This window comes from Coloeus monedula, assembly GCF_965178545.1.
Source record: "Coloeus monedula genome assembly, chromosome: 3".
Lineage (NCBI taxonomy): Eukaryota > Metazoa > Chordata > Aves > Passeriformes > Corvidae > Coloeus > Coloeus monedula.
Window position 1 is genome coordinate 91,093,888 of NC_138783.1, and position 63,808 is coordinate 91,157,695.

The window sequence follows — 63,808 nt, forward strand, 5'->3', positions numbered from 1 at the left end:
ATATTCTACTGACCTTGACTTCTGAAGATTTCTAAATTTTACATTTTTCTGGATACCATGTTCCTGACCAGTAACAGCACTGCCACTACTCAGTGATAGTGATAAGCTGTTGTATGAATTCTATCAGCTAAAACACACCATCATCTAAAATTAAACCTTAACTGAGAGATTAACTGAATATTGCATAGAAAGTTTGAGAATTTGTGAAAGTCTCCTAATATTTGAAAGAAGACTAATTCAGATATGTTGATTTATTTTGCTAGATTTGTTCTAATACTGGAATAAAGATGCAAAACATTTATCATCTAATTTCCAGCATGAACATGAGAAGATAAAAATTTGATTTTTCTCAAGAATTTCAAACTATTCAAATTTTGTACATCAAATATTTGCATTAATTTGAGAAAAAATATGAAGACCAGCACCTGTTTGCAAACATTCTCAAAATAATTCGAAGCCACTTAACAATCATATGCCCTTAGAGTGGAAAAACCTCTTTCAATAAACCTAAATATGAAATTTAAAGTAATAATTAAACTATGCATCATTTGTAGAAAATTTAAACCAGAAAAAGGCAAAGCAAATTTTGTTTCCCCAAGCCTGTTCCTCATTGCAACAGCAATTATTTGCAGGCTCCAATAAGGTGTTTAAAATGCGATCTGAGCACTATCCTGAATGTACTTAACCAAATAATTCCACATTTAATTTCATGCAACAAAAGAGTTACATGTAGTTGACTCATCTCCCCTTTTATTTTTAGTGTTTGAAACTGTATTTTTTACTTTGAATAATATCACGTTTTCCCTGACAACTTCACTCTGAAATAGACTTTTTTCTGAAGGCTTCTTGCATTTAAAAAACTATATTTGCTCAGAACCTCTATATTCCAACAGAAACTCTTACTGAAATTCCAGTATGATTAACTTTTTTTAATGCATTCAGAAGAGTGGAAAACTAGCAGTCATATCCCAGGGGACAGGAAAGTCCTTTCCCAAGAGATATTTAACAAGCTTATTCATTTTGCTGTGCTTTTAAAAATTTGTTTTTTAAGTAAACAGAAATAATGTCATCTGATTAAATCATATTGTATCTATAAGTACAGATTGACCTTTCCAGGTAACTTTATAAATGACTGAGAAGGCTTGGCCAAAGAGACAAAATGTCTGGCATCTTTAAAATATGCTGGAGCCTACCTACCTCTGCAAGGTTCAGGATAATTTGCTGCCAGCCAACCATGTCCGGCTGGATTGTGGCAGCACATTATAAATGACAAATGACTTATGTCATCAATACGTAAATAAATCAGTCAGCTTGTGACACAGAAGTTGGAGCTTCCTTCTCTTTTCCTCCTCAAAATCTGCAAACTTTCTCTCCCCTGTTTCACCCCCCATTTAGAAACAGAGCTATCATAATATAAGAAATACAGTTGCTTGCTGCAGATGTTCAGATTTAGGCTGACATGCAGTATTAGATTCTCACATGTAAGGAGGTGATGATTCATACAGTTTCTACTGATACTTATAATAATCTCAATTATGTGTGCAACTTCATGAATGAGCTCCAGACTGTATCATTTACCCTCTTAAGTGCTTTCTTTGACGGTTGAAGATGGCAGAGCAAGAGTTGGAACTTGGCTCAAAGTGGTCAGTATCTGACAGGTTCTCCAGGCAAGCATAAAACACCTGTAAGTAAAACTACTTTCCAGGTGACAGATTAGTTCTCCAAGAGCAGAGCACTATTTCTGCATTTAGTTACCTCTTGCACTGATGTGTGAATGCTAAAGAAGCTTTCCATCCTTACTTCCCTCTCCAGCCATACCCACACAAGATTATTGTGGATTAAGATCTTGTGCAGCAGAACAACTTCCAGGTGTCATGTTGACTGGGTTTTCAGTACTGGTACCCACAGAGTAGACTGTAGGTAGTGCCTTGTTGCTGCAGTAAGAAAGAAGCCAAAAATGATCAGTTCTTTACTCAGAACATCTGGGTAAGACATCTGCAATATGTTAGATAGGTGGTTTTGCTGGACACTTTATGGCCTTGACATGGATTCAATACAGGTGCATGATTTGCTTGTTTCTGTACAGTTTTACAGCAGACAACTGCTGTAAAAAAAAAAAAAAAATTGTTTTCTCTGTTATTTGCATATAATGGTCAGAAAGTAAGAGCAGTGACAGATGCTTTTTTTTTTTTCCTAAATCCAGATTCAATTTGTCATTCTCTTTCCTTGTTATTTCTGGTAAAGATGCATTGTATGTATTTCTTTAGAGTTTTCTGTGGAAGCCCTGATGACTCAGAAGCTTCTGCTGCTACAGCTGTTTTAAAACCTAAATAATTTCAGTCATAATTTCTTGTACTTCATTATTTCAGAGACCGGTTCAAAGCCTATTAAAGTAAAGTTAAAGCTTCCTTTTCAGCTCTGAATTGGATGGTAGTTTGGTCATTAGTTTCATTTTGAGGGGAGAAGAAATTTAGTTTTGAATAACCACTTGGTCCTCTTTAGAACATCTCCAAGAAGCATGGGGAAGTGCAAGGTGCTGGATCTGCCATTTCCTGAACTCCAGAGACACTGAGAGGACCACTTCTATTCTCTTAACTTTTCAGCTCCCACCCAGTTCTCAGAAGGTGAATGCAATCTTCTGTTAGACTAGCGTGTGGCTAAGGTGACCACATCTTCCACAACCTGGTCTGCTCAGCAGGATTAATTTAGCATCTGGAACCACTGCACTCTATGAAACAGTGCTTGGTCATTGACCATCACGCACCTGCACGAATTTTAATCCAGCAGGAAAGACTTGAGGCCACAGGAAGACACATGCCAGCCTTCAAAACAAAAGAGAGCCTGCAGTGGGACAAAGATACAGATGGAGTTCATAACCTCCAGCAGCATCCATAAACTGTAGAATGGCCAATCCCTCAGGTTGTCCCAGGGGGGCATGCTCTGAGATGTATTTTCTGGTTATCTGGTGAGGCAGACAGGACTTACAGTGGCTTCCCCCTGCCTACAAATGAATCTTGGGAAGCATACACAATCTGAAAAACTACCGTTTTACTTATTTATTCTGAATATATGTTTGCATCCAGACCCTAAAAGAATCAATAATGAAAAGTTTATAAATCTGAACAGGTTCAGTAATGGAAATAGCAATATATTTCCTTCTGTGTGATGAAGGGATAAAACTACTACTGCTCTGTGTCTAGATGAGGGAGATTATTTGTATTTCTAGTTCTGTTTTGGGGTCTTCCAAGCAGCTGTGTTATACAGGGAAGGAGGCCCTAATCAATGCTGATGTGAATTGATTGAGGTCACTTTGTCTCGAGGTCAGTCCTTAAGCCTCTTTTATTTAGAAGCATAGGCACAGCTTCTGGATATAATGTCAGCCCTGACTCAAAGATGCTGCTAGGATCAGCAATGACATTAGTCTAACAGAGACAAAAAAGTCTGATGCAAACCCTAGTTTAAAGAACAGCTCCAAATGATTCTATTATTGAAATACTGAATCAGCAATAGCAACAGTGATAAACATATGGAGGCAAAGTTTATGGTAGACAAATGACAAAGACACATTACATAGTCTAAAAGCACTTGCCAACTAAAAATAGGCCTAGACACTGCATTTAGATCTCTTTGGGCTGACTCTGGCATTCGTGTGGGATAAAACTATCTTCAGATGCCTCCAAATTACATCCATATAAGTTCTCTTTCTTTCTGGGAACTGTTTGTAAATTCAGTGGGGTACTCAAGCACATAAATTATGGCAGAGCTGGAACATAATACTGCAGAAAAGAATGTTCCCCCAAATGCCTTGCAGTGCTCAATGATACCCATAAACTGTGGGGGAAAAAATAAAACCAACCAGCAACCCTTAGACTGTGAAGAAAAGATGAAACAGATGTGGGGCTGTGATCCAAAGTGCAGTGAAAATCTGGGTAACACCTCCTTTCATGGGGAAGGAAAGCTGTGGTAAGGAACAAAACAGGGGACACTGATTTACAAGTAGAGATCTCTAGCTACTTTTGATTTATCTTTACTAATTCTATGCTCAATCCAAATCACTTTCCCTATAAAATGAAATATGATGCCTCTGTATTTGGTGTTGTCATGTAAATTTTCTTTATTTTTGTATTTGATAGTGTTGGAATAAAGATTCTTGAAATCTCTCTCCCTACAGACTTGACTGACAGCCCCCTAAGTGCTCTGCCTTTTATAGCGTAACATAATTGACAACCCTCAGGTAGCTGGCATATGCAGTCTATGAAATGAAGTGTGTTCGTTCCACACTTGAAGAAAAGTAGGTGCAATGAAATAGTTGCTATTATTAGCCTTTTAAAATAGAATTTATGTGTTTGCACTAAAGAAAGCATGACTTCTGGATATATCAGCCGCAACCCTTTCAATAGTGATGAAGAAGATCAATGCAAAACAATTTCTGTGTCAAAAAGCACACACATGTCATAAAATATCTGGAAATTACTTAACTGGAACAGAGTTAAAATACTGCTGAATTGTCTGCATTTTTAACATGCATTTTGTTTTTTCAAACACATACTGATCAGCTTCTAAAACACAATGCTGTCTGTCAAGCCACTCTTCTCCAGTGCTCTCCCTAGCCAAAAACTCCAGTTTTTTGTTCAATGCTGGACCTGGGTGTTCCTAAACTTCCCTGGGTCTAAAGACAACCCAGAAAGGGCTCCTGGTTAGGCTCTGAAAAATGCTCTTGGCATGTGGATACTGTAACATCCTGAGATCCTGTCATGCAATCAGCCCCTGGATGAGCACTGTTGATTGCTGTCCCTTTTGGCACATGTGCCCCAGAACTTCAGCCAAAGTACTTACAGCTTAAGGAAAAAAGGCACAGGGGAAAGAGAACAGAAAAAGCTTCATAAAAAGAGTAACTTTAGTTCAGAATTCCAAAACAAATCTACTCTTTTATTTCTGTTTAGGGAAAATGCAAAAATTTAGGTGTATCTTCAGAAATGGACTTGGATTACAGCATCCTGCAAAGTTTGAACTCTCCTACAACTATTTCCTTTGTCTTCTGATAGATGGAGTTCCCCACCTCTGCTGCAGATTAGCTTCTTCTGTTGCAAAGCAGCAGATCCTGCTACATCCTTCATCAAGTTCTGACCTCTTCTCCTGCATGAGTTTTTCTCTCATATCTAAGCTTAAGATACAGTCTTCAGCTCATTACCGATGAGACTTTTTCTCTGTATATCTACCCTGTCTTTATAACTCATCACAGTCTACAACTTCCTTGTGAGGGGACAAGGAGGTGCAGGCACTGATCTCCTCTCTGTGGTGCCCAGTGACAAGCTGGGAGGGAACAGCCTCAAGTCGTGCCAGGGGAGGGTTAGGTTGGATATTAGGAAAAGGTTTTTGACACAGAGGGTGGTTGGGCACTGGGACAGGTTCCTCAGGGTAGTGGTCACAGCGCCAAGCCTGTCTAAGTTCAAGAAACATTTGGACAACGCTCTCAGGCACATGGTGTGACTCTTGGTGATGGTCCTGTAGAGGACCAGGAGTTGGACTTGATGATCCTTGTGGGTCCCTTCCAACTCCACTATTCTGTGATTCTGTAAGCATGTATCACTAGTAGAGTGAAGCCATCAGGCTCAATGGACCTTTGGGCTTTCCCAGATCCTTGCCAATTTTCAGACTGCATCTATGAGGCCGTGAGCTATAAATCTCCAGCACTGCCACCAGGATACCTGTTCCTAAAGCAACTGGTTTTCACACTACCCATACTAGTAACCTGAACTCATTCTATCTACAAACCCCATCTCTGATCACAAAAGAACACCCCAAATCTCACTTCAGGACTGTCTGCATGTAGGTTGATAACATAAGTAATCAGCAACTTTGGACCGAAGCTCAGCCTTAGGTTTGCGCTTAAGAATTTGCATATACTACAGATGTGCCCCTCAGGCTGTCCCCTGACCCACACATGTGACAGGCTCAGCCTGGTTTCCTTATTTTGCTTTCAGTGATTTATCACTTCAAAAACCTCAAGCCCCACACAGAAGCACCCTTTTCCTTATGTCAGGCCATCCTCAAAGACAGCACTCCAAAGCTTTGAATAGTCCCAAATTATATGCTTACCCCTCATTATCTAAGTCTGAAAACAAAAGCAGGTAATATGCTGCAGGCAACAGTCCCCAGTTTTGTGATTGCACAGAGCATGAATAGCAGGTTACATGAGGATATGGGTAATCAGGCTCACAATTGAAACAGGTCCCCAGAGCTGAACATTGCCCAGCTGGGCTCAAAAAGGACATCCCTGCTGCACAAGTGACTAAAGTTCCTCAGAGGGCTTAGCGAAGCATTGGGGTAGCTTGCATGGATTAGGTAAGCATCTACAGTCTGTCAACTAAACACAGAGACAGAAAGAGAAGCCCTTTAATCTTGGGATAAGTAGATTAAACATGGTTTTCTTGCATTTCCCTCCACCTCTATCTTAACAAATTTTGACAGAGGGACGGGGTGCAGGTGGTTGAGCATGTAAATAACCTCTGCTCACTTTTATCCTACCTTCATTTGTGCTAAAAACTGATTTTGAACTGGCAAACCCAGACTCCTGCCATTCAAGCAGAAGTGGCAATCTTTCCACTAAAAGGAATCTTTCTGGAACATGATAGCCGTGGCTACCACAGAAGTACACTTCCTTCAAAGCATCCCAAGTAATAACTACATGCACTTCTGATCAGTCTAGAAAATGATCACTCAGGGATCTCTGTACAAGTGTCTTCCAGGGGCAAGCATGCACAGGTAAACTCCTTGGCAGCAGCAAGATGGTTGGGAAATATACCTGAAATTTGCGCAAAAATCTTCCGCCTTGAAGGGGCAGCCATCAGTTTCTAATGGCTGACAGCTCTAGTGATCCAAGAGAAACACAACAGAGCCCTTCATTGCTGGACTCCACATACACCATGCTCTCTACTCAGCAATATGCAAGAACAATTCTGTAACCTCCAACTGAAACCATGGGCTGTATGAAGCCCGATGTCTTTGAAATCATACTCCAGATTGCAAATGCATTTAGGATTTTTTCACAGTGAGCACAGGAGCAGAAAAACGTAGGAAATCATGGCAGCTGTATTCACATCAACTAGTTCCCAAGGATAAGTGGGCAATATTTTATAGGTGGCCTGCTCCTCAAGCCTAATTGATGATTAATTATATGTGGGGAATAAAACCCGTTCACTCCAGCGGCGCTTTGTTTCTGTAGAGCTGACAGGGGTGAGAAGTAACAATTGCTCAGCACAGTGAGGACTGAAGAGCTCCTCTGCTACTGAACAAAGCCAAGCTGTGGGGCGACAGATGGCAGATGAGATTCACCATAGGCCGTGAAGAGGCCATACCCATCGCTGGCATTCTCCACCCCTTCAGCTCTGCTGGCTGCTCCAGAAGGTGGGTCAGTGGGACTGTGACCCTAAGCCAACCCCCTTTTTCTCATTTGGAGAAACAGCTAGTAACTAAATGCCATCCCAACATACCCTGTGTGTGCATGGATGCAGTTCCCAGTGCTTGGCCAGATGTGCACAGGAGAGACACTTCACTGCTCTCCTTCAGTGCAGTGATCATAGCAATCATTTGCACGTATCCATGTCAGTAAAACTGCTGATGTCTTCATTTTCACAGCTGGCAATTGCAAAAATAAATGCACCTTTCCAGGCAGCTTCTCCTTGACTTCTCCACATGGATGACTTCCTTTGCCCATGGCCAGTCTCCTTATAACCTCTTTTACAACCCGGAGAGGAAATCATACTTACACCTGCATGGCGGGGGGGGGGGGGGGGGGGGGGGGGGAAGCAAGGGTCACCCATGAAAAACTTAAGAAAAATAAACCTGGAAAAGCAGAGATTCATTTCCAGAATTTCCTCTCAAATAGTAACTCCTCTTAAAAAGAAGGTCCCAGTAAGTCTAAAGAAAAGCTTCTCAAAATTCAGTTTTTAATTAATTTCCACTTTTCCCAACGTAGAAAAAACAACTGACAAAATCTAATCACCTGTAAGGGTATATCCTATGTAACTCAGAGAAACTAGGAACACTCTCAAGCTCCCAAGGTTCAGCATCCAGACTAATATCACCTTGGGAGGTGCCAGGAATAACACCAGCCTCCCCTCAGAAAGAGACGACTCCTGTGTGTCTAAAGTATGTCATCCAGAGAAGGGCAATGAAGCTGGTGAAAGGTCTGGAGCACGAGTCCTGTGAGAAACAGCAAAGGGAGCTGGGGTTGTTTAGCCTGGAGAAAAGGAGGCTCGGGGGAAACCTTACCACTCTCTACAACCACCTGAAAGGAGCCTGCAGCCAGGTGGGGCTCGGCCTCTTCTCCCAGGGAACCAGCGAAAGGACAAGAGGAGATGAACTTAAACTGCACCAGGGGAGGTTTAGATTGGACATTAGGAAGAATTTCTTCACAGAAAGGGTGATTAGACATTGGAATGGGCTGTCCGCGGTGGTGTTGGAGGCACCGTGCCTAGGGGCGTTCAGGACCGGCTGGATGCGGCACTGAGCACCATGGTCTCGCTGACACGGTGACTGCCACAGGCTGGACCCGATCATCTCAGAGGTCTTTCCAATATAGTTGATTCTGCGATTCCTTTTTTTTTTTTTTCCATGGGAAAAAAACCCACAACCCAGTGCTAGGGTGAAACCTGTTTTTTGCTACAAATCTCCAGAGCAGTGCTGCTGCAGCAGACACGCTGCAAGTCCCAGCGCTGCGTACTCAAACAGGAGTCCTGCTTTCAGCGCGCTCCTTCGGAGGCAGGAGGCCAGCCCGGGGGTCTCCTGCTGACCTGGTGGCCACTGTGGCCGTAAGTCCAGGTATAACCCACCACCTTCCCGACGCGGCTGGATTTCAGGAACGCCGAGGCGCCGCTGAGCGCGAACCGGCACCGACCCCGGCCCGCGGCCACGGGCTGAGCCGGCGGAGCAGCGCGCAGGCGCTGCCCTGGCCCCGCCCCCCGCCCCGCCCGCCAATGGGAGGGCGGAGCGCCGCGGTCATGGCGGCGGCCGTGGGGCGCGTGGGGCGGCTGTGCCGCCGGTGGGGTGCGGGGCCGCGCGCGCAGGTGAGAGCCGGGCGGGCGGTGGCGGGGTCGGGGGTTCGCGTCCCGCCGGGAATGGCCCTGCCGGGAATGGCCCTGCCGGGTGTCCCCAAGGGGCGACATTGCCTGGGAGGCCCCGGTGTGGTGCTCACCCTGCTCCTGGGCCGGCGGGGCTGAGGCAGCCCTGCGTGGGGAGTGTCGGCGGCTGGAGTCGCGTTCAAGTCGCCTCTTTCGTGAGCTGCGTTTGTTTCCCTTGATGTGAAGCAGAAGAAGCCTGGTTAAGCCTAGAATTGACAGAGCGGTATATAGGGCAAAGCCCGCGCAAAATATGGCAGTTTTCAGGTTGATAATTCTGAATGACAAAACTCAAGAAGTTCCACCTCAACACGAGGAAGAACTTCTTTACGTTGCTGCTGGCAGGGACTGGAGTCTCCTTCCCTGGAGACCTTCCAAACCCAGCTGGACGCGTTCCTGTGCAACCTGCTCCAGGTGACAGTGCCTTGGCAGGGGGGTTGGACTGGATGATCTCCAGAGGTCTCTTCCAACCCTGACAATGCTGTGATTTTGTGAATAGTATTTGGTCAGCAGGTGAGTAGATCATGAATCATAGAATCACAGAAAGATTTGGGTTGGAAAGGACCTTAAAGATCATCTAGTTCCAACCCCCCTGCCATGGCCAGGAGCACATCCCACTAGACCAGGTTTCTCTGGGCAAGTCTCTGAATACCTACAGTGGAGAGAGAAATGTGCACCACAAGTAAGGTAACTTCTGATTAAACAGAATAATTTCATTTTGAGAGGTAGGGGTGTTCAGCTGATTGCCATTTAATTAAGGAGCTTAGCTGCTGTCAGTATTGTTTGTGCTGTGATATTTGATACACCTGTACAGATATTTAATCAGTGACCAGCAAGTGGATAAAAAGGCCTGCTGGTAACACTTTCAAGTTACAAAGTAATTTAGGATAATAAGGTTTGAAGAACTGTTGGTGACTGAACTAAACCAAACCATGGGGTAACAGAAGAAAGATGCAGTAAGGAAATGAAATGTAATACCGGAAGGAGCAATTTGAGCTATTTATATTGTTTACATCTAGATTATCTTTACCCATTAGGGATAAAGATCTGGTGCCCATGTGGGTAGCTCTTTATGCAGCAGTCAGGAATACATGGTCTTACGGTGCACAAGGAATGACAAAGAGAAAAAGGCTGAAAAGATTCTAATACTTGATTTTATTCTCAGTTGGAATAGTTTGTGTTACTTTGGCTATCTTGTGTCAAAGGTATGTTCATGAAAGTAACTTGGTTTTCCTGGCCAGGCACATCCTTGAGTTTTAGCTGAAAATGATTTGTATTGTAAATGATGGAATGTTCTCAAAGGAGGAGTCACAGAGGAAGGTAGGACTGGAAGGGGCCTTGAGGGATCATTTGTCTATTCCTCTCACCCCCAGAGATGGGATCAGTACCTAATCCTGTAGCTATATACAAATTGTCTAGCTGTCTGTGAACCAAAGGATATGAAGAGAACTAATGGGAGACAAGGCCCAGAAACCTTATAGACTCTTCTTTCCATTAGCTGTAGTTAACTTGTGCAACTGAGAATGAGGTGAGAATGTTCAGGATGGTAGGCATTTATGTGAATACAAAAAGCAAGTTCAGAAACTTGGAAGAAAATTCCCCTGAGGACCATTAAAAACAAGATATCAACATGTCTGAACTGCGGATAGCTGGAAACCGGGCAAGTGTCCTGGGAAAATTATCACTACCTGTTTGTCCTGTCCTTGTGCCTCTGATACAGGCTGTGTTTGAGAACAGGGTATAACTTGATGTATCCATGTTCTGACCTGCCATAACAATTTCTTACATCAAGCGCTTACTTGTCCTGACTGTTTGGAAATTATTTTATTATGCTTGTCCTAAAAACCCCTTGCAGTAGATTAGTTCATTACTTCTTGTCTGTCTTAGTGGAGGAAGAAGTTTAATTTCTTAACTTTAAAGTTTGTTGCACTGAGAGACAAAATGGGAACTTTGTAATTCAGTTCCCTTAGCAGTGACTGAGCAACAGGTCTAGTTTCCTGTTCTTCCAATAAGCAAATGGCAGAGATTTAGTGCTATTTATAAAGAAAAAAGGATTTATCTTAGGTACTATCCGTCATTCACTCTGATGTGATTGAATAGATGTTCTCAGCAGAAGAGTTCAGAGTTCCTATTTAATTTGATTGGGTTGAGTACTTTATCTAAATCACAGTGGTTGTTATATGTACCGATATCAGAAAGAGATGATGGTACTTTGGTGACAGTCTTTCAGAACTACATAGTTGAAATGTAAGAGAAGCCTTTTTTGCAGTTGTTAACTAAGCTGCAATTGAAAAGCCTGTTAGTACTTGAAAACTTGGGCCTAAAAACAACCAAATCTGAATTCTGTTCCCTGTTATACACATCTGACTTTTGCCATGTATTGATACATATAGAGCTATCTTTTACTTCCCCACTGTAAGCAAAACTTAATATGTAGGGTTGGTCAAACACGCACAGAAAGTAGGTTTTCTGAGCAGGTGAGATACAGTTCTATGGTTGCCTGCCAAGGGACTTAATTTTGGAAAAAAAATTTTCTTCTGATTAAATACGTCGTGAAGTCAGGTATAAAAAATAACATCAAATCACTTATGCATATTTGCTATCATCTTGTCATACTTTCTGATGTGTTTTGCAAAATGCTTCTGAGACATAAGTCTGATACTGGTTCACATAATTAGTCTGTAGGCCAAGTGAAATCTGAAATTATATCAGTGCTGTTTTAAGTAAATCCGTTAAAACACATTTTTGTGAAACCGCACGCTAGAAATCCAAAACTCACTTATTGAGCAAAAAGCAGTTCTTTAGAAACTGGGATGGCTGTGAGCATCTATATTCTGTATAATTGCTGTGTAAAAAATGTTTTGTCTTGTGCAACAAGTGAACAGAGGACTGTCTTGCATGTCTACTGGGTTCAGTAGCAGCAGCTGTGCCAGTAGCTGGAATACTGGACACTGGGCAGCTTTAGTCCTGCATTCTGATGTGGTTATACAGCCCCAGTTCCACATCTCTTAGTGAAGTCCTATCCCAGAAATAACTTCTTAGTTCAAATTTGTTTGCGCACTGCATGGTTTTTGAAAAGGAGGTGGTTGAAGTCTGCCAGATAAGAGCATGGAAGAATCATGAAAATGGTGCAACAGTGTGTGTGCTATGTCATTTGGGTGTTTTGTTGTAGAACGGACAACTTTTGGGCTTGAATTTAAATCTCCTGACTCCAATCCACCTTTCCTCCCATTCCAAAAGTATGGGAAACTTGACTTCTCTCTTAGTTGATTTGGTTTGTATCTATGTAACTCCAGTGAAGCAAAATGAACAGGATGAATAAACAGACAGTCCTAGTTACTTCTCTTCTTGAAAGAAAATAGGCCAGAGAAGTTGAAGTTGTCTGAAAATGCTAATTTTTTTTCTAAGGCAAATTTAACATAAGCTGATTTTCTGTAAGTTTATGGTCTCCCTGTAAAATCAGGATTTGCCAATTTTAATTCTAGGTTGCTCAGAAAGGAGTTGGGAAGGAAGGGTTAATCACAATGTGTTGTGTCCAGAAGTAAAGGCTTTCCCTTCTCCCAAGTTCTGGTGGAAGAGCATATTATTACATGAGCATTTTTAATAATGTTAATAAGCGTTACTATTATTAAAAAAATTGTGAGGCTGCTGTCTTCAGTAATGCTTTATGAAATATGTGAGAAGTGAATGCAAACCTCTGGTTCCCTCTACAAAGCAGAGGAGCATGCTTTCTTGTTTGACTGAAATGCCAGAAGCATTTAGCTGTGCTTTGCAGTTTCTGCCTGTGCCACCCATGAAATAGTGCACTTATCCCAGAAGAGGTACCCAATACAGTAGGTATTAATTTGCATAAGAGGCTGTTTTCTAATTATGAATAGTTTGTGTGTCCAGGGACTTTTGATTAGTGACGAATTGAAACTAGGGAAGAATATGAATAGCTTGAGGGAAGAAGGACAAAAATGAGAAAATTACAATAGAAATTGACAGGAATAAGATGAAAGGAATCTTTTTTAAAATATTCTTTTTAAAGCATACCAGAGAGAAAGCTATTTTGGGCCAAGTAATAAGGAGTCATATTTTCATTAACAGGAATTACAAATAATTAGTTACTATTAAGACAGGTTAGACAGAAGATGAATTGAATTCTGTCCTGAGGAGTGACTAGGAGAGAATGGGGAATATGTGGATATACCTTTGCTTACCTCACTGCTTTATAAGGAAATCACCAGTGCCTTGCCTGTGGAAAATGTGTGCATTTAAATTTTTGATTATTTTTCTTTTAATTCTGTGTATGTCAGTGTTTCCTCATGGGAAACATGAATATTAAAAAAGGAAGAGACAAACCAGGATTAGCACTGCATGCAATACATATAAGCTGTGGAGAAAACGAAGCAGCAACAGGCTCTTCAGCACCAAGTTCTACCTTTGACATGTTTTTAAATCTTCTAGCAGAGGTATATGTTACTTTCCTGAGGATCATACCCTGAGGGGCAAATCTTTGTCTGTCAGGTAAAAGCATAGAGGGTTAGTCCTTTCTGACTCATGTGATCTTATTCAGAGATTACTTTACCTTCTATAGCAAGCCTGATTGAATTCATAGGACCTATTTTGCAGCCCAGGCATGGGCTATACAGAGGTTTAATGCAGCATATTGTAGTCTTTATTTCAAGTTGAAATTTCAAGTGGAGTTGTTACATTTTGTATATTGAAGACTGACATAGGTATGGATGGGTAAATTGGTCATGAATAACTTTACATATGTGCAACAAATCTAATGAGTTGGATCAGTCCATCCTGGACGGCCAGATGTCCAAAATACCAGCTGGGCTGTATGAAAGTACAAGGAAAAGCTGTGTTTCATTTCCTGTTGAAGTAGGACTTTACCATGTAATGCAGGACACCAAAAGCTTCTTTTCACAGGAGAAGTTCTTGTAAGCTAACTGACGTTACTAACAGAAGGTACAAGTATGATCTGCTTTTGTGTTTGCCTTGTAAATACATTTATGTAATCTTGTTTTGATGAGTCGTGTTTATATTGTTGTAGTTATAACTGGGTTTTGAGATTAATGTTGTATTTGTGTAACTTACAGGAAGGTAGCAAGTGTTTTATTTTTTTTATATTAGCTGAACTCAGAAGGGTGAAATCTGTCAAAATGTTCACCATGTCTAAATTGTGCTTGGAAGAAGACAATTCTCATGACTTGGAGAATATTAAATAATTTCAAATACTACCTTTGTTCTGTTCCTTGTAATCAGGAGCAGAACTAGTTCACATTGCTGCATGTGTTTGTTTTTAATGTTTTGCTAAAGGTAGACTGAGGCTGCAGCTCCCAGAGCAGCAGGACAATTTAATAATTTGCTCAAGGAAATGAAGGTAAAGAAAGGACTCCCCCTCTACTTTATTCCTCCCATTTATGTGTTTCAGCCACCTTCTTGTTCCAGCTTTGGCAATTCTCAAAGTGATCTCTGAACTTCTCAGACATACCAGCTTGGCTGAGAATTGCCCACTTGTTGAGATGAAGCAGAAGTTAGTGTTCTGCCACATGTAGGGAGCTGAGTTGGCTTGCAGAGTTGTTCTGTGCCAGAGCTGGCATAGGGCGAGTAAAGGGAGTGGAGGAAAGAATGCTGGCAGGGGTGGACTATGAGATGGGCAGTGTCTGCCTTGTGAAGCTGCGCTGTCTGCTCACAAAGCCTAGCCGTGGCATGTTGAAGGGATGGGGGTGAAGTCTTTCAGAGTACTATGTGATGAACAAAACTTGGCATTTTTCTCAATCAGAAGTGATTCTTTTTCTGTCTTTGCTTTTCTGTCTCACATCGCTTTTTCTTGTGATTCCCTTCCTCCCCCCACCCACAGAAGACCACACAAATAATCAGTTCTCATTCAGTCTGTAGAATAATTAAGCTGCAGAGAACTTTAATACTAATGTTGGAGAGCCAAAATAGTGCATAATATTGGCACTAGGCCAGAACTGAGACATTGCAGCTCTGTCAGTGAAGCTCCTGTTGTCTGGCAGAGAGCATCACTGAAATTAGTCATCTTAAAAACTGTCTGTCTTGATGGAAGTAAGACCAAACCTGTGTGCCACAAAGACTGGAAGGTAACTGCCCCCTGAGTTATGACCTGAGCTGGTACAGTGCTCAGTAGTATTTGCTGCTGGACTACACTATTAGTTTTCTGCTTGGTCGACTTGAGACACTGAAGTAGCTTAAGAACCATTTTGGCACACAAACAAGGAAGGAGCACTTCATAGCCTTTCCAGAGCCTTTAGCAGTATTTGGTCAGTGGCTTCTGAAAAGCCACTTGGTAGCTGCCCTGCATATTCTTACCATACTTTGTTGTGGGATACCTTCTAGGTGAAGGCAAAACCTTCTTATTTGCTGATAGATTTTTGTTTTCTTTTATGATGGGATCTGTTGATCAGTGCTGTCCTTTGCTTTTGCTGGATGTTCCTGATATAGGATATACTATGTTTCTTTCCATCAAAAAAATCTAAATTAATTGTAATGTGTGAAAATGCGAAGCTTTTAGAATGTGTTTATCTGTTTATGGACATTCAACCATTGGAAGAAAATGGTTTAATGAGTAATAATGCTTTTCCTGACTTATTCCTGTAATGTGTTGAATCTTGTTATGGGTATGAATAGCTTGCTATACTATTCATGTATTCATTTTATTTAGAGCTCACTATTCCAGAAGTGTAAAATCTCTCACTTTTTTTTTTTTTTTTTTTGTTAGATGTTAAGGCTGATCTGTGCCACTACAGCAGTGCAGAGGAAAAATGTAGGAGCCTCAGGACCTGAAAAGTACACAGAGGCATTTATTAAAAAACAGATTGAAGAGTTCAACCTAGGAAAGAGACATTTAGCCAACATGATGGGAGAAGATCCAGAAACTTTTACCCAAGAGGATATTGATGTAAGTACAGTTGCTCTGTTGGAGAAGTAATTTACTGTAGAGTTTCAGATATTGAAAGCACTTTACTTCAGCATGAGCCCCTCAGCTCTCTGTGAATTTTAATCAAACTGTCAGAATAAGGAAGAATGCTACTATGCATTGCAAACATTGCAACTGTGACTGTGAATAGAGATTGTACCTCTGCTACCATGTGAGGTCAGACATCACAGTATAGAGCTGTATGCTATATCTTGCTAAAGCACAGTAGGTTCTTTTTAAAAGTACTAATGGATAATCCCCTTGATCTGAGGTTGTAAGAGGCATTGTAGTGGTTTATGTAGCATTTCAAAATGTTTACTCACAATTTGACCTGCTGTGTATATTTAGGGTTTTCTTGTGTGATGCTGTAGTTGCTGGTAATGGATATTAAATTTTATAGGATATTTTATAACCAATGCTGTGGATTAGCTTGAGAATTTAATGTGGATGTGATTTTAAGCTCATATCAGTATCTACAAACATATTGTTTTACTGTCATTCCCTCTCATGACTGGCAGACGGGTGGCCTCCTCTTTCTCTGTCATTTAGGCTCATATAGAGATAAGCTCAATTTCACTCAGAAAAATGTTTTGTTGCATGGATTTTTCTTTTTTTTTTACATCTCACCTAGCCTTCACTTCTGTCATTTCTATCTTATTTTATCGTACATCAGAGGTAGGAAGGAGAAATGTCATTAGGTGACATTCACTCTTAGGTGGAGTCTCATGGCTGAAGTTTTCTTTGCACAACAGCAACGCTACTGCTGTAGCCAAGGCAGCCCAGTGTGCCAGCAGGGCCCTTAGGATAGAGGAAGTGATGTGGTAAGTGCAAAGCAAGAGGTGTCCGTGGTTTAGTGTTTTTCAAAGCAAGATTTGTTTGTTGCCTCTCTCAGTGGCAAAATTCCATCTGCATGGCTGTGTCCATTGGAGAGGTCTTGACAGTGTGGTTACACCCAGAAATAATCTGTAGGTTGTGATACAGGCTGATTTCAAACATGTTTGACAGGCTTCAAAACTAAGTTCTGAAACCAGGCAGCAAGGTAGAGAGATCCGGAGTAATGGCCTGTTGAGAAAAAGGCTGAAATGAGACTTGAGTTTTATCAGGTGTCAGAAAATCCATAAAGGCAGCTTGAGTTCAGGTAGGAAATCAAGCTTTGTGAGTACAAAGCTATGCACTGATACTGCATCTACTTTCATGCAGAGATGTGGGTATCACTCTGCCCTTCTACAGACAAGTGCCAGTGCAGAGACCCTGCCAGTCTCAGTGTAAGTAGGTAAAGTCGACAGTGAAAGTGTTCATTGAAGTCAGCAGTAATACCAGGCTGTTTCTTTACACTGGCTATTTTATTTCTCTGCAGACTATAACATTTCCTTTTCATGTATTTTCCAGGGGTTTTTTTTCTTACCTTTAATGATCTTTATTTTTTTGAGTTACTTTCTTGTAAAGCAAGCATGCACCAATCTACCACCAGAATATGTCCCATGTTAATACAGTACAATGATGATGCTGATGGTTCAGTTTGCCTGAAAGGTTAATGGTAGGAGAATGCATTAATCTGTAGTCTGGCTTCCTTCCTTCCTTGATAGGGCCTAAGGTGAAGGCTTCTAGAAAGCAAGACTGCAAGAAATGCAAAATGACCCTATTTACGTAGTGGTTTCTTCTTTATAAATCCATAGCGCTACGGTCATTTGCACAACATTAACTAAACTCCACCATTAGTAAAAGCAGGTTCATTCTGGAAATCAGCTTTTACAAATGCAGTGCAGGTGACAATTATGGGACTGCTTTGCAGACTGTTTCTGAAAAGATGGAGAAGTAGAGCCTAAAGAGTAGTGTTTTGTTTGGTGATACCAAGGATCTGCAGTACATGTTTGATTTCTTCATATTCCATCAGGTGTTGGGAAATAATTAGAGTGTGTAATAGTGTCTGCTATGCATAATTAAATTTCTGTTATAAAAATATAAAAGCTCCTTAAGCACTGGCAGGAGAATTACCAAGCTTTACATTTTGAACAGCAATAATTCTTTCTGATGAGTGCTTATATACCTCCATGTCTTCTGCTGTTAATCAGTCTTTGCAGTGTATTTCAAAAGTAGACATCCTAGGATTCTGTGCTTCACTGGAGTTTAGGTAGAGTTTCATAAAAGCTAAACCTTGTGAAGTTTTAAAACAGGAAAAATAAGTTGACTTACTTGCTAATCCTCGGATGTTGTGGAACCAGAATTGCCTCTTACTGATGCTTTTATTTAGGAATGAAAAGTTAAGCTGTGCATTACAACAGTATTTCTGCAGGAGAAAAAAAAAATCCAGCAAATTGATATATAACTCTGCACAAGTCTACCAATTGCTTTTTAATTGGTATTATAGACCTTACTCTGAAGCTAGGATGTTTTATTCTCCTATGTGTGAATATGTGCTATGAAATTTTTCTAATTGATTTGCTTTGCCCATTCCATTTGATGTATCATTTTTCACAATATTTCATAATTTGTGCTCATTTCTAATGAACAGAGTCGTTAGGACAGGCATGTCTAAGTACAACTGACAGCTAACATTAGGTGCCAGATGCAGTTTATAAAGCTATGTAGAACTGCAGAGAACAGTTTAAATAAATTAGCACCTGTACATTAGTCTCACTTGCTGGTAATTTATAAGCGAATCAGTAGAGATGACATTTAGGTAAGTCATTGATCAAGTTAACAGCTGCATACCCACTGCCCAGCTGGGATACCTAATTAATAGAGATTGCAGTCCTGACCTAGTGCTTTTCCCCGTTTGAGTCTGTAATCCTTTTATTTTGTGATTTAACTTTTAACTTGCAGTTGTAGTAAACAGCCCACAATCATTTTCCACTGTCAGTTCTGTGATATTCCACTTTAAAGCCCAGAAATCTAAGTAAGATTAATACAAGAGGAGCATCTTAAGTTTCATGACCTATTTATATGCTGGTATTTTTATTATTCATTTTTATGCAGTCACTAAATGCTCTCCCAGATACAAGCTCATCATAAAGTAATACTCTTTCCCCGTAAGAGTTAGTAAAACTCAAAAGCTAAAGGTCTGCGTTCATTTTTGCTTTTTGTCTGTCTTATGATCTAATAGATTGTTGTCAAGCAGATGGAATAATTTGAATATAAAATACATGCTTTACTAGTATGTATACTGTTGGAAAAGTACCAGTAAGATTGTTAACTGTGAAAAGGTTAAATGTTGAAAAACCTAATTCCTCATAAGGTTTCTTTCAAAAAATTAAGGCTTCTTTCATGAAAAACTGCTTGTATTCAGTTACTTTTAGAGGTGACTCGGCACATCTCATTTCTAAATAGTGTTCAAATTTTAGCAACACAGAGTGTTAGAAATGAGTGAATATTGGCAAATGCGAAATGTCACAAATGTTATTCAGAACAAAATGTGTTTCTGAACTGCCTGTTGTCTGCAAGAAGAGTGTCTTGTCCAGCATTGTCCTTACAAGAAATAATGGATTTTGGATTTATTTAAATAGTTGAAGCTAGAATGCTTTTTTCAACTCTTCTTAATTTTTTTTCACAATGGAAGCAAACTCTGCATCAGTATTTTTTTATTTCTGCATCAATCTGAGCTGATGACTGCTGCATTTTTTTTTACCCTTTCTAATACTGTTCCTCATTTTGAAAAAATGAAATGAAGATAGAAATAACAACTGTTTCTTTCAACAGATTTTTTGGGGCTTTTTTTGCTCTGCAAGCTCATGACAGGACATTAATTTTCATTTTGAAAGTGATTACATAGTATAAATATAATGTAATATTAAAAGAAGGCGGGGTTTTTCATATAATGCCAGTGGATTGTTCTGCTTGTTTTGGTTTTTTTTCAAGTGATAGAATTAAAATGTTATGTCACTTTGAACTTGAAACTTCTTTCTGTACAAGCTAGAATTCAGCTTTAGATGAACAGTGATGGGGGTGGTTTCAATAAATTTTACTAGTTAGTTGTTAGAGGAGGGGTTTGTTTTGCAATATGAACTTAGTTGTGTCACTGATTTTTTTGTGGGCATTTTTGGTGTTTTTTTTTGTTTTGTTCTTAACCTTTTCTGTCTTGTTAAATAAATTTTAAAAAATATTTCAGAGTTAACATTTTGTGCCCCATTTTTATTTCATTCATTCCTGGGTTTACCCCAGGTATTCTGGATTTTGGATGCTGAAAACTGTTAAAGAATACTGCTAGTGTGGTTAGCAGGAAAACAGCTGTTCCAGAAAACATCTCGGTCTGAGAGGTGATGAAGTACAGTGACTAAATGATGTGATTCAAGAGGCACAGTTTAAGAAGGGAAGTGGCTCTCGTGTGATCAAGTTGAGGAGTAGAAGCTGAAACAGCTTTTGCTCAGGTGTTTCATTAAAATGTTATGGCATAAAGTGTCACTTTCTCACTTCAGTGTTTTGATGATTAAAATTTCGTATATATTTAAAAAGGAATGAGCTGGATTCTTGAGCCCGCTGCCAAAAAGGGTGCTGCTGCAAAGGGTAGAGCTGGTGTTTGTTTGGGTTTTTTAAATTTTTTTCCTTTCTTCTTTCCTTTTCCATAAAATATCTTTCCTCAGTGGATGTTACTTAGATAACTATTTTTGCACATGTTTTGCAAATGGGAATTAGTGGAATGTTTTGTGCTCAAGCTTCAATAAAGATGTGGAAAGACACTTGGGCAAGATCAATTTAAGACCTGAACTGTTGAAGTCTCCTATCCCAAAATGACTCTGTCAACTCTCTTTGAATTAAAGTATTGAATTCTTAGTTTCTCAAGACATTAGGAAATAAAACCAAAAGTAACTCTTACTGACCCAGCTGAATTTGTTTGATTCAGACTTAGTCTCTGACATGTGAGCAAACAAAACTTCTTTGCTTGTAGGGGGATGGTAGGAAGGGAAGGAGGATAAGAGGTCCGGATGTGCAACACCCACAGGGAAGAGGAAAGGTTGAGGGTGTGGCAGGTACTCTGAATTAGCGCAACATAGCACATGCAGTGCTGGACAGATTATATAATTAATTGGTTTGCATGTTTGAAGGACTGCCAGATAGGTTTTTTGGATTTCTCTGGTTTTGGGGTTTTTTTTCTTAATAGGGATGGAAGGTTGTACTCATTATTCCAACTGGCTTGAATTCAAACTTAGAGCTGCAAGTGAAAGACATTTTGGTCCTGTGGGCAGTGTATTGACTCTTCTGGTCCCTCAAAAAGTGATGATATAACAGGATTTCTTTTAGTTTGATACAGGAAAGTTAAGTTTACCAACTGTGCAGTTTAAGAAATGTCAGATGTAAACTATCTTGTTACTGACATGTTCATTATGATCTGCTGTTTTTAAAGATGTGACTACTGGGTATTTTCTTTATCTCTGTGTGGATCAACAGTGAATTTTAAAAACAAAGAGTTTCAAATCCTTAAAAGATATGACTAAATTTTTTTTTAGTAACTCATAGCAGAAGCAGACTGTACCCATTCCACCTTTTTCAAGTAATTTATGTAATTATTTTTGGAAACACTGTTGTGTTATTAGGTACCAGGATTTTTAATTCTGATTCTGCTGAAAATAATTACGGATGTTTCGTTTTTAGAAAGTTGTGGTTTGTTTCCAAAGACAATGGCAACAGTGTGATTTAACAAATAGAATGTGAAACGGCAACCTGTGGAGTCTAGAGTGGAGTGCATGTATCTTATATAGCTGACATGATGACAGGGAGAAAGTAGTTCTTCTTATTCAGCACCGCAGTTTCTTTAATCTGGAGTTCAAGTCCAAACAAGCACCAAAAAAAGGGTATGGGCCAGGACCCTTGAGGTGAAAACCACTTCTGGAATGGGAAACTGCAGTTAAAACTAAAAGGTTTCTTGGGAACTTTACTGCTAGCATTTACACCTTGATTATAAAGTTTTAAGAGAGACATTCACCTGCTTTTTCTGTTCAGGAAAATGCAGAATGTGCAGTTAATTCTCTATGGAATTTTAGTCTGAGACCTGGAGATTCCTGAAAGGAAACCTGTGTTCCATATCTGAAGACATTTTAAAAAGATTTGAAGAAAACAATTTCATGGTTATGTGCTTCAGCTGCACTTTGGAGGGACTAATTCTGATGTAATTCCTCAGATTGATCCACCATCTTTTAATATTGCTAGTACAGGGGTTTTTTTAAATATTTCTTTTCTACAAAAATGAAGCATTTGCATAGACAAAATCAGCTTCTGTAGATGAAGCTCCCAGGAGGCTGTCTGACTTGCTATGTAGTTGGTAAAAAAGTACAGCCTGAGGACCTAGCTGTGTAAAATTAAGAAGAAAGTTCTGTATAAAGTTGAACTGGAGTCTGTTGCATTCCAGGATAGTTCATCCTTAATTACATTTCCATAAAAAGAGAGAAGTCAGGAAGACTATTTCTTTCCATTTTGTAACAACAAAAAGATAAGCCTATAAAATGAACCATTCTTATTTGGTTAGTTATTGTGTGGAGATCTGAGAATAGATGTTAGGATTTCTTAATACAGGATGTGTTCGTATTGTAGTGTGAAAGGCATGAGTATACCTTTAGCAATAAAATAAACTTTCCAAGAAGTAGAAGGTCTCAGATGGCAGCTACTTTTTTCATTGTAAATGTTAAATCGTTATATTTGGCATTTATTAAGGTGCCATAGTTACAGTAGCTGTTTTGGCTGAGATTCTGGAAATGCTTGTATAAAGATTATGTCTTAAGTACACACACAGTCAGTCTCAGGATCCTGTAATAACTTCTTTTAATATATTATATAAGGTGTTGGTTTAACATCATTTGGTTCACAGCAGATTTCTCTCTTGTCATCATAATTAATCCCCATTTGTTCATAAATAGGTGTTCACCTACTGTGCGTATGCATAAAATGCCCATTGACTAACAAATGGGAATACAGTAGTCACTAAGAGAAACAAAATTACCATTTTATAAAATCAAGTTGAGGCTTTTGTTTGCTGCAGAATTCTGAAAATTTCTGTTCAGAATGCCAGTAGGGGATTAATGAAAGTAATAGGTTAGGTCTTTTTACACTCCATATGTATTAAATCCATTGAAGCACTGACAAACCGCTCCAAGTTATGGAAAAAATTATCAGCGAGTAATAGTCCTAAGGTAGCCTAAGTAACAAAGAACCATTCTTCTTGAGAGAAGATTTTAAACTCAGATTTTGTTGTAATTCTACTTTTCTGTACTGTCTAATAGAAATATAAATGAGGCCACTGCCAGAGAGGTTTATTTGGTTGGTCCGTTTTACTGTACAAGCATAAGATTTCTGTCTGAAGTTGGCTACCCTTGCCAGACTCCTACACCTGGGAGCTTTTGGTGGCTAGCTTTTTCTGTTGTTTTGTTGTTGTTGTTGTTTTTTAACAAATGAAAATAAATAGCTCTGACAAATGTATGCTTTTGCATTATTAAATGCAGAGGGAGAGTAGGATGATGTGTAACAGAAATGTGTGTCATAGGGTTTAGCTTTGTAAGGTGCTTTGCCTTACATTTTGCCAGAATGATGTGGAATATTGGTACACAAACTTTGTTGGAGGCAAATAATGCTTGTTTAATACATCACATAAATATTGGTAAATATTGGTTAAGAAAAGGTAAAGTATGTACCTCGTACTTAGTGAAAACAGTGGTAAACAATGAGTGTGTAATGAATGTCATGCATTCTTCTAAAGTATTTTAGCAAGCCTTTAGGTATCCAAGGGAAAAAAAAAAAAAGTTGTCACTTGAGTCTTTCTTCTCTGAGCAGTTCTTTCAAGTTCAGCAAAGATTTTAGTGATTCACAGTTGTTTCCAAATGCAATGATCAGTGAAATGCTTATTTAGGCTATGTAAAGTATCTATTACTGCCGCAACAAACATGGCTTTTTAGACTTGAGGAAACTATGTCTGGAAATTGTAGGAAGTGGGATTCCAAATGTTTAAAATTTGGCTTTTTCCTGTTGCTTTAAATAAAATTTCTGTGCTTGGTCTGTCAGTAGGCACTGTTAACAAGCACTGATATTTTCAGAAAGATAAATAGGTTAGTGTTGTGATTTCCTCTAGAAGTCACAGCACTTGAAATTTTACTGGAAAATCACTGTGTATAAAGGTGGTCTTTGCACTGGAGTAGTTCTGGTAAGTTGTGATAAATGCATTCTATAAAAACTAAACCTGGCAGCAGAAAGTTCACTCATTCTGATGCAGCAGAGTACAGCCTTCAGAATGAGTTTTTGCTTCTTCTGAGGATGCCAGAGGAAATCGTCTGCTTTTCTTTGCAGCACATCACATATGTTTTATATTTTCTTACTGATTTGCTTGCTTACTGTACAAAAGTTCTGCTATTTTTTGTTTGTAAGAAACATTTTGATGATGCTTTTGTGGGAAAAAAAGTAACAAGATCTTTCTTCTTGTTTTCAGAGAGCTATTGCCTATCTCTTTCCTTCTGGCTTATTCGACAAACAAGCCAGACCTATGATGAAGGTAGGATTTCTTGTTACATTTCTGAATAACTGTAGCATGATATTTTGAGTAAGTTTTTCCTTTTGCTGATATTTGTTTATTTATTTACAGCATCCTACTGAAGTTTTTCCAGAGCAGAGAAGTAAGTGTTCTTAGATACTTAGTTTATTATTTCTAAGTATTAGAATTGTTACATATGGAGAATTTCTTATTTTTATGGATTGGCTTTTTTCTCTATGTTCCTAATGACTTCTAAGACATGAGCAGTAAAAGTCTATTCTGATACTTTGTGTTTTAGGATAAAAATTATTGGTCTATTCCGGAATACCACTGATCTTCTCAGAAACTGCATTAACTGACTAAGATAAATGTTTTTCATTGTTTAAAAATAAGCAATAAGTAGAATGATGTGTAGAATCTCTTGAAGTAATGGGAAAACCTTTTGTTAAATTCAGTAGTTTTTTGTCAGAGCTGTCTGTCACCTCCATAAAATACTCATTAATATTATTTTAAACCAAAAGTTTTCTTTGTAACTTTATTGCTCTAGACAATTAGAAATTACAGTTTTGAATTTGTTGAAAGAATAGGCAGAGTAGAAGCTCTCCTAATCAGCTCTTTGACGTGAAAAGTCCTAACTCTGTACGTCTGTCCATACTGTCTTTGGTTTTGCTCCTGAGACAAGTCCCTGTCAGTGATATGCCAGTACGTTGGTCAGTTCACTAAAATCAGCAATTTAATTTTACATAGGACATTTGAAAAATAATGTCAAAACCTGTTGTCCATTTTTTGCTAGCATTTGGTATGAACTAGTAGCATGGGTGTGAAATTCTACATTCACTGAGCTGTCAAGTCCCAGATGAACACTTCTGATTATCATTAAAATCTTGACATTTTCCTTCCTTTTTCTTGCTGCTGGAATGAATGATACTTGTTTTTTCAGGAACTTTGTGTCTTTTGGAAAGCTGTCTAAACTATCTGAAATCTTGAAATTTCAGCTTTCAAATGGTATCATGCCTTATTTTTTAACTTCCCTGTATTGTAAGGTAAAAAAGTAGAAACTGAAAGGTTAGGAGAGAATTAATCATTAAGCAGTTTTAAAATCCAAAGGCTGTTTTATGGAAGAACTAAGCTACTATTCTATATGCTTTCAGGACTAAAGAATTCTTTGAAATGCTAGCTATATCCTGAGGACTGTAAGAACAAATTAGTATAAATGTGTAGTTTTGTATTTACATCTAAAAATAACATTTTCAATAAGTATCTCTTAAGGCAGCTTTGTCCTGTCTATGTATTGCGTCTTTGATAACTTTGAAGTACAAAAACTTAAATTTATACTTTAGAATGTTCCCTGAACAGTAATTTCAACAAAATATGCTTTCACAGCTGCATACATGGAAAATCACGCAGTCCACTCGTAGTATATGTGGGTAAAAGTCCCTTGTATTCTTTCTCTTCTGCTAAGTTTTGCATCTTTACATTCAACTTCTGCTCTATTATATCTTGATGTTCCACTCCACTATATATAGTGCTTATCAGACAGGTTTTTGGAGTCTTATCTTTGCCTTTAGTTTATAGATAGCTTTAGTTGAACTTCACTGGATAAAATGGCTGGGACTTTCTCTACAGTTCAATTTGTAAAATGCTCTCAGGTTTTTATTTTTGTAATTTTTCTTTATTTGGAAGAGATCTTTGTCATGTTATATAAAGTTTGCTTTTTTTTTTTTTCTCCAAAGTTGAAATTTATTGTCCTTAAATAACATTTTGTAATGAATAAAATACACTGGATGTGCTGAATTAATATGGAACATTTGTTTTCTTGCTGAACTAATTATGTAAACTATAGGGTAGCTCTTTGCATTTAAATATGCCAAATGTAATAACATGAACAAGTTCTAAAATCACCCAAGTTCAGAATATGGTTGTTGCCACAAAAGGCAATTGTACACATACCTAATTTAGCTTAAATGTATTATGGTAAGAAAAACCTTCTTTTTTGTAGCACTGTTTTCCAGAGCTGCTAATCTTTCATCTTTCATTTTTCAATGTAGATTTCAGTTGTCTCTTACTTTGTACTTCTTTTTGCTCTAAAATGTATGCTTTTATTTAGAATACCACCTATACAGTCTTTTAAAGTTTAAGATGTACATGAGGGATTTCCTCATGTAAAATGATATTTACAACTATAATGGTAAATATTTGATTATAATTGCAGATGGTGATAAGCTTTTAAAAATATTGTCTAAATCATTAAGATTTCCAGGCAGATTGAACACCTGTGAAATGTCTTTAAATATAATATTTAAATTTAATATTTAAATTTTAAATTTAATATTTAAAAAGACAATCAGTATTATGAAAGAGATTTATAACTGCAGTTAAATACAAGGGATTTGTTTTCTAGTGATTGTATATTGCTTGCTTGTCTAATCTTGCCTTCCTGTAGAAATCCAGTGGGGAGAAGATGGCCGACCATTTCACTTCCTTTTTTATACTGGCAAGCAGTCATATTATTCATTAATGCATGTAAGTATGTTATCTGTAATAAATAATGTCAGCTCCCAGTCAAGTGCGTGTTATTCTAGAGGTGCCACTCAGGAGCTCCTGAGTTTAGTTAGTCTTCACAGTAGGCCATAATATCACCACTGAAGTTAAATGCAATGTATATTTTTGTGACACAATATTCATTATTATGAGCATTTTTATGTCACATTTAAGAGAACACACTACATAATAGTTCTCCCTTTAATTTTTGGTTCATTTAACAGGTTTGGCCATGGACTGGTTTTGAATAGTGTGAACACTTTCTTGTAAGCTCTATCTAGTTGGTAGCAAAAGATTAGTAGTGGAGAATGCACATCCAACAAAAATGGCTAGTTCTAGCAAAGTTCACTGTAGAATAAAAACTAGGGTTTTTTTCCTCTGTGAAGGGCAAAGCTATAGGAAATGTTATTTGTGCTGACATTTAGTGTGAAGAAAATTTGCATTTAAACTGCTTAATTGATTTTTCTAAGATGGTTCCATTCATGCAAACTTAAGGCTTTTCCTGATTAATATGGTTCCAGGAGTAAAGGATCTGCATCTTTTACCTTTATGAAAAAAGCTGTATCTAATAGAACATCACTAGACCCTGAGTCTTAACATGGGTTATGAACAGACCTTTCGTATCTGTGACCATCGGTGGCAAAAGCATTATCTTCATCTTTAGAAGAGTCTATGGAAAGACATTCCTGTTTCTTACATGTACTTATAAAAGACAAAAGCATTAATAATGTATAATGTAATAATGCAGAAATATTTAATTGGATATTCATGTCAGATTTTGTTTCCTCATTAGATAGTCTTAAGAAGTTAGTTTTGTGGTTAGTCAGTTGTCAGAAAAACAAACTTTATGATCACAATTTCAGTGCACAGCTTTACTGAGTATAGTGTTTTTATTAGAATGATCTGATATTTATTTGCGTTCTGTGTACCCAAAGGACAAAATCCCCTCTTGTCAGGTACATTTATTTCTTTAGGAGAATAAAAAACACCCCCACTTTTTTTTTCTTTTTTTTTTCTTTTTTCTTTTCTTTTTTTTTTTTTTTTTTTTTTTTTGTTGTTGTTGACCTTGGGCAAATGAGCTTCTTGCCCTGGCAGAAATGAAATGAATGATAAATGTAGAGAGTGTCTTTGCTGAGTAATGGAGCTGCAGCATAGGCTTTCCACAGAGGTTTTCTCCTGCACAGCCCGAGGCAGCCCGAGGACCCCTGCTGTTCATTTAAATAGGTATGTCAAATCTGCCTCGAAACGCCGCTGGTTTGATCTGTGGTAATATTTGTGAAGGTTCCATATGGACTTGAGCCCCCTGCAGTGCTAAGAAATAATGTACAACGCTTCATGGTGCAGACGCAAATTTTCTCTGAAAAGGGATGCAATGCTGCGTTTTAGCTGTCGGAGAGGATGATGGAGCTGACGCGCTAGGCCTGTCAACTTGTTACACGGATGGGTTGCACGCAGCAAGGCTGTGGAAAATCTGTGCCTTTTAACTTTTCTACTTAATCACGGTTGTAGCATTGCCTTTAGACTGTATGCTACATTAATTCTCTTCCTGCCTTCTGCCTTTCATCCCAAGTTTCACGGAAAAAAGTAAAGCATGCAGGTCTTGTAGAGGAGCCTTATCAAACAGCTGTCATCTGACAAGCCATTTGCATTTGTTTTGGCTGAAACAGAGCAACCCAAGGGCAAGATGTTTTGTTGCATTCCATCATAATGAAGAAATTACAAATTTTACAAGGAGCACAAGTTTATTTTTAGCTCTACCTAGCAGTTAGAGTATGCAAGCTTGCCTTGGAAATCTCTGAAAGTATAGTGCGCATTTTGTTTCTGAGAGTGTGGCAACCACCTTCAAACAAATGGCCTTGACGATTGCATTTTTCATTAGTATAGGATACTTGAGTGTTCTTCAAGTGTTTCTGAATATTTTCATTAAATAGGCTTCTATAAATGTAAATCCATTAAGTGAGATTTAACAGGGGTTTTTTAAGTCAGCCAAATAAAAGCCAAAATCTGCATGAAATTCCCAGCATTGTTTTAACCACTTATTAAACTAATGTGTATTTAACAAAATGTATTCTTAAGTCTCAAAGCTAATTAATTTGTCCAGAAAAGAGTTGTATGTTAATACAGCTTAGTGTAAGTAATCAATCTCATTTGAGGATGTCTTTTAAATTGCTCCATTAAATCTAATAAACCAGATAAACATATTATTTAGCGTAAACTTGTATGCCATTAATTGCTACATAGGCTTGTGTGGAACTTGAATTTTATTATTGTTTAGTCATATAACTGGGCATAGTATTATTGTTTAGTTAGTGCTAATAAATAGTATTATCCACTTACTGAAAAGAAACTATCTTTGAATGCATTATAATTGCCACTATACATGTTTGGCTTTCAATATGAAATGAACTATCATGCAAGATATTTGTTACATGCATTATTGTCTTTGTTCTGCTTGTTGAATAAAGTTTAGCTGTAGGGAAAAGGACAATTTATTTTTCTTCTGATACACAAAAGAATGTTTATTGCATGAAACACCGTTTCACAAATGCTTGATAGTACATTTGATCATCATTTAACTTAAAAGTTTTTTAGAATAATATCATTTTTGTAATGTGCAGAGCAAGACAAAATGGTATCTTCATACCATTTTGTATAGAAAAATAGTAATTTCATATAATCATGCTTCTTGTAATTTTTTAGAAATATCAGGGCTTGCTGATTGAGGTAAATGCTCTAACAATTGAGCATTTTAACTCTTAAAAATACTCCAAAACTTAAAACCCATCAAAGTGTATGCTGACCTCAAAACAGAAGAAACAAAGTAAAGTGCAAATTGAGGTAAAATGTGGGCTCTGCAGCATATTTTAACTGTAATGTTAATAGAGGTTTTTTCCCCATAAAAATCTCTTTTAGGGTTTCATTTGCTGATTTCTTCCCTATTTTTTTAATGCAGAGTAAAATAATTTTTAATTGTTTTAAGTGTCCTTGTAGAGATCTGAAATTTGATCTTTCTATTAGAAATGTAAGCATTTCAGTACGTAGTCAATCTTGTAAAATCAGCTATTTTGATTGTGTAATAGCTGAGTTTACAAGACACACAGATGTGTACAGTCATGAATTGGACTATTGAATCCTCAAGTGATTAGTAAAATCTTCACCTGCCAGCTTTGAAAAAGCAAGTGTGTCTTCTGAAGCTTTCTTTAGCCGTTGGGGAGTGAAGATTTGTCAGATAAATTATTGGGCATTACATGTGATTCCTGATTTTGCAAAGGCTCATCCACACACTTTACTTCACACGTGAGTGGTTCTTTCAGTCTGTTGGCTTCATTTCTATACAGAGATTAGATACATGCATCAATTTTTTTTTTTTTTTGGTACTTCAGACCAAAATTTTATAAGAGTTGCATGTCCACTTTCATTGCCAGAAATATGTAGGAAATTATATTTAACATTTCTCTTACACTTGGAATTACTTTAAAATGCTACTTTTTAGTGTTGTTTGACTTCATCTCCTGCGTAAAGGGTTCTTTGTCTGAATAGACGTGATTGCTGTAATTTAACCAGAACAGTTTAGAGAGATCATTTAATTCTTAAAAGTGCACATTCTTAGAACTTAAACGGGCTGTGGAGTGTTGGTGTTCTTTGAGAATACCTAGGGAGGGTCTCAAGGAAAATCTTACTGTTGCAGCTGTTCTAAAGCTTTTTGTCATTGTAACTGACAATTAATTTCTGAGTCTAAAAAGTGGTGGATGGTAACCCATATCTTGTTTTATTTGCCTGTGTTTATCAATAGTTTCCAAATATGATAAAATCCTTAAGTCTTCTTTTAACTTGTGTCATATTACCTGAAAATACTTCAGTTGCTGTTTAGAAGCGATTCTGACTGTAGTCAGTCTGTTTACCTCCCTGTGTCCTTTTTTAAGGAACTGTGATGTAACTGTGTTTTTGTTGAGCTCCTGTTCATGTATTTTTGCTGGCCATACCAATACATAAATATGTATTCCAGAATGTATTGGAGAAGGATGGGTGTTAGTGAGGAGGCAGACAGGGGACTGCTTTTGCAAGTAGGATAGTGATACCCTCTGCCTTCTGAAGGCAAGAGTTAAGTCAAGAGTAGCAGTAAGGTGAAAAATCTCCTTTCACATTTATAAGACTTAATAACCCAGTACCTCTTCTAATCATCTGACTCCAAAATATCATCTTTGTGCCTGATTTGACTTCTTCCAAATGCAGAAACTCATGGAGCTCATCAGAATCAATCTCTTAAGACTGTTCCAGCTGAGCTCTCCGCAGCTTGCCGAGGGACAGCCACAGCCCTCCTTCCCCTTCTCTTCCCTCACTCTGCAGTCCCAAGCAGAAGCTTCCATACTCATTATTTTCCATGTCTTAACTCCAGATGCCTAAAAATTGCTTTGTGCAGGTACATCTCATGCTCTCTAACCCCACCTATGTATGTGCCTTTAATGTAGAGGCAAAAATTTTTGAAGCCTAATAGTCAGCTCTGGATGGAGTTGTTAAGGTTACAAGAGTGATGTGACATAAATCTTGCCCACAGTAGTGATGCCATATCTTGTTTTCTTAGAGGTGTAGAGTTATATTTGTGAGGTTTGGAAATACTTGAAAATAGGATTTCTTCTCTTGTATGTGAATGTTTCCTGTGTTTGAGGATAAATAAACTTTTCTTACGTTGAAAGTTTTTCCTAGTTCCTGTCTGATACAATTATCTCAAAAAAATTAAGGATTTCTGAAAGGCTTACTACTATAACATATGAGTTCTCATGCTGTCTCACAAGTCAATGATTTTGTATTTCAAGATTTTTAATGAATTGTTTAAAAGTATTTTTTCCACTGTGCCATTAAAAATGTCATCAGTGACCTGCATCAGAGACTTCAGTGAATTGTCCCTATTTAAGTGCTTTGAGTGCAGCTCAGATAACAATCTGTTCTTTGTTCATATATTTTAAGTACAAATATTTGTACTGTATGTGCAGGTGTATTTTATATTAGCGAAAAAATCAGCTTGAACAGTAGGTGTTTATAACTAAGCAAGGGGCTTCTATTTTGGGGCTATTTTTAGGCTGTTGCAGAAATGTCACTGCATCCTGTTATAAATCCCAGTTTTATGTTAAGAACTAGTATTTCATTAGTTAATATCTGACAATACAGAGCTGTCTCACATTTCTTCCTTTACTGTTTTTATGTAAGTAATACAAATAAAAAAAACCCCAAACCATTGTTTCTTGTCCCCACTAATTCTTACACCGTTGTTTTTCTCTAGTATTTGCTAAAATTCATATTACTACAGTATGGGAAAGTGACTATAAGTTTTCTATTTCACTTGTAAATTAAAGTAAATTATTTGGCATTTAAGTACTTGGTTGTAGTACAACTGTCCTGTTGTTTCAATATAATTTATATTATAATTATTTCTCCAAATACTGCTATTTAACTTTGCATTTGAATCACTGTTGTAATTCAGTGTTCGATATTATATTTTAGAACAAGTAGTCTCCATAAGTTTCTGAACTGAAAAAAAACCCTAAAAATACTTGATTTAAAATATGTTTGTTCTGTAATATTTTTACTGTGACTTGAGTGTTTTCTCCTTTTTTTTTTCTTTTTTCCTGAAGTACTAAATCACTGTCACACCATTGTTTGAAAATAATAACATAGCTAAGAATTTTGAGAAAACTATTTAAAAATACTGAAAATTGAGAGTAAGCGTATCTGTACGGTTAAAAGAACAGAAGTTCTGACAATGGTAAATGTGCAACTTTTTGTCCATGTAGACATGCCAGGGTAAGAAGTTCTGACTGATACAGGCCACCAGTAAATCTGACACTTCTACATGTACGAAAATCCTTACCAAATGAAATTAAATAAGTCTTAAACCTTGTCAGTATTTTGAGGAAGTCAAACCAAAATTTGAATGCAATTATTTTGAATGAAATTATTGTGCAGTATGTTTTGGAGTTGCATTCATTATACAAATGTAGTTGTCTTTCTGTATACAGTTGATAACTTCTTTTTTTTTACAAACATATGTAAGAAGGCAAAAAACACTGTTGGAGAATTCAAAATCAATTATTTTGAACTGCACGTGAATTTTTTTTTTTTTTGTCAGAGCTCTGCTTGTCTTCTGACTCTGCATTTTAAGTGTTTGAAGAGTAGAACCACATAAACCTTTGTTTTAAATAGAAAAATTTAAAGGTTAAATTTAAAAATCCATTTAAATACTTTTTCCATATACATTTAAGGAAACATATGAAAAATTTCTGAATGCTCAGAAACACCAAGACCAACTGGTAGCTGAAGACCGTCCCCTTCAGAAGGAAAAAAGGTAAGCTTCCAATTAGAATGAATATTGGTAGTAGTTTTCTTAATGTACTTTCATATCCTGTTTTGGCACTTCTGGTAGTTCCCCACCCCACCTGCCTTCTATTCCACAAATGTATTTTCAGACTTTTGCTCCATTCCTTGTGTAATATTTGTATGGTAATTTCAGGTTGAAAAGTCTTACGAGGTATGTGTGGAATGCTCACTTCTCACTGCTAGAGTAGGGAAAGCCCACCTATTTCTCTTATTCTTTAATCTCTCTCTGCTCCTTTCAGTATTCTTTGCTTTATAAAACTTCCAAAGTGTGATTTGAAAATAAACAGAAAATATCCAGAATTTTATGTTTCTGTATGAAACATATATATACTCATATATATGAATGGTTTATATATATATATAAAACATATATTCTGTATGAGTTTTTCTAATTATGTCTTTTATTAAAGCATTTTGAAAAAAGGAGGTAAACTTTTTATAAGAAAACAAGGGCTTTTAAAGTACCAACTGCACTGTTCCTGATGAGAAAATCCTAAGACCTAAGGCTGGGCTATTTAAGAGTCTTTAATTACAGTTCTTGAATATTTTAACATACCAATATTTAAGTTGAAGAGTATCAAAATACTTAATTTCACAAATTTTTTTTCTAATGTCTTTGAACAGAAATCATCAAAACCTAGTAATTTTAGAAAAGCTCATTTGGCTGGAATTCTTGAGTTATCACCACTATTAGTAATTCAATTTAGTTTCTCTTTTTCCCATTCAGCTTCTCTGGTATGCACAGCAAGCTCTTCAGCTAGTTAGCCACTGGACAGAAAAGGTCCATGTCAACCAGAAGCTATGGAAGATCTACAGTTGTTGGTTTCTTAGTGCATACAGTCAGAATATGCTTTTCAGTGTTGTTTGTTCCTCTTGGACTACTCTTGATTTTTTTATTTTGAGATTTCTTGCAAGGATTTTCTATTAGAACATTAAATTAAGCAAGTGTTTAAAAGAAATGGATACAGCTAGGAGGTTTTGGTTTTGGCATTTACTGCTTTTCTGTATAGTTACTTTTTTCACAGTCCCAAGTTGTTTTTGTCTTTGTTTTTGCTGTGTATTTTCTAGCCAGATTTATGCATTGCTCCAGGAGCACATCGTGTTGGTTTGTCACTTCTTCATTTCAGCCATTTGTTATTTATTTGTTATTTATGTTAGGAAGAGAAAGGATTAATTTGCTGAGATTATTTCAATTTCTTAAATAACAGAAGTTCATGTTTCTTCATGATATAAATAGCATCCTGTGACCCACAGAATGTTTTATTACAGATTCATGTTAGTTTCTGAGCAGACAAGAGAACAAATGAATTTAGTTTCTTGATGTATGCTACTGAAAAATAACCTGACTCCTTACAGAGCTCAGCCAGTGGATTTACTGATGTGAAAAACGACCTAAAGCTAGTCAGAGATGAAAGGTTTTTTTCTGTGTTAGGTTTGTAAAGCTCAGAGAATTTAAAGGATTTTTGAGACTTACTTTCCACACTGGATATGGTACTTCCTCTGAGATTAGTTTGGATAGGATAATTTATCTCCTAAGTGTAGGTAGAGGGTTGATAGGAAGGACTGTTGTTTTGGTGTGAGGGGCATGGGGTTTGTTGGGGTTTGGTTTGGGTTTTTTTCCCAGAAAATAATCTATTGTGAATACATTCTGTAATATTAACTGCAGGATTAGGACCTGCTCTGAACTACTTTAAGTTTATAGGTTTTCACATGTAAGAAATTTTATCCAGTTTCATTAGAAGTAGCAAGTAACAGTGTGTAAATGTAAGTATCTACTTCAGTCTGTCAGGATTGGAATACTTTTAAAATCATAGTTAAAATCTGTTTGGTTTCTAAATAATCGTTTCTCATGTCCCGGCTCAGAAAAGCACTAAAATACATGCTTGAGAAGTAGTACTCCTTAAAAACACCTTCAGGAGTGTTTTGCTGAATCACAGCTTCCTTAATGCTGCTGAAAACACCGTTTCTAAAAAACCTGAGGAGTTAAGAAGCTAGTTACATCTTTGCCTTAAAATTACCTGATAATGTTGGTGTGTATATTTATGGTGATGTTCTCTTTAGTTGGTCACTTCATATCATATATATTTCAAAGATTTATTTCAAGCATTGGTTTTTCTTTGTGTTAGCATTCCTGTACAAGGCTGTTTTCTTAGAAATTTCGGCTTTTTCTATCATCAGAGCAGTTTCTGTGCTGAGCAGCTCAAGATTACACAGTAGATAGAGTACAGGGCGTCACTGCCACGTTAGTACTTTGACTATGCTTGCTGCTAGTGCAGTTTTTTATATTGATCAGAAAAGTAAAGACCAGAGGCAAAATAATTTGATTTTAACATTCTGCCTTTGATTTTGCTCTTTGCTGCTAGTAAACCAAATTTTTCCTGGCAGCAGGCTTTTAAAAGTAAGTCCTTAGTTGGAGGGAAGATCACTTCCTATTACAGTATTACTCTAATTCAATCTCAGACTTCAATAATATGAATAATGCATAACTGATACTCATAATGCTCATGTGGTTAATTCAGTACATGAAGTTACCATACCTTTCAAAAGGCAGATCTTTTAAAAATCAACATAGGCCTTCACATGTTTACTATAGAAATGTGATCTGCATTCATTTGTAATGGAAAACGTATTTCTGAACGAAGACTGACTGTATGTGTGGTCTTTTGTGATGTAACTCTAATTGCATGGTTAATTAAAGGAAGAATATATGTGATATTTTAAACAGAAACCTGGCTGGCAGCAGATGGCTGACTAAGATTGAATTGGAAGAAATGTTGTTAGAAAAACTGTCAGATGATGATGTAAGTAATTAATCTTTCGAATCTTAAGGAGGCTTGTGTCTTAAAAATATGGACTCTGGGTGCGTTTTTGGGTACTGGAAAGGTACTATGCAGAAGCAAGTGCTCTTCAAAAGAGTTTTCTATCTTCTGATGAAGTCTGTATATGTTGACAGCACTGTCACATTCATGTTGTTTTGAAGTGACTTGTGTTGATATTTTTTATCTAGCACAATACAGAACTCTTAAGAACTTCCCATTGTTATTAACATAATTTAGTTTTTCTCCTGATAACATTGTGAGACCTAGAGCACTCGTTCCTTGTTATCTAATTATGTGGTCAGGAATGGGGTGTAATAACAATTTATTTTAGAAAGAGTCATTTATTGTAGTTACAGATGAAAAATGGACAGGGCTAGAACCTCTGTTACTAATTGTAGAGAAGGGGTAAATATTCAAGATGGGGAAATGCTATGGATTTGTACAATAGTAAACCTGCACAGAGTTATTGAATCCTTAGGATGACATGGTAATGATAGAAAAATCACAGAAGGCTTATTAGAAATAAGGAGTCCTTTTTCTTAGTGATTGGCTACAGGATCAAATATGAGAAACAAGACACAAAGCTGTATAGATCTGTGGTTTGATACAGATACCTCCTGTTATGTTCTCCTTGTTATGAATATGGTGGGAGAGAGGAGGGTGTTGCAGTTTCCCCAGTGTCTGCAAACTGTATCACTGTAGGTTTGGAGTTGTCCTTTATACCTATCTCTGGGGATAAGACTATTCATCCTAAGAGTCATACACTTCTTTCTCACTCAGAGCTTTTCCCTACAGTCCTCTGAAGAGCATTAGATTTTGTAAGAGCAGGTTCAGTCTTTGTGGCCAGCTTTTGGAAGCTTGAATATGACAGTACCAGAGAACGTAACTCTTTTGTCTGAACATACCAAGTGTTTTCTCACATAGAAGCAGTGTTCTTCAATCTTGTCTGTTCTGTGGACAACAGCTTTGCAAAAATAGCATGCAGCAGCAAACATGCCCTTTACTCACTTGTCATGTGGAACAGTAGCATGTGATGGCTTCCTTGTCTGTGGGGGATGTGAAAAGGTCTCGAGCAGATTGTGGTCCGTAAGCATAAGTTAGAAGTAGTTGTTGTAAATTCTCCATCTGGTAATATCCAGAAGACTTTATCTTGTTCACAGTAGAAGCCATTATGACTTCAGTGCTTTCAGTAGCTCCTGCATTTGGAATGGCAGTTTTTCCTCGCCGAGTGCCAGGTCTACTTGTACAACCAGTTTGGTGTTCTTCACTGTTTGGTTTTAGTACATTCTACATCTGTAAAAGTACATTACAATAAACTTAAAAAAACCCCAACCAACCAAAAACCAACACCAAACTCTTCTACATACTGGCCTCTCCCATGTAAGACCACAAAGCCTCAGCCTATAGTAAAGAACATTGTTTAAATATATTTGAAATGTCTCGGTATAAGCTGCCAGTCTTACCTTCTCAGACTCTTATCTTTTGCCACTGCAACAAAATTTTCAGTGGTGTTTACATTATTAAACAAAATCAGAGCTATTGGGTTTTTTTCCCTTTGCCACTCTCCAAGTGAAAACTTTGGAAGCCTTCTACTTCTATCATCCCTATAATTTCTACATTTTTGTATTTTCATATTTCTGATCTTCAAAGGCTTTACCACATGTCTGTGTCATATTGTTAGGTAGAAGTAGTTTTCAAGTGATGTCGGAGTTCAGGGACTATGATTAAGTTACAAGACAAGTAGTAATTTTGTGCTAGAGAAGACTCTGGTAACAGAGAGAAGAACAAATACTTTCAATAACTGCTTGTAAGTAAAAAAACCTTCAAAAATCAGGTTATGATATCTATATGAAAAATCCATTTTTGATGGTATGATACCTTTATATCTGGTGACAACTGTCTGGGGCTCCTGGCAGTTAACACTTGGTAACAGGACATCCCAGCTTTTGGCACAAATGGGTTAACACAGTGGTGGGTACTCTTTAATCACATGTTGAAGAACTTTGGAGGGAGATATAAGGGGGAAGGAGAACCACACAGTAGCGAAGGATAATTTATTTCAAGAGGTTGCCCTTTAAGTCAAGTATCTCTTGAATTTTTAAATGCCTTGATTGTTCAGTTTTAAAGGAAATCATAAACATTAAAGTAACTCAGCTTGAACAGCCAAAGATAGATAAGCATTTTCTGTATATGTTACGAAATATAATCATTTATGAGATTCAGTTCAGTGAAATAAAATTATTTCCAAATCAGTGAATATGCTGACTTACTAAAAATCAGGTGCAAATCTTTTCCTTTTCCTATTTTGATAATAATAAAATAATTAAGACATCTCCCCCCCCAGTGTTTTCTTTTTAAAAGTGAGATGAACTTCATTCTAATACAATAATCCTTTATTAAAAAGGGGTTGGTTATGCTTTGAAGTAAAGTTTCACTGTTTTGCGAAGAAAGAACTAGGTGTCTTTAGTCACACAGAAAATGGTGCAACTTCATGCTGTTCTTAAATCAGCATGTAGGTGCAAAAGTGTAATCTTGTCAGAAATCATCAATAAAAGTGAAGTAGGAAAGATCCATTAAATAAAAATAGAAAGTTTTCGCAAATGCAATTACACTTGTATCCTTTAATGAAGTCTTGTTGTCTTACAGTATTCGAGATTTATTCAACTCTTACAAAAATTGGTAGCATTGCCTTGTGCTGACATCGAGGAGAATTATATACAGAAGTTTTCCAAAGAAGTTCCTGTGCAGTTGCAGAAGGTGGTGATTGAGCCCTTGCAATATGATGAGCGGGGAGTGGCCTTCAGCACTGGGGAAGGTAATAATTTCAAGTTGATTGGTAATGATGCAGACTTTTTTTCTCTTTGCACTGCTTTCTTTATAGTATGTACAACACTGCTAAAGTGTCACTGCTTCATTTTGTATGCTGCATGTGTAGCTGTTAGTGATGTTATGGAGCACCAAGTTAAGACATGGTCTGGTCAGAAAGTACAAGTTTTTGGCCCAGACTCTTATCAGCTGTTTTTATATGTATTTCTATACAGTGGTACCTCTGTAGAGAGGACCCCGTTGTGTTACAGGTTGTAGGATACAAAAGGACTTTCATTTTTGGCCAGAGCTGATTGCTGAACATAAAGAGTGGAGGACTGCAGGAGCACAAACATGTATGAAGAATTCCATGGATATAACAGTGTTGTTGCTTAGTATAACAATGGCATGCTTAGGCTACTGGGTAACCTTTATCATGACTTTTGTAGGCAGTCCAGCAAAGGGGAACTTGGAAGATGCAAAGAATAAATAGCCAGGCATTTGGATATTTACAAACAGCCTAGGAAAATGTGAAGAGGAAATTCCTAAATATTATGGGACAGAGGTCTATAATGGGATATTGACCATTCATACTGAGATGGAGGGAATGTTAGAGAAAAGCCATGAAGGTCTCTGTATCTTCTAAACACAGGCTGTTACATTTTCATTGGAGGGACACAGTTGAAAAACAATATGATACAGGATATGAGTGATTGCACAGAAAAAATAATTTGGCAACAACATATATAGGAAAGACTGATGACTTTCTGGACAAAGCATGTGTGCACACTCACTTTATGCTGTACATTTAAGAGGAATCTTAGAGATGATGGGTATTATGCAGCAGGCAGCTGATGGCAATAAGAACAAAGGTCACAGAGAATTTGAGGGGCAAAATGGCTAGAGAGCTCTGCCTTACCTGGGTGGTCTTCAAGATTGCATGACAACAAAGATGTGAGAGCACCAAACCGTGATTTAATTTGCAGTGGTTTTCAGTAGTATCTTCAGAACAGTAGTTAATGAAGTTTGATGAGCATGCAACCCATGTGATTTAAGAAAAGCCACCAAGTTTAATAAGTTCAAAACCAGTCTTGTTTGTGCCCCATCACCCCCAAAATGAAGAAGAATGTCTTATTTGTTTCATAATTCCTTTATCAGAATGATTGCTTCCTTTGTGCTGAAGGAGATTGGTCTCCCAACCCACACTTCTCCCCCACTTAATAGACATCGATGAAAATATATTGAAAGATAGTTGTTCTTTGTTTGCTTTTTTTTTTTTTTTTTTTGGTTACCTCTGCCTGTAAAACCAAAGAGCTGGCGCTGTATGAATGTGTTGAGATTTGTTTAACTACTTGGGCACTTGGAAATTCTATATAGTATTGAAACCTCATAAAAATTTAGTTTAATTCCTTTAAGGTAAAAGAAAAACTGCAAGAGCTACTGCAGTAGTTTATGACAATGGGACTGGAAAAATTACAGTGAATGGAACAGACATTTTACATTACTTCCCAGTGCTGCAGGACAGGTGAGAGCACTATGAAACGCTGTATTTTTACTGTACTTAAATTATTCCAGCAAAAGTAATGCCATACAATTATATGTTGGTGCTGCGTTCCACACTGTTGATTCTGTGTTCTTGTCTCTGTATAATTATCTGTTTTATAAAAATGTCTTGCATTTCCTCCTAATTTTCAGGAGTTCACTGATAGGCAAGCCTTGCTCTGTACTCCTTGCCTCACCTTTTCTGAAGGGATGCAAAAACCAAGAGCACAGACTGTTTGAATAGTTCAGATTTTAGTCCGCTTAGAAAGGACTTGAAATTTATTTTAAAAATAAATAATAAATATTATATTTAAGTGTTTCCCAAGAGATTTGCAAATTGTATGCATGTGTATTTACTCGCTGGCATTCAGTAACGTAGTGGAAGCAAACAAGGTGAGGCACTTCATGTAAAGCTTCAGATTTTGGAGGATATGCACAGTCTGGTATAGAGAAGACTTCTCATAAGGCTAACATAAAGTTTGTTTTCCTAATGTGTTTTTTATTTTTATTTTATATTGTGATTTTTAAGCTCAAGAATAGAGGGAGAGGTTGCTCAGTTTCAGTATCCAGAGCTGATGGATCTTGGCATCTGTAGTAGAGAAGTAGTGGAATAAAAGTAGTTGTAAAACTGAACTTAAAGTATTTACCCCTGGCAGTTGGAATATGCTCCTAGCTGCTAATTTCCTATTGATTTGAATGAGATATGAACGCCTTTCTGGATCTCTGCCCAAAAGTTAACTATGTTTTTGTATATACAATGATAAGAAATGTGCATTGCATGGAACTTTATGCACAGGAATCTTTTTAATTTTTTTTCCCCCCCCTTAGGGAGCAGTTGTTGTTCCCTTTCCAGTTTCTTGGCAGAATTGGAAAACATGACATGGTTTGCACAGTCTCTGGTGGAGGAAGATCTGCACAGGCTGGAGCAATACGTTTAGCCTCTGCAAAAGCCTTAAGGAGTTTTGTGACAGAAAAGGAGGTGGAATTCATGAGGCAAGGTAGGAATTGAAATTATTTCAATGTTTCTTAATGTGTTTCTGGTAATTAACAGAATTAATACAAGGATCATTAAGGATCAGATTTGAGTAAATAATCCCAGTGAAACCTTGTATATTGTATGAAAGGGATCTGCATTTATTTATAGATTGTTTTTACTTGTTTCCTAGCATCCTTTGTGTACATTTTGGATGACTTCTCAAGCATTTTTCCATCTGTTCATGACCTCTTTTAGGTCTATTAACCAGCTTATATTGCCTCAACATAGAATCACAAAACATGAATGTGTATTCACTATTAAATAAATCTGGATCAGACATTAGTGAGCTGTAAGGTACTGAGATTGTGGTTTGTTTTACTTGGCTGGTCGCGTCTTGTTCACGTTCTAAAAAGTTTTATTCTCGAACACAGATGCTGGAGGGTTGGCTTTGAAGAGAGAGTAATGAGCATAAGTGCACTCCATGCAACTACCCAAACTGAGGGAGCTGCTTTCCTCTCTTGCATTATTTAGTGTTTACAAGTTACTTAGAATAAGAGAGAATTTATTTAGATAACTGCAGGATTTGATGCTTCTCAGTGATGAGATGCCCATACTGTTTCAGCAAATGCAGAGTTATGAATGGTGAGCTTTTAACCAACTGTGCTCTTTCTGGACTAGCAGCAAGCATACCTGCCTGTTTTAAAGGCAGAACAGCTGTGATTTTTTTTCACTTTACTGCCAGCCATGAAACCAAAGCTGTCTTCGTGCTTTGCAATAATTTTCTTTGACTGTACCTTTTCAGCACTGGCAAGTATGACTTGCTAGGAAAACCTTTGTAAATAGACATTGTAGTGAGTTTGGTACCTGTCCTGAGATCAGCATAATTCTGAACATGTTTGGGACGTTGCTAAATATACTTTTAAGTATATTTATATATAAATATACCACAAAGCAGTGGTTTCCAGAGTGGGAAATATGCAACTGATCCATTAGGATTCAGTAAGAATGTGCTGTATATAATTTATAAACAAATAAATACATACATTTGGGAGTACATGCTCAAAAATACTGTTAGGACTGCATGATCAAAAAAGTTTGGATACCACTGCTCTAAGGGCTTAAGCAATATGGATAGATAAAAAACAATGTGTGGGTTTTTTTAGTGGTTTGTAAAGGAAAGTACGAATGCAGTTCAGGTACTAAAGAGAAGTTAAAATGTTAGAAGATTTGATGACACTCCTTTCAGTGTTTTGTGGTTCTGAACCTTTAGCCCTCTAGATGTTACAAATCATATTGTTAGTGAAAGTCAAAGTTACTGGCTCAGAGATAGTATACCTGTAATATTAACTAGTAGCAGTAAATAAATGGGTGCTTTTCTGTGTTTTGTAGCTGGATTACTAACAGTTGACCCACGCGTGAAGGAACGAAAAAAGCCTGGTCAAGAGGGACCCAGACGGAAATTCACCTGGAAAAAGCGATAAGTCTTGAGCATTAAAAGAACAAGAAAGTGCTACCAGAATTTCAAAACATACTGATTTATGATTTAAAATTGTTGTATGAATATATTTAGTAATAAAGACTTTTTTTCCCTTTATACTTATTATGTCTTCTGTTTAAAAAACAACAAACAACTCTAAAAAATTGTGGAAAATCATGGTACAATTTGATAGAATGCTAAATCTAAAATAGTTGCCCCAGTTCCAGCTTTGCATCTTAGCTCTAGTGAAATCACTAATGATTTATGAAAGTCTTGGTAGATTATAACTTCTGAAAATCAGTCTATTTGTTTAATGATTTGGCAATTTAAATTCTGAAATTAGGCAGCTCCTAACCAGGTATTTGGACATCTTCAGTGTGCCTCCCTCTCTGCCTCACAGGTATCTGAGGATAAGCAACAACTTCCTACCTAAACTGTGGTGGAGTTGAGAAGCCAGTGAGAATAGTACTGACAATTGAGGGGATATTGAGAGAGAAACTGTCACAGAGGATAACCTTTGCCTGTGGATTCAGTTGTCTCCAGGATGCTTCCCCAGGTTAAGTAGGGAGTGATTCAGAGCAAGTACCTAAATTTAGGTTCTCTGAATCATCCTCTGGAGGAGTCAGTTTTTCTGTTCTTCCCCCAAATGCAGAAAGAGCTGGAGGGATTAAGCTGAAATTGTCTTTTAGAACACTTTTCTCCACCCCTTAAATCTCAAGGGGCCTGTTCAAGGAGGCGTGTTCTGAATATGGCTAATGCACAAAGATAGCATTGGACTCTTTGCCAAATACAGTCATAACTTTTCTGTTTTAAAATCAGAAGCAGGAGGTGATGACAGTGCTGCCCACCTCCTGTCTATAACTGTAGCCTTCCAAAATAGATTAGTGGTTACAGCACTCACCCAAAAGCTTAAGGTTTTGCTTTATTGCCAACTTCCTTCCTGGGACAGAGGTCAAATACTTTCAAGGAAGAGCATATCCTTCATCTGTCCTGTAGGAAGTGGGCCACAGCAAAAAAGAAGATAAAGTTCATCTCACCAGGAAAAGCAGAAAAATACAACTCCGTTTTAACAACAGGGCACTTTCCAGCTTTCTTTTAATTTAGAACACTTCAGTACTTCAAATTCTTTCTCGCCAGACGATTTTTTAAGCGCTAGAGTACCTGCTCTGCTTCTTATTTGCTGTAGACCATGCCAAAAACTACACCTCAGAGGTCACAAAGGGTGCCAGCAGGTCATTGCAGGTGATAAGCAGCTATAAGTGATGTGTACAGGTCATTATTTTCCCAAGCAGCATTCGGGGGTGAGGGGGGCAGCAAGTTAATAGACCTCATCAGCTGAGTAAAACAGAGGTCAGACACTGGGTATGCATCCTTGAGTGATGTGTTTGTGATTCCTCTCTCCAAAGCCTGTGCTTCTTTTTAACTCTTGTTCCATGAGAATACTCTGTAAACTCGGGCAGGATTTCTCATTGCCAAGGTAGTTCATCTCAATCAGAATACGTGACTCTAGAATTACCTGAAAGGATGTTGTAGTAAGGTGGGTGTTGTTGGCCTCTTTTAGCCAACAAAAAGTAGCAAGTGATAGAATGAGAGAAAACAGCCTAAAATTGTGCCAGAGGAGGTTTAGATTGGATATTAGGAAACATTTCTTCACCTAAAGGGTTGTTGAGCACTGGATGAGGCCGTCAAGGGAAGTGGTGGAGTCTCCATCTCTGAAGGTATTTATAAGACGTGTAGATGTGGCACTGGGGGACATGGTTTAGTGGTGGACTTGGCACTGCTGGGTGAATGGTCAGACTCTGAATTTAGAGGACTTTTCCAACACAGAACATTCTGTGGCTGGTTAAATTGAATTCAACAGCTGAGGCAATTCACCTGTGCCTTTGAAAAACAAATGGGGATTTTACATGAGATATTTTACACTAAGGCAAATACAGAAAGGCTTAACTAGCATTTCTGTTACTTTAAATCTGAATTGCTTGTGTGTAGCAAAATATGTATCAGTAGAAGTTGTGATTTGTAATAAAAACATTAATCCATACTGGGACAGGTACCTAAGGATTCTTTTGACATGCTCACTTAATGAAATGAACATGAGCACATGGTCTTGAAAGTGCTAGCTGAAGGAGATTCTGGAGAAGATAAAATAGAATTTTTATCTTAGTATCTTCTCAAATGAGAATGATCAGCTTGGTCACATTACTGGCCATACTGATTGCCTTATTACTGGGCAAGAATCTAAAAGTGCAACAGAAAGAATATCAGCAGTTACAACATGCAAAGTCTTCTATCATGTTTTAAAGGAATTATTGTTTTACCTTCCAAAAAAGTATGGCTATGGCCTTTGATGCTTGAACTGAGTAAAAAAAATTGAGGTAAATTTTCAGAACCACAGCTTTTTAGGAAAGTCACTAGAAATACTGGTTAGTGCTGTGCAGCCAGGTCACTTGCTTCATAGCTACTGGATCAGGCTTCCAACTAAATCTGAAGGTGAGCCAAAAGACAAAAACATTTTTAAAAGAGAATAAAAACCAACCAGAATTGTACAGTTTGAGGTTTTTTCATTTTTCATTTGTATGAAGTTCCTCTCAATCATCTGCAACATGTGTCAACATTTAGGGGTTAGGAATTTAAATAATGTACGAAGATTATGTCTGTAGTGTTAAAGCTGATGAAAAGGTGAAACTACAGGTTTTTTTACTCATTTTTGCAAACATCAGAACAACTATCATGTGGGAGAACAAAATAAGGAAATTATCAGGGTTGTTAATCATCATTTGTGACAGCAGCACAGTAGTAGAATCAGTTCATCAGTTTGAATAATCTCCATTAACTTCCCATTCCTCCTACTCCATTGCATTTCCAAGGTTATTGAGAGAAGCAGCCCTGAACACCTGCCTTCTGTGTGCAAGCCGGGCTTCTTAGGTCTCACTTTTGAACACTCGCAGTGTGGACCAACTTAGCTTGCCAACAAGATTTCATGATTTAGTGTCCTGTGACAGGTGCTTACACGCTAAACATTAAAATATTTTCTGAGTGTGGGCGTAAAGAAATAAGCCCTCTGTGCTTTCTGGGCAATGTATGTTGTGATTCATCCACGCTCTTTCTCCCCCCCCCCCCCCCCCCCCCATCCACCAAATTGCTGTTTTTGCTGTAAGATCCCGCAATTGCCTGGGGGGCAAATGGAACGTGTGCATGCCGCCGGGATGTGATGCTCGTCCCGCTGCTCCGGTCAGCCGGGAAGCGCGGGGCGGTCCCGGGGCGCTCAGTGCTGCCGCGGGGCCACGAGGTGGCGCAGCTCGCATCCGAATGCGGAGAGCGGCGCCGGGAGCGGGATGCGGATCCTTGGGAAAGAAATGAGGAATCTTCCTCATGAGCAGTGCTTCGGTAACAACAGGTTAATACGAGAATAGGTGCGTTGGGTTTCAAAAGGGTGTTAATCGAATTGTGTTTCCAGGACTTCTTTTTCACTCGTGACAAGGGAAAAGGTTTTAGTGAGAAATAATAAATGTCAGTTAATACTAGATCTCGGCAATCTAATTTCAGTGTATAAGTAATACCTTCAAATTAATAGTACATTATGCTAAGAAATGCCAGCTGCTCTTTGCATCTTGGCAATGGTATTGTAACATTGTGCCAGTCATTAAAAAATCACGGAATGGTTTAGAAGGGACTTTCGAAGATCATCTAGCTCCACTCTCCCTGCCATGGGCAGGGACACCTTCCACTGCACATAATTGCTCAAAGCCCCACCCAACCTAGCCCTGAACACTTCCAGAGATAGGGAGCCATAGCTTTTTGGAGCAACCTGTTCTAGTGTCTCTCCATTGTAAAGAATTTCTGCCTTCTGTCCAACCTAAACCTATCCTTAGAAATCTCATACCAAACCTAGACATAACATAATAAATACAATTATTTTTAAAAAATGCCAGAAATCAGTGTTGGCTAAGGTGAGGGAGATTTGTTTTTGAAACTGGATTTTACCTGTACAGTTTCATAAAATCTCTGTAAATATTGAAATTAGTTTTCCCAGTATTCAGTGAGAGTTTATATGGATAAAATTTCATGGGATGGAATTGAAAGCAAATGTGTTTCTTATGCTGTGCTAGCACACGGTGGATATAGGTTTGGGTATCTTACTGAGTGTCCAGACAAACATGTAAACATAAATCACTGCCTGTGTTCCTGCCCACGTAAACAGTGTGGGAGCAGAATAAAACAAGCAAACAAATGGGCAGTAATGGGTTTAGACTCATGGTGCTTAGCATCTGCCCCCAGCCACTGGGTCAGAAATCACCTTCACTGTTAGTTTTCAGTGTTAAATACCTGAATGTTGAAGTCTTCCTGATCGACTTCTAGTCCACCTGCCATTTCTCTCCTAGTTACCAGCCACATGGATACTCTGCTGCTCTGCTGGGGACTTGCTCAGTTTGAAGGAAGAAAACCTTGAGTGCTCCACTCACAGCACCATGTTTTTCAGCACATTAAATCTTTAAGATATTCAAGGTGTATCCTGACTATTTCTTCATCATTTTAATAAATGTCATATTCAGATGCTGATGATAGTGGCATAATAAAAAATGTAAGCAGAGTAGTGTGTGCTTGTCACATGTCCTGAGCAGACTAGTACATCACAGAAGCAATCTGAGACTGAGAGATAATTAGCAGGAGATACAAGATGGTTAAATCTTTTTGAAAATGCTGATTTGCCTCTGAGGTCAACAAAAGCAAACTCTCCTTGGTTTCAGAACTGGTCCTGGCACTTTCCTCCTGGTCTGGTTACACTTTGCCTTAGTAACTGTTGCTGCTGACATAATGCTAAGAAAAAATTGATTGCACTAACAGTACCAGGGCAGAAATTATTTTTTAAAATCACAACATGTCTTGGTACAGTCCTTATATCAAATCCCAGAGCAGCCCTGCAGGATTTGGATTGGTGGTACCACTACATCTTTGGCCATGTATACCTAATTCCTTGAGTGCTGGATCACATATGGGCAGTGGCAGCTGTAATGTTTTTGTGGTGGTGGAGATATCAGCAGGATATTTTTATTTGTTTAAACTTGTATTCATATAACATTAACTGAGGTTTTAGAGGAAAATATTTCACCAAGCAACAATGAGTGTAGATTATCCACTGTCAACGATAAAATGATAAGAATATTGTTATAGGCTGCATAACAGACAAAGAAGATGTCATTGGTTTGTAAAGGACCTCATGTCTCTGTCTTATAAAATGCTTTTCATACTTGGTCTGAGCACAGCATGCCCATCTCTGCAAGTGTGAGGTGAGCCAGCAAAATCATCACTGAGGGCTCTTAGGCAGGAACAGCAATGCCTGAGAAGGCTGTGACATGAATAGTGACAGTGCTGTGTGAGACAAAACATCTGCTTCTTCAACTTCGTTGCAAAAGGAGAACACAAGCTCATGGTTGCACAATATCCTCCTCACTCAGCTCACAAATAAAATCATAGGGCAGCTGGGCTGTCAGGATCTTACACCTTTCTGCTACATGTCACCTGTCGTGCTCAACCCGAGCTGGACACCCCCAGTAACAACCTTTGGGAACAGCTGAGGAGAGCCCCAGGCAGCTGCTGCAGTGTGTGTTGCAGTTCCAGGCACACTGTTGGTGTGTTTGCTGTCTGGGGTTGCTGTGAGAGGCTCAGAAAGATCTCACTGAAGGTGTAGTGTTCTGGTGGGGAGGGACCCCAGCAATGCTGAAGCAAGGGCTGCCCCTGCTCATATAATAGACATCTAGGATCTGTTCTTTAGTAATAAAGTTCACCCACAGATTACATCACCTGCAAGGCAGCGAGGAATTTGCTTTTCTCCTTGCTCAGCTGCTGTTAAATTCTTAGGAATTAAAAAGTGTGTTCTTTAGTGAGACCTTGACATGCATGCTGACATCTCTTGGATGTTTTTGAGCCAAGGCCACAGGTGTCCCTCCTGCATCTTTCATCTGAGGTATCTCTGGTAGCTATTGCTTCTGCTAGGAGAGCTGACAAGACACACAGGTTTAACAGTCAGCTTCCCTCAAAGAGTTTCCTTCCCCATGAGAAAGTCACTTTGAGATCTATTCTAATTCCTCCCTCTGTATTACCTCTGAACTCTGTTTAATTTCAGAGTTAAGCAAACAGGCAGATTATTTTTTTCTCTAAGTCGTGCTTCCAAGGCTGAAAGACTCATTTGTGATTCAAGTTGCGAAGATCCCTTAATGATTTTATTTGACTAAGGCAAAATGAGAAAGGAAAACGATATTTAGAAAATTTCATTAGAAAAACATTTGCTTATTTGTTTCTCTTACAGCCAGATTTCTGGGTGATCTCTGCCTTATTTCATCAGGGATAGCTGGTTGCATCAGGTGTGCTGATGGAGCTGATATTGATGGGCTGAGTGCACAAAGCATACACATTACCCTCTGGAAGACTCGTACCTCAGACCAGGAATGAGCAAAACAGCTGCCCCATGAAGATACTGCAAAGTATGAAAAAAAAACTGGGCAGGGGGCAGAACAGCTCAGAGCAGCTATGGAGAGTCAGGGGCAACTGAACTTCCAAAGCACCCTGCCAGGTGCTGAAGTCGGTCAAAGCCCTAGGAGAAGAGCCACCTCAGGTGGTGAATTGGTGTTCAGTGTGGAAGCTGTGGCACTGACTGATGCAGTGATGGTGTCTAGTGCTTCAACAGTTTGGGGTATCATCCTTCATTCATGAAGGATGGGGTTCCAGATCTCCCCCACCTGGCAGCTGGGCTGCTGTCAGGTTGGCAGGACAAGTTTGGGAAGGGTTTCACGATGGGAAGGAGGAACTGCTGGCTGGAACTCTCACACTGTGCGTGGGCAGAGGATGTACCCTTTCCCTACAGCAGTGCAGCTGATTTTATTTGCCAGTAAAAAGGGGACACTGGCTGTGTTTCATGATCCACTGTGAGCTTATTTTTATGTTAAGGAACTTCTCATTTAATATAGCATGTTATGTTAGCATAAAGTTTATCAGATGTTTAACATCAAAAGTCAAGACTTCATCCACTGCCTGAATTTGGCATAAATCTGATTGGTTTCTTTTGTAGAAAGCCAATTTAGGAATCAATTATATATTGTGATGGCTATGAAAACAGCTCTTCTTTGGTCATTGTAGTAGATTGCAGCTTGTAGTCTGACATCACTTAACTGCATAGCAAATTGTTTGAAAATGAAAACTCCGATTAGGACACTTACAAAATTTCTGTTTCAAAATGACTACTTAACAACCATTAAAGCGTCTTTATAGAAATGTCACTACCCTCGTTACATCTGTACCTTTGGTTAGTTTCTTTCCCCCTTTCTAATTTTCTCCCAGCATCTTGCAGCTTGCCTATTATTTGGATGTATAATTAGAAATCTATTATTATGTTTTATGGAGATGTAAAGAGTAGGAAGAAAGCTGCATAACTACTTTTTACATACAGCATGCAAATTATCCACCTTGTGTATTTTGGCTCTGAATGTTCCGCAGATGTAGTTTCATTTCTCTTGGATCTCTGTTTACCCATTTTTATTGCTAGTCATCAAGTATAGAAGCAGAAAAATCAAAATAGGAGGGGAGGAGGGACCTTCCCAAAGAAGCAGCTTCGCATGCCCCCATCACAGAGCAGTATGAAAATTAATGTGCTTCACCTACACAGTTCTGTGCATGGCCATTATTTATAATAGATGGTCATGGAAATGGTAGGGGTAATCAACATCTCATGAGGAAATGGTCACTGCCAAAGCTGAATAGCTGGGAAAGTGCTTTGAAGGATACAGTTTAAAATGTTCAATCCAGATGCTATGTGTACTGAGAAAGGACACAGGACAGGGCTTTGGATGTACCCCACAGCTCAGGATGTGCAACACCTCTTTCCTCAGCCTGGCTCTTCCAGGTGACAGTTGTTGTGGACTTGCCTAAGGATAATATCGCAGTGTGTGCTACACTCAGGACCTGATCTGAAGTCAGTGGAAACCTTTACATCAGGTTCTTATGTTTTTAAGGATTTAAGATCCCTCTGGTGAACTCCTGTCAATGCCTATGGCACAGTGTGGTTTATGGGCTGCACTCCTTCAGATTTTCCAGTTCACTGGAGATTGAATGAGGTGGAGGTTTGTCCTTTCTCCTTCTGCATCCCAAGCCAAGAGGCTCCTCTGTGCTCTGCAGCTGTTGATCAGAAAAGTCTGGCGAGGCTCTGAAAGCTGGCAAAGCCTCTGAAGCTGTGACCACCCATTTGGATGTGGCATCGAGTACTGGATGCCTTGAGAGAGCTGCAAGCTTTGCTGTGCATTTTGGGGTCCCTTGCTGGATCCCTAACAGTGTTTCCTCAGGTGGGAGGATGCCTCTAAGGCAGGGAGGCTTCAGTGCAATGGCTTTAAAGCAAAGATTACTTTAAACTGGCATTGGACATTGGGTCTGATACCAGTGCATGAACGTGGCTCCTGGAGAGGGTATAAAAACACAGGATCTTTCTTTTTTGGGGGAAGGAGGAGGATGCCAGTATTTGAGAAGGAGCCCCCTTCACGAGAGAAGGAGCCTCCTTAATGAGGGTCTGTCAGAGACCTGTGATGTGTGAATTAAGATTACACATAGCCTTGATGTTGTATGCTTTAGTGGCTCAGTGTAACTTTTGAATATTAAATAAAAAAAAAAAGGGGCAAAGTGCACCTAGTAGGTATGCAGTTTAAGAAATATATTTTGTTTTATTGAATATCATCTAGTTCATTTAGTCACGGGCTGGACAAAATGAGATATAACATCTTTACAATATACAGATTTTTCCCTCTTTTGAATAGCTGCTGGTGTTGCTTAGCTTTTAATTTGATATAACTGGCAAAATAATACATTGCCCAAGAGTATCAATCTCTTTAGTCGCAGTAAAAGCAGGAAAGAGATTGTGGCCAGCCAGATATTAACACCTAATAATAAAGTAGTGTTTGATCAGTGTATTATATGCATGTATACACAAACACATTTGCATCCAGGTGTTACACACTTGCATGTATTAGAACTAGGGAAGATACGTAATTCTTTCTGATTTAAATAAATAATTCATTGAGCTAATTTGGTAACTGTGCTGTAGTTATGACTTAGCTATAAAGACTGGAACAATTCAGAATAAATTGTCAGTTAGGAAGCTCTCATGATGCTGGGTGAGCACATAGTTCAGCTCCTGCTCCTTTCCAGAGCTGCTATGTGACTGTACAGAAATAGCTTACTGCCTGGCCATGATCTGCAGGAATCTGGTAATACTCGAACAGAGGCAATGGCACAGGAGGTCTGTTTAGCTCATTACGGTGTCCAAGCTTGCAGAAGAGAATCCAGATATGAGCATGCTAATGTCAGTCCCCTGGCTCTGTCTGTCCATCCTCATGGCTGCTCACAGGCAGCCTGCAGCTTCTGCTGCAGCCCTCGTGCTGTGGCCTAAGTCCTTGTGTCTGATGGCACCAGAGGTGCTGCTCTCAGAGAAGAGCAGCGCTACCTCCTTCCCTGCTCCAAGTCTGCCACAAGACCCCCGAGGGCTCAGTTCAACAGGCTTTTGGGACTTATTGAACCTAATATGGCTACACAGCTGTTAGCTGGTGCTCAAAACTGGCCTATGGCTTTTTGGAACTGTAGATGAAACAGAATTGTGTTTCTAGGATGAGAGACTGAGCTACAGAAAGGAGGAAAGGTGGGGCAGGAGGGCAGGTCAGACCTTTTGTTTCTGCTGCCGTTAGCAATACTGGAGATGCCATGAATGACCACTGCTTTGGGGTGGCAGTGTATCATCCCTCAGAACTGAATTATATCCTTTCTCTGTGTTTTCATCTCCTCCTTGATGTCAGCACTGGTGCCCAAGCTGGCTCTCGTGTGCATGAAAGAGGCACTGACACTGCGGCCAGTTTGTAGCAGCGAGAAGTTTCCTCCCACAGGTAAGGCTGTGCCTAAACCTCGGCTGTCCTGCTCCTCAGGCAGGAAAGATCAGCTTTGGCCAGCTGGAGGTCTGACACAGTTATTCCCAGGCATGACCAGAGAGCAACTGGGCTGCATTTGGGCAAACTTACATATGTTTTTCATTTTAGGGTTGCTGTAACATCCTTACTTGCAGGAGAGGATAGGAGTGTGACACATTGGGGCTGTTGCTTGCAGGGTCAGTGAAGTGATGAACCAGGTATGGACCAGGAAATCTCTGGCTCAATCCTGTCCCATTTATGGGTTGTGCCTTGCAGGTCCAACAGCTGTAGAAACTTTTTTAAATCACTAGTTTAAGAAGATATATCTCTGGATACACCCAGGGAGGAGATCTGTTGAGGAAGCAGGTGCCAGTTTTCCATAGTTACTTTTAAGAGCCAAATTGTGCCTTAGTGCTGATTTTTAGTTTTAAGGCAATATTGAGAATTTAAACACCCTTCTTTCTTTTTTATTATTTTTTATTTGATCCAGCTGGAGCTCATACTTCCTCTTTAACTTTTTCTTTTATTATTTAAAATCCTTAATTATCTGAGACAAAATTGGTAAGAAAATCTGCAGAATCTAGGGATTCCACAGAGCTCTCTCTATAAACACTCAGGCTATTCACTGTTGCCAAATAGACATGTGCCAACTCTGAAACACCCACCCACTCCCTCCTTCTGCCGCAGCAAACTAATAAGCACATTGATTACATTCATTTAAGGAAAAACACTGCTCTTTTAAACTTTACATCCCGCGTGCTTTAGATTTCTGATTACGAGAGATATCCTGTTTATCACACATCATGTGGTGAAAAAGCTACTTGACACACCTCAACGCATTAGATATTTTAAAAGAATATTTTATAGTGTACTAGCAAGTGGTAGTAGGAGATAATTATCATTTCCTGCAAGCTCTTGTACTATTTGCAAGATGAACGAGAGGTCTCTCAAATGTGATTTTTGTAAAGGTCCCTTAAATGCCTTCAATCCCCCCAAACAAAAATGTTCACATGCAGTTTCTCTCTTCCTTTCCTCTCCTCTCCCCCTTTACCCCCTCCCCAAATCTGGAAAAACTTTTTACAATTATATCAGGCATCGACTCAATGCCTATTTTGCTTCTCTGTAGGAATCAGACATGAATAATGACAATTCTATAGTTATGTATAGGTTCATATGTATACATTTATATAAAAAAGCAAATACAAAATCATATGCATGTGTTGTACATGTACTGATAAAATACATAGTGCATATTTTGCTGAAGTTGAAACCCAGCTTTTTGAGACTTGAGGACTAGCAGGATTGTCCCAAAGTAGATGAAAATCCGTTCCAAAAGTCCCGGGCAGCTCTATGTAGTTATGTACATAGACAAGCTTGCTTTCCTCCAGTGGACCCTTGTGGGAGTCCCCCACCAAGCCCCAGGGCCCTGGAACTGGCCAGCAGTGCTCCCTGGGTACAGCCCTGGCCAGGTTTCCTGAAAGTGTCAGTGCAGGGAAGGGAGACAGGTCCTCATTGGAGCAGCTGGTACTGGTTACCACGTCTGAGCAGCTCAGAAATGGGCAACAAGCTCATTGCAAAGCTGTGGAAAACCTTGCTTGGAATCCTCCTCTGGTCCTGTTTGAGTTTACTGTGGTGAATTTTTGTCATGAGTGAGAGATTTGGCCGCTTAAAGAAACACTGTCAAGGGTACTGGCAAAAGCAGGTTTAATATGAATTTGTGAAAATACAGAGTTTGATGGAAAGGTTTGCTCTATTACTTGCTAAATAACTTAAAGCATCGATAGGATGATAAAGTTAGAAACAATTTGGAATAATTTACATGAAAGCTAGGAATGCAAAAGGGCTAAGAGTGCCGGGGATATGGATGCAAAGGTAAGGATGCAAAAGGGGTTAGCAGCACTTAATCATTGAGTACCTGAACATTTACAAAGCAATTCAATGCAGTTTGCTACAAATATAACAATGACTTAACTATAGATCTGAGATAGTACCATTTATACCATAATCAATTCACACATACACAGGGTGTTGGTTTATTAAATAGGGAAAATACCCAGACCCTAAGTAATAACCAGAATTCTGATTCATTCTCCTCACTTGAAATACCCTGAATGAGGAGGGTCAATGATAGGGCACCAGCCACACTGGCTGACCAGCAACATCCCACAGCGGTGGGACAGTGCTCTGCTGTGATAGCGCTGTGTTCAATTTCCCAGCCTCAGTGTTTCATACCCTTGAAGCTCCTGCCCAGGCTGGCAGTGCCCCCATGAGAGTTTCCAAGGGATTAATGATGCAGAGGAATGGGGTTTGTGGATTCCCTGGCATCCAACCCTGTAGTACCTCTCCAAGCAAGAACCATCTTGTGCTGGCTCTGACAGTACAGCTTTGCTTTTCTTTCTCCAGAAAGGAGAGGTTATCTGCAGGTAGTAGAGAAATCTGCTGGGATCCAATTTTTCTTTGCTACTGAACTTCAGTATTTGTGATTCTGAATTCAACGCCAGGTGCTATGGTAATAGGGAACAGAGACTTGTGCATCTGTAAAACGAGTGAACATAACCCAAATAACCACTGCATGAGGCAATGTGAGTTTTTAAAATTCACTGTGCTCATTTGTAACCTCGAGTAAAACATTTGTCTCAGGCCCTGTTTCCAGACCACACAATGGCTATGACTGGAGTTGGATTGATGTTTCCACAGCTTCTCATTATCAGGCTGGGGCCTGCTCATACTCCTCAGTGTAAGCATGTATCCTCAGTTACAGTTTCATTTTTCTAGTTACCTTTAACCCTGTATATTATTGTCCAAATCCATAAATATTTCTAAAAAATATACCTTTTCCTGTTTGCCTACACAGTACTAATGTAGATTGAATCTTTCAGTCAAACCCAGGTACTGTTGGGTTTTGTTTTTTTTTTCATTCCATATGTGTGCAATCTCCATATCTATTCTAGTAGACTTTTAAAGGCGTCATTTACTAAGAATTCTTCCTAATATTTTGACTGCTAACCACGGATTTTTTCCCCTTAGAATAGCTTTTCTAATGGAACAATTCAGAAAAAGCGCTATCATCATATCATAATGTACTGTGACAAGAACTGTTCAGCTTTATGTTTTGGCATTCAGTGTATTCTCAGTTTTTCACTGTCTGGCAAGATATTATAGAGAAGTAGTTGAGAAAAACCTTTGTAGTAACAAATACAGGACAAATTGTAGCAGGTCTCTTGCTGTTTTTCAGTTGTTTTTAACGTGCATGTTTCTGTCTGACCTCTTCCAGCAGAAGGACAAGACACCAGCTGAAAACTTCTATGGCTTGTAACTGCAAAGTTTCTGTAGACTTTCCAAGATTCAGTGGAGCTTGTTTCTGTCCTTGGAAAGAAGGGAGCAAGTAACTCACACAGAAACCCTAAATATACAGAAATCATGGCTCACAGTAGAGGGGTTTAGTAGTAAAACTTAGTTCACTTCCAGGAACTTAACTGAGTTGTTTGAATAAGAATTACTTTGTTATGGGTTTGGATATATGTCACAAAAAAGGAACTTGTAAAGTTGAAGAATCCTCCGTATTTTCAAGTCCTGATGAGAAGCCTTCTATAGAGGGATCAGTAGAAATTGTAAAAACATTTCTCTGACTCTAAAGTCTTGGAAATAATTGAAAATATAAATTTATGCTGTAGAAGCTTGTTCCTCTTGCTACATATTTTTGTCGCTGTTCCTGTTGAGACTCTGCTGTAGTGATGCTTACAGGGAGGATTCCCAGGAGGCCTGAAACCTTTCAGATCTTATTGCTTATATGTTTTCTTTTCTTGACAGAACAATATGAAATATCTGACCTTGCCCAGAGCAATATCATTAAAGCTAAACAAGATGACACTTGTACTGTGTCTTGGTCAGGAGCTGTCTAAAGCATTTTCTGAGTTCTTGTGGAACAAGAAGGAAAATTTCAGGCAGTTGAAACACATGTGATGACAGACAACTAATATTTCTTATTTTAACACAAGTTATACTAGTAGTAGTAGTAGTAGTAGTAGTAGTACTACTACAACTACTAAAAATAATGAAATATATATTAATACACATGTTTAAAACAAAGAAATGGGGTGTTTTATAGCCCAGAAGCTCATCTTGAAATTTTTTTATCATGCAGTAAATGAAATTCAGACCTAGGTATTTTGAAGAACTTTCGTTTGAGGACCTACTAATGCGCTTTGGGCTAACATCAGGTGACAGCAGAGCTCTGTCAGGATGGTTTTTTTTACCTCATATCAAGCATAGGAGAACATATGGAGCCCAGCTGACACTATCTATGAACTGGCAACTGCACGTCAGTCAAGGTGACTGGGGAGCCAGGAAGGGCTGAGGAAGTGAAAGCCGGTGGGTCAGGGGTACACAGCAATTTTCTGCATTGAACACAAGAGGACAAAGATTAATTTTTGACACGCAGTAAATCTAGTTTTCCTTTTTCCCTTCACTTGGGGAGGAACTCAAAACACTTTATGTGTAGGTCCCATTCATGCAGCCTTTGTGTCCTTAACTGGGAAAATATTTTAAAGTCGTCATTCTCTTCCCCTTTTGTTCCCCAGCTTCAGGGGAAGTCAGTGCTTCAGGGGCACATCATACCACTGATGCTTGTGCCATCCAGTGACCTGGGGAATGGCAACTGCCAGTTTAAGGAGTGATATGATGCAGCCTGTTGGTGAAGCCCTGGGGAGAGCACGGGCAATGCCCTGCTTTGGGCAGAGCTTTCCTTGCTTGCCCAGGAGCTACATGGAGTACATGGAGCTCCTTTTTTTCAGTTCTCCTTTGTGCTTGCACAGGATCAGTAGCACTGAGGAGGATGAATAACCTCATAAAGAGGATTATTCTCCTGTCTGGATCACCTTTTCCCCTGCTATACTGGCTGTTGTGTACTTTTTCCCCATACCAGAGTTTTACTAGGCTGGAGTGCCATTCACAGCACACTTCCCATCCTGGAGATTGTAGTCGACACAGATGGCTCTTTGTGGCTGAGTATATGTGAGAGCTAAATTGAATGTGAGCTCTTGTCTAATATTTAACAAAGCACATATTGAGTTAATGACTAATGTGTCATTATTGCAGGAAGCTTTTAGTTCCAAAAGGTTAAGTGGTTCATTTGAATATTGCCCAAGTATCTTTGCCCTGTCAGGGTGTTTTTTCCCCTAAAGTTAATTTGCTATTGTTGTGATCATGTCTGACAAGTGGTGGGTAAAAGCAAAGGCAGGTTATGGGGGTCTGTTTCCACGATATTATTTTACTGGTTGGATTTATTTAGCTGAGCATCTCATTTGCATGGGCCCTTATTCAGGGATGAAAAGCCAGCTTTGAGCATAGGGCATCTTCCACTGGGAATTATTTGCATCAGAGGCAAAGGACTTGGGGAGGAGTGATAGAAGAGTAGGCAAAGTTAATGGATCTAGAAGAGGTTACCAGAGCTACAAGAAGAGACTTACTGTGCACTCATAGGTAGAGGAGTAGGCTTAGGGATTATTTTAAATAAAAAATTGTTGTGGTTGTGTACTAGTAAAGCACCATAGAAACAAGTTCCTGCTACACTGATATTAATCATATGAACTGTTTATGACATATGGTCATGAAAATGCAAAAAATACTTCTCCATGTTGCTTTGCTTATGTTAAGCTCTCCATTATTTGAATGAATTTTTCAGTGAAGAGCAGATTCCTCTTAAATTGATTCAGCACACATTTTTGTGTTAGTTTGTTGAGAAGGGGAGCACACATCAAACCACTCTGTCCTACTTTGCTGCTTCCCAGCACAGGACCAGTGTGTGAAGCTGTCCTCTGAAACTTTCAGGAAAACCCCAGCTCTTGCAGTTAATCAGCTGTTTTTCACCATGGTCACTGTAGGGACTTTGCCACCCTACAGCAGAGTGGAGCCCCAAAGGATCACCCTTGGCTTTGTAACACTGGCGTTTTTAGCATAGCTGCTTCACAGGTCTGTATGCTGCAGCTGTGTTTTGAATAGATTATGGAGATTTTTTTTTCTGAATCTTCAATTCAAAATATTTTTAAGCTATTAATTAATGATAACCTCCTATGGCTCCACCTCTCTGGAAAGGAAAGCCCCCTTAATACAGCATTGCTAACACAGAAGAAAAAACAATCTTGCTTTCAAGGTTGTGAGAGTTTTTTTTTTTTATTGGTTCATTTATTAGAGCTTCTACATCAACTCCTTAAATTAGGCAGCTTCTTTGTTCTAAATCATCTAAACATTTTTTTTCTGAATCATTTTTCTAAAGCCATCTGAATTAAGATGGCTGTTTAATTAAGACTTGCTTGCAACTGAACATGAAATGTGGATAAATTGAGGTACCTCCTGGTAAGATAGAAATGAAGCTTCTTTTCAGCTTTCAATTCAATAATAAGATCTGCCTTAAGCATTGGTAGGGAGAATATCCAGGAGCTAGACTGAGAACAAATATGTCTGTGTGCTAGTAGAGGGATCTAAATTAGCAGTCATCAATTAATTTGACACATTTGCAGGCTTCTCAGTACAAATACCAAAAAACTTGGAGTTTAAAGTATCTTTTTAAAAGTATCTTTAAAACTTTTAAAGAGACTTCTGTGGGCCTTTGAGTAGCCTGGTAGGTGTTCTTGCAGTGGAGTGGTTCTTCTGTCCCAGAGCATGTCTCTGCAGTGTTCGAGTTAAGGGACAACTACTAAATTCCTTCTTCCTCAAGAAACAAACCCATTTTCTCTCTGTTTACTTTATAGTCTAAGCTGAAAATGTTTCTTCAAATGGTTCTCAATGGCTTCCTGTGCATATTTTCAGCCCAATAACTAGCATGAAAATCAGCATCACATTTTTCTTGTTTCAAGAGTCCAGAAAATTTGACATAAAAAAAAATTTATTCTGTATTGCTTAAACTACTAGAAGGAACTATTTTCTGCAGGAATAAAAACCTTGCCAAAGTGTGTTTTTGTGCCAAAGACCTTCACTTTCCAAGTCCAGATCTTTACCTCCCTTAGAGCAAAATCTCCATGACGGTTATCAAAGCACTGTAAAATCATGTTGCTTTTCCATGTAAGCAAGCTTTGCTAAGCCAGGTTTCTCTGTGCATCTCAGCATCACAATTCTATGAAAGGATCAGCCTTCTTACTGAGTTTGAACCAAAATTAGGTATGAGGAAGTATTTTTGTAAATGTGTTCTAATTCATTCTCTAAGACCTAGTGAGCAGTTATGGGACTGACCTGATTTCAGTCCTTGCTCAATATCATCCTTTTTTTCTTTTTGGTACCATTTTTTCCTGCCCTTTTGCATCAATAGATCCCTATTGTGGTGGTATCTCATCCCTTTTGATATCCAAAAGTGAAACCCATGATCTGCAAACCTCCTCAGAGCAAGTGTTTTGCAGTGGGTTGGGCAAAGCACCTGAACACAAAGCAAAGTGAGAGTCCCAGCCATTCCACACCCTGGGCCAAGACATGGAGTTATTCAAATGACCAGGGAACAAATGTTCCTTCACAGCCTCAGGACCACTTCAGGAGAGGCACCAGGGAAGGGTGACCGAAATGTATACTCACACTAGAACACACAACTCCTCTCCTTCAGAGCAGAGTAAGATGAAGAGGCTCATTTCAGTAAAGTGCTTCAACAGATGCACAGCCCTGGAGGTCATCGCTCAGGGATGCGGCAATGCGGGTGCCAGGGCAGCAGCTGTTCCCAGATGTGGGAAGGGAGGTGTGGGGGAGCTTCTCTTTTGTGCCCATCCCTGCCTGTGCTGTGGGGCCAGACGATGCTGTGCTGAGGCATGAAGCAGCGTGGAGTCTGTTTTACCTCACAGATGTGAAAATGTTTGCTCATTGGCACCGTTCTGCACAAGGTGTCAGGGGTCATTAATGGGTTTTACACACCTAAACCCCAAATGTATCCAAAGGAAATGCAGCAAGCCGCTAAGCTCAGTGAAAAGACAACACCCTTCTTTTTCATGCATGTCAGTGACCTGAAAGTTGTTTTTACAAGAAGGAAGCTGAAAAAGGTGAGTGGCAAAGTGAAGCTGCCATGTCCGTGGTTAAAGGCTGGCTAACACTCCTTTGCCTACCGCTTTCTCCATTGCATCACGCTTGGTTTTCCACTGGCATCTGTCCAGCCGCAGCCTGCTGAGTTTTGCCTCTTACCATATGCTTCTCCCCTGTACGCGCAGCGTTTCCCACAGGAGCCGCTTCTCGTGGCTGCTCCTAATTACTGCGTTTCTTCCCTGCCAGCAGGCGATGGTCCCGGCCGCTGCAGGCGAAGGTGCCTCCCGGCGCTCCCGGAGCGGGGCTGGCTGCGCCCGCTGCTGCCGGGCACCGCCCCCGCTGCTCCGCAGCCCGACCTGCATCCTGCTCGCTCCGTCGCTTCGGCAGATGTGCATGATTAATGGATTGTTTACCTTTTACTGCCTGATTATTATTTTTCTGCCTCTAACCTTTTCATTTTTACAAATATATTTTGACTTTGAAATTCTGGGGATTCCGCTTATAACCTTTATGTTTATTGGTGAAGTAGCTATTATTAGACTGTTTTTCCCCTTCTTCCTAATTCTGGAGTTTAATTATATTTTTCCTTCTGCCTTTTAGTACAGGTGCTGTAATTAAATGGCATTAAATCTGTTTCACAATCATTAAGTAGGCTTGTTATTGTCCTTTTTGTATATATTTTAAAGTTGTAAATAAGCCACCTTTCTATTGAATCTGTTTGGTATAACTTTGCCATTTCACTGAGGTAGTGACACTATGGTTGTACAAAAAAACGTCATGAGACAGGTAGAGTCCCTGTCCCTTCCCAGCCACCAGCACAGAGAGGTCAGAGTGACAAGAGGGCCACTGTGTTTGAGAGTACAGCCCAAGACTTGTATGTGGGATGAGCCAAGGGGAAGAGAGGAGACAAAAAGGGGAGAGATTTCACTTGGCTCTTAGGACCATCATTCTCAATGCCCCAGTGGCAGATGTGGGTGCCGCCAGCCAGGAATGGAGTCCTAAAAGCTGAGTGGGCACTGAGGGAATCTTATTTGTCCTCTGCCTTTTCTTTTATTTCTCTTGTTCTGTTGTGGCTGTTCTCCTGCATTCTCTCTGTAAAAAAACCAACCTGAATTGTGCTAAACCTTAAACAATAAATGTAACTACTTAAAGCACTGACACTGTTCAGGTACAAATTTGTTTTTAAACTCAGGCTTGTAAGCTCAGAGCACTTGGACAAGACCCCTGACATTTTCTGTGGGCATAGGGTTTTTTTCAGAGTTTCTAAAGTACTATTGATGGGAGAATGTAGTGTGACCCTTTTTAAAACACTATTTAAGGGGTGAAACACTAGATATATTGATGCAGTGTGCATAATTTAAGAAAGAGTGAATTAATCAGCTTTATGTGTTGGCTGTGCAAGAATGGAACTTGCATTATTACGGACCACACACTTTAATATATGGTACTGGAGGACAGCAAATGGAATAGAAATGTCCCAAAAGTGACTAGGGCAAGGAGCAGGGAGGAAGAAGAGGTGCTTCTTGGTAGCATAATTCCACAGTGTTAGAGCTCTTTTCCAGCTAAGGCTGGAAATTTATTCTCCATGATTACATGAGAAGAGAAATGTACTCATCTTTTGGGGCACATACTCAGGTTTTAAAATTTTCTGGTAAGAATCCACATAGAGTGACAAGCATGACCTGAATAAACATCACCTCTGCATAGTATTTACCTCCTTATGCCATGAAAGATAAAGCTGCCAGTCTTTTTTATTGTGTGGATTTGTTCGGTGACCTTCACTGGTGCCACCAGCACATGTTGCTCCTGAGGCCAGGTTGGGTAATTTGGTGGAAGAAAACAGCTCAAGTGCAAGAGTGGTTGTCTGGGGCATCACCAAGTTGGCTGAATGCTGTGAGTCAATCTTTCTCTCTTTTATATAATATTGTTATTGCTCTGCTGTAGGGTGTGTGGGACTGAAGCTGGTACCCCTCTTTGATGCCTCTCTTTGTCGCTTCACTTTAGGAAGAGCAGTACTGAACAAGTCTCCTCTTGGCTGCCCAGCCTCCCACCTGCTGCTGGGCCTGGCTCAAAGAAAGTCTCTGTCAAAAAGGCCAAGTGAAGGACAGCCTTGGCACCAGCAGGTTTTGCTGCACAGCTGAGCATGTGGTACATTTGCCTCTGACTTTTGTGTTCCACAGTGCTGGAGCTGCTTCTCTCTCTCCACAACATGGGGCATCTGCAGGGAGCAGAGTTATACTGGAGAGGACTGGTTATACTGGAGAGGACGGGTTACACTGGAGAGGACGGGTTACACTGGTGAGAGCACACATGTTCTGGTGCTGCCTGCTTTCTTTACATTGTGGTTATATCACCTGCTGGAAAGTACAGTCAGCAAGAGCACAGTTTGAGAACCACCACTGTCACTTCACAAGTAAGGCATGACAATATTCCAGGAGAAATGAGGTCATTTTCTACCTGGGTACAGCTTTCTTCCCCTTAAATGTTACAAAGAACAGGAAAAAAGCTCTTTATACGTCAGAGCATTCCCAGTGCTCTGACAGCAGGAGGACAGTTGTGTAAAACTGCAGCAGGTAATGATGCATAAAATAAGCATATCAAAGCTGCTAGGTTTTCTATGATTTTCATTGCTGGGACTAGCAGAACAAGGCATTTTATGAGTTTTCTGGGATGGGTCTGACCCGATGCTGCAGGTAGCACACTACACTTAGGTGCTGGGTTACACAGCACTCAAGTATCTAGATAAGACATGATGGATAAATATGGATAGGGCTTATCTTTTCCTCCACATCCCCCAGCTTACCCCCACCAGAGATACTTGCTATTTATTGTATGATGCAAGTC

The 63,808-nt window shown here is 39.0% G+C and overlaps 1 protein-coding gene across 1 annotated transcript; it reads left to right on the forward strand.

Moving 5' to 3' along the window:
- The first annotated feature begins 8,985 nt into the window (after positions 1 to 8,985).
- Positions 8,986 to 43,148, forward strand: MRPS9 (mitochondrial ribosomal protein S9). The gene is made up of 11 exons (XM_082278479.1): positions 8,986 to 9,068; positions 15,856 to 16,035; positions 24,458 to 24,520; positions 24,611 to 24,641; positions 26,943 to 27,022; positions 33,298 to 33,380; positions 36,138 to 36,213; positions 38,878 to 39,046; positions 40,453 to 40,561; positions 41,407 to 41,576; positions 42,944 to 43,148. Exons 1-11 carry the CDS (start codon positions 9,003 to 9,005, stop codon positions 43,033 to 43,035), a joined length of 1,119 nt encoding a protein of 372 aa, XP_082134605.1. The 5' UTR covers positions 8,986 to 9,002; the 3' UTR covers positions 43,036 to 43,148.
- Positions 43,149 to 63,808: the final 20,660 nt, after the last annotated feature.

Coding starts and splice junctions, on each gene's coding strand:
- MRPS9 (XM_082278479.1), top strand. CDS start 9,003: ATGGCGGCGGCCGTGGGGCGCGTGGGGCGGCTGTGCCGCCGGTGGGGT. Junction 24,642..26,942: donor AGTTTTTCCAGAGCAGAGAA/GTAAGTGTTCTT, acceptor GCCTTCCTGTAG/AAATCCAGTGGGGAGAAGAT. Junction 36,214..38,877: donor AAAAACTGTCAGATGATGAT/GTAAGTAATTAA, acceptor GTTGTCTTACAG/TATTCGAGATTTATTCAACT.